The sequence below is a fragment of the Myotis yumanensis genome, unplaced genomic scaffold (genome assembly GCF_028538775.1).
Source record: "Myotis yumanensis isolate MYYU_CA2020_CCGP unplaced genomic scaffold, mMyoYum1.0.hap1 SCAF_17, whole genome shotgun sequence".
NCBI classification, from domain to species: Eukaryota; Metazoa; Chordata; class Mammalia; order Chiroptera; family Vespertilionidae; genus Myotis; species Myotis yumanensis.
Window position 1 is genome coordinate 12,303,275 of NW_027223768.1, and position 62,434 is coordinate 12,365,708.

Sequence of the window (62,434 nt, forward strand, 5' to 3'; positions counted from 1 at the left end):
TCTTTCTAACTCCTAAGTTTATACTTTTATCTATTATGCTAAGCAGGTTAGAAGAAGAAGAGAAATCTAGACACAAAGAATACAAAAGAGTGAATGCTAGAGTTCTGTGAGCAGTCGAACCATGGAACAGGTTTCCAAGTTCTGACCTAGAACCCTGGAGTTGCAGGGCAAAGATGGCTTTAAAATCTCAGTGTGGAGACTGGGGGTCTGAAAGGCAGTCATTGCAACAAACACAAGCATAATTCCAAAAAATGAGTACAACTGAAAACGACCATAACATCCAAGGAACCCCATAACTTTTTGTGTGGTCACTTTGGTCTAGGCCAGTGATGGCGAACCTTTTGAGCTCAGCGTGTCAGCATTTTGAAAAACCCTAACTCTGGTGCCGTGTCACATATAGAAATTTTTTGTTATTTGCAACCATAGTAAAACAAAGACTTATATTTTTGATATTTATTTTATATATTTAAACGCCATTTAACAAAGAAAAATCAACCAAAAAAATGAGTTCACATGTCACCTCTGACACGCGTGTCATAGGTTCGCCATCACTGGCCTAGGACTCTCTGGCTATGAGAGCAATGGGTGTAGCTCAGTGGTATGGCCATTACCATTTTGTGAACACACACTCTAAGTTTTTGCTAAGTCCCAGGCACCATCAAGCTTTGGGGTGAATGATATGATGGCTCCCCTGAAGGAGTGCCAGATAGGAACAGATCAACCCCACATATGTGGTATATATGTGGCTAAGTGCAGGGCCCTCATATCAGACCGCATGGGTTTCTATCCTAGAGTGGCCACTTACAAGCTGTGATCTGGGATAAATTATTAAATTTCTCTATGCTTTCATTTCTTTATTTGTAAAATGAGAATGAAAATACTGACTTTACAGAGTTATTGCGAGGGATAAATAGATAAGCATGTAAAACCTTCTAGTCTAGAAGATAGTAGATATTTAAGTAATGATAACTGCTATCTTCATCAGTCATCATCTTCATCACACCTGGTGGCAAGGTACAGAAAAGCTGGTTCTTCCTGCCTACTACGGCCTTCTGACTATGTTTGCTTCCCGCAGGTATTATATTTGATATACTTTATGTATATAAGTGGCATTTTCCCAAGCATTCAGGTCCAAAGCTGCCAGACTACCAATGGATAAAAGAAAGCCCCAGAAGAAAGTTCACTCTAAATTTACTCTGAACACATCTGAAAACATTACTTCTGTGTTTAGCCCATTAACTTATACTTTTATAGTCTAGAAAAGAGCCTTCAAAGGGCCAGAGAACATGTTTCTTCTCTTCCTGGTTGACAGCATTCTTTTTACTATTTTTTCATTTGTGTGTGTGTGTTTGCATGGGTCTGACACTTCTAAAACAAAGCATAATTTTTGCATAATAGGCAAATATAATCAAAACACAGAGATAAGCTGGTATAAAGGTTAAGAGCAAGGGCATTGTCATAAGGTAGATATAGGTTCAAACCCTGGTTCCTCCACCTATTCATTGTATGAACTTGGAGATGACTCGTATACTCTCTGAACCTATTTCTTCATTTGTAAAATGGGAAAAATATACATATCTCATAGAAATGTGAAGATTAAATGAGATGATATGTGAAAAGTATTCAGCATAAAACATTGATTGGTTGTCTCCTGTACATGCCCCAACAGGGGATCAAACCGGAAACCTAGGTATGTGCCCTGACTGGGAATCAAGCCTGAAACCTTTTTGGTGCACCGGATGACTCTCCAACCAACTGAGTCACCTGGCCAGAGCACCTACGTTCATTTTAATTAAATAAGCATTTATTGCATACCTGCCAAGTACCATACGTTTGCTACCTTTCTCATGGTATTACATAAAGGGGATGAACTACACCAGTCCTCTAAAACACAGAATCTGCTTTTCACAAGTGTGTGGCCCTGAAAAAAAGTGCCCTGCAGCATGTCCTCATGTTAGAAGGAGCTTCAGTACCAGCCTTTCTGCAATCATCTCATAGATGAGAATGCAAAGAAGTAGGAAGGTAAACATGGATAGAGGTGGAGTTAGGTTTGATTGGAAATTAATCAGTCCATCCCACAGAGGGCAGCACCCACATGGTTAGCTATATAAGGGCCACTATCCCAATCACTGTCACCCTGCAAGCTTCATCAGGCTTTTTTCCTACTCGTTCCTTTGGTGAACCAGGTGAGAGAAAATTTATCCATCTATATTGATGGATATTTGGTTGGTCATTGTCCACAGCAGAAATCCAAGAATTTGAGCTAAGGCAGAGTTAATATATATTTGGCCTTTCTTTCTTTCTTTCTTTTTTCTTTTTCTACCGATGTATCTTTTTTTCTAATCGCTGTCATTTATATTATATTTTTTTTCTTTTCTTTTTATTTGCTTATTTGTTTGGCTAGTTTAATTTATTCTGGGACCTTTTTAGAATAAATTTGTCATTGTGGAGAAGAGTAATTCAATGGAAGTTTGTCTTCTTACAGGCCATTCCACACTTTCTTCCTAGTCTTTTCGCGTGCCATCTTTTCCGGACTGCCAAGTTCAAATGGGGGGAGGCTGGCACTGTTGTAGAGTCCCTTCCTTGTTCAGTGTCAGTTCCCAGAGCTCCCAGATCAAATTATCTACTAGTCAAATTGCTGCCTGCATTTCTGAGCCTTTCTCCCTGATGAATGAATAGGTCAAGACAGTTCCTAAGCTCTCAGGAGGGCTATCTCAGGCCTCTGGAAAACCAAGAAAGCATTGGCTCACTTTGCCCATTTTTTTTTATTTTCTGAAGGTCTTAAGGGTCCAGTTTAGCTTTTGGTAGAAGGTCTGTTGCTTTTGCCTCTAGAAAATCAGTGAAACTAGCAAGAGAAACTGAGGGGAAATGTCTGGGCGGTTCTAGAAAATTTGGAAACCCACGGACAACACCCAGGACACCAAAGTACACAAAGTGTAGAGACATTAAGAAAAGAATATATTCATCCAGGCCATGGAGACCTGAGATTTAGTCCCAGTTCAGCCAGTAGCATGTCCATGACTAATGTTAACAAAGTTATTTTTCACTGTGTTGAAAGGTTTTGTATCATCCTGGCCCATCTTTATTTTTTGAGGTACTTTAGGTTTTAAAGAGACAAGAGATTTGAAAACTCATGATGACAATTATTAAAATCAGAACTGCCTATAAATTAAAAGGAAAGAAAATTAATGATAGACCCTTTTGTTTTTCTCTTTAGGTTCACTTAAACGTGCAAAAAGATGACCGACCTCTTAAGAAGTGTTGTCACCGTCATTGATATTTTCTACAAATACACCAACAAAGATGGGGAATGTGGCACACTGAGCAAGGATGAGCTAAAGGAACTTCTAGAAAAAGAGTTTCGGCCAATTCTGAAGGTGAGGACCATGTGCTAGGACTAAAGGTTTCTACGGTCTTGTACATTCTCTGTTATATAACCAAATATTAGCTAATATTAGTTCCAGTAGTCTTTGAGAAAACTCTATAAGCAGTACTTTTTTGGGACATCAGAAAGTCTGTTGAGGCAGTATGTATTTTTAGAAAAGTGACTTGTTGTTTCCTCATTTTCTTGTATATTTCCACCATGTGGACTCTCAGACTTCTTCATGCCTCCCAAGCTTCCCATTCTGAAAGCAGAAAATGAAATCTGTACTAAGACATGAATTAATAAGTTACCCTATCAAATGGGGAAGAAAAACTATAGAAAGAGAAATCATATATAGGGGCAGTTGACCAAGTAGCCAGGATAACTAAAAACAGAAAACAAAATACATGAGTTTTTTTTCCCATCTACTTGAAAAGGATGCAGCTATTGACTTAGAAATTATAGACCCCAACATAGAATATATTAGCATATGATGTTTTAAATGTATGCAAAACTAAAACACACCAGTACTGAACTTTGTTTATCCAACTCCTTCCTGTATGCCATATTTGAGTACCTAGTTCTCTAACCTAGGTCCTTGAATTGTATTCTCCTGAGGATTCCAATAGCTTTATTTCTTTATTACTTCTTCACACCTGCTGGGTCCTCTTAGTCTGCCTTAGCCTAAAGCAATCTTTGATTGGATTAAAATACTTCATGTCAAATATCTACAATTTCATAGTCCTATCTGAATATTTTAGCTGAGTATGTGGGTTAGGCTGATCAAAATTCCTTTGGTGTGTTCTCATATACAGAACCCAGATAATCCAGACACGGTGGAGGTCATTATGCATATGCTGGATCGAGATCATGACCGAAGACTGGACTTTACTGAGTTTCTTCTGATGGTATTCAAGCTGGCTATGGCCTGCAACAATGTTCTTAGCAAAGAATACTGCAAAACTTCAGGGTCAAAGAAGCAGAAGCGTAGTCATGGTCACCAGCACCAAAAGAAAGAGGGTGAAACAGAAGAAGAAGATGAGAATACATCAGAACAGAAATCAGGTCATAGAAATTCAAGTTGGAGTGGGGGAGAGGAGCATGGTTCTGAGGGCTTGAGGGGAACTGCGAAACATAGACATAGGTCCCACTCCAGAAGTCTGGGAAGGGAAGGTAGTTTGTCTAGCTCAGAGAAACAAGAGGGATTTGAGAAAAGGCGCCATGGGTCTAGCTCTGGCCACTCAGTTAGCCCCTCTAGGGAATCTGGGGAGGAATCTGAATCTGAATCTGGATTTAAGAGCGGGGAAAGGAAAGGTCATGGTGGTCTGTCACATGGATTAGAGGCTATTGCTTCTAGCTCTAAAGGTTCAGGAGATAGTGGGAGACAAAGCTATGCATGTGATTCCATCAACTCAAGTGGGTGTGGAGGAAGACAAAATGTTTCCAGCTCCTGTCAGGCAGGCAGATATGGAGGGCAAGGAAATAAATCTAGCTGTATTCAGTCAGGTTGTCAATCACGAAATAGTGGAGGACAAGGTCAGAGATGCATCTCAAGAGGTCAGTCCTCTGGATATGGCCAATGTAAGCCTCGCTCCTGTAGCCCACCTTCTTGTCATAGAAGAAGACATGGATCCCCGGCATGTTGTCAACCACAGAACTGTTGTCAACCACAGAACTGTGGAAGACAACAGGGAAGAAGATCAAGACAGTCCTCTTGTGGTAGACAATATGGGTCTGGAGCAAGTCAGTCTTCTAATTGTGGTCAACAGGGAAGAAGATCAAGGCAGTCCTCTTGCTGTAGCCAATATGGGTCTGGAGGAAGTCAGTCTTCTAATTGTGGTCAACGGGGAAGAAGATCAAGACAGTCCTCTTGTGGTAGCCAATATGGGTCTGGAGCATGTCAGTCTTCTCATTGTGGTCAACGGGGAAGAAGATCAAGACAGTCCTCTTGTGGTAGCCAATATGGGTCTGGAGCAAGTCAGTCTTCTAATTGTGGTCAACAGGGAAGAAGATCAAGGCAGTCCTCTTGTGGTAGCCAATATGGGTCTGGAGCAAGTCAGTCTTCTAATTGTGGTCAACACGGGTCTGGCTCAGGTCAGTCCTCAGGTTTTGGACAACATGGGTCCAGTTCAGGTCAGACTTCTGGTTATGGCCAACATGGATCTGGCTCAGGTCAGTCCTCTGGTTATGGCCAACATGGATCTGGCTCAGGTCAATCCTCAGGCTTTGGACAACATGGGTCCAGTTCAGGTCAGTCGTCTGGCCATAGCCAACAAGAATCTGGCTCAGGCCAGTCCTCAGGCTTTGGACAACACAAGTCTGGATCAGGCCAGTCCTCAGGCTTCAAACAACATGGGTCTAGCTCAGGACAGTCATCTGGTTTTGGAAAACATGGGTCTGGCTCAGGTCAGTCCTCAGGCTCTGGAAAACACGGGTCTAGCTCAGGTCAGTCATCTGGCCATGGTCAACATGGATCTGGCTCAGGTCAGTCCTCTGGTTATGGCCAACATGGATCTGGCTCAGGTCAGTCCTCTGGTTATGGCCAAAAAGGATCTGGCTCAGGTCAGTCCTCAGGTTTCAAACAACATGGGTCTAGCTCAGGACAGTCATCTGGTTTTGGAAAACGTGAGTCTGGCTCAGGTCAGTCCTCAGGCTCTAGAAAACACAGGTCTAGCTCAGGTCAGTCCTCAGGCTCTGAAAAACACAGGTCTAGCTCAGGTCAGTCATCTGGCTTTGGACAACACGGGTCTAGCTCTGGTCAGTCATCTCGTTTTGGACAACATGGTTCTGGCTCAGGTCAGTCATCTGGCCATGGTCAACATGGATCTGGCTCAGGTCAGTCCTCTGGTTATGGCCAACAAGGATCTGGCTCAGGTCAGTCCTCAGGCTTTGGACAACACAAGTCTGGATCAGGCCAGTCCTCAGGCTTTAAACAACACAGGTCTAGCTCAGGTCAGTCATCTGGCTTCAAACAACATGGGTCTAGCTCAGGACAGTCATCTGGTTTTGGAAAACATGGGTCTGGCTCAGGTCAGTTGTCTGGCCATGGTCAACACGGATCTAGCTCAGGTCAGTCCTCAGGCTTAGGACAAAAGGGATATGGTTCAGGTCAGTCTTCTGGCTATGGCCAATATGGGTCAGGTTCAACTCAGTCTTCTGGCTTTGACCATCAACAATCAGGTTCAGGACACTCCTCTAGCTCTGGAAAACGTGGATATGGTTCAGGTCAATCTTCTGGCTTTGACCAGCATGGGTCTAAAACAGGCCAATCCAGCTCAGAATACCATAGTGGAAGAAGGAGATCTAGTCACAGTGAGTCCAGTGGCAGTGAAAAGCATTTCGGAGGCTCACAGGGACAGTCAGGGTCCAGTCATGGCCAGGCTTACGGACAGTCAGGAGACACCTACAAACATGGGCAGGCAGGTCAAGGACATTCCTCACAGTCAGGATCTGGCAGAAGTGGAAGAAGGGGATCTAGTCACAGTGAGTCCAGTGGCAGTAAATGGCATTCTGGAGGCTCACAGGGACAGTCAGGGTCCAGTCATGGCCAGGCTTATGGACAGTCAGGAGACACCTACAAACATGGGCAAGCAGGTCATGGACATTCCTCACAGTCAGGATCTGGCAAAAGTGGAAGAAGGGGATCTAGTCACAGTGAGACCAGTGGCAGTAAATGGCATTCTGGAGACTCACAGGGACAGTCAGGGTCCAGTCACGGCCAGGCTTACGGACAGTCAGGAGACACCTACAAACATGGGCAGGCAGGTCAAGGACATTCCTCACAGTCAGGATCTGGCAGAAGTGGAAGAAAAGGATCTAGTCACAGAGAGTCCAGTGGCAGTGAATGGCATTCCAGAGGCTCACAGGGACAGTCAGGGTCCAGTCATGGTCAGGCTGGATCTCAGCATGGAGAGTGGGGATCCTCTGGTAGAGGGAGACAGGGAACTACTCATGGACAGTCAGGAGACACCTACAAACATGGGCAGGCAGGTCAAGGACATTCCTCACAGTCAGGATCTGGCAGAAGTGGAAGAAGGGGATCTAGTCACAGTGAGTCCAGTGGCAGTAAATGGCATTCTGGAGGCTCACAGGGACAGTCAGGGTCCAGTCATGGCCAGGCTTATGGACAGTCAGGAGACACCTACAAACATGGGCAAGCAGGTCATGGACATTCCTCACAGTCAGGATCTGGCAAAAGTGGAAGAAGGGGATCTAGTCACAGTGAGACCAGTGGCAGCAAATGGCATTCTGGAGGCTCACAGGGACAGTCAGGGTCCAGTCATGGCCAGGCTTACGGACAGTCAGGAGACACCTACAAACATGGGCAGGCAGGGCAAGGACATTCCTCACAGTCAGGATCTGGCAAAAGTGGAAGAAGGAGATCTAGTCACAGTGAGTCCAGTAGCAGTGAAAGGCATTCCAGAGGCTCACAGGGACAGTCAGGGTCCAGTCATGGCCAGGCTTATGGACAGTCAGGAGACACCTACAAACATGGGCAGGCAGGTCAAGGACATTCCTCACAGTCAGGATCTGGCAAAAGTGGAAGAAGGGGATCTAGTCACAGTGAGTCCAGTGGCAGTAAATGGCATTCTGGAGGCTCACAGGGACAGTCAGGGTCCAGTCATGGCCAGGCTTACGGACAGTCAGGAGACACCTACAAACATGGGCAGGCAGGGCAAGGACATTCCTCACAGTCAGGATCTGGCAAAAGTGGAAGAAGGAGATCTAGTCACAGTGAGTCCAGTAGCAGTGAAAGGCATTCCATAGGCTCACAGGGACAGTCAGGGTCCAGTCATGGCCAGGCTTACGGACAGTCAGGAGACACCTACAAACATGGGCAGGCAGGTCAAGGACATTCCTCACAGTCAGGATCTGGCAAAAGTGGAAGAAGGGGATCTAGTCACAGTGGGTCCAGTGGCAGTAAATGGCATTCTGGAGGCTCACAGGGACAGTCAGGGTCCAGTCATGGCCAGGCTTACGGACAGTCAGGAGACACCTACAAACATGGGCATGCAGGTCAAGGACATTCCTCACAGTCAGGATCTGGCAAAAGTGGAAGAAGGAGATCTAGTCACAGTGAGTCCAGTAGCAGTGAAAGGCATTCCAGAGGCTCACAGGGACAGTCAGGGTCCAGTCATGGCCAGGCTTACGGACAGTCAGGAGACACCTACAAACATGGGCAGGCAGGTCAAGGACATTCCTCACAGTCAGGATCTGGCAGAAGTGGAAGAAGGGGATCTAGTCACAGTGAGTCCAGTGGCAGTAAATGGCATTCTGGAGGCTCACAGGGACAGTCAGGGTCCAGTCATGGCCAGGCTTACGGACAGTCAGGAGACACCTACAAACATGGGCAGGCAGGTCAAGGACATTCCTCACAGTCAGGATCTGGCAAAAGTGGAAGAAGGGGATCTAGTCACAGTGGGTCCAGTGGCAGTAAATGGCATTCTGGAGGCTCACAGGGACAGTCAGGGTCCAGTCATGGCCAGGCTTACGGACAGTCAGGAGACACCTACAAACATGGGCATGCAGGTCAAGGACATTCCTCACAGTCAGGATCTGGCAAAAGTGGAAGAAGGAGATCTAGTCACAGTGAGTCCAGTAGCAGTGAAAGGCATTCCAGAGGCTCACAGGGACAGTCAGGGTCCAGTCATGGCCAGGCTTACGGACAGTCAGGAGACACCTATAAACATGGGCAGGCAGGTCAAGGACATTCCTCACAGTCAGGATCTGGCAGAAGTGGAAGAAGGGGATCTAGTCACAGTGAGTCCAGTGGCAGTAAATGGCATTCTGGAGGCTCACAGGGACAGTCAGGGTCCAGTCATGGCCAGGCTTACGGACAGTCAGGAGACACCTACAAACATGGGCAGGCAGGTCAAGGACATTCCTCACAGTCAGGATCTGGCAGAAGTGGAAGAAGGGGATCTAGTCACAGTGAGTCCAGTGGCAGTAAATGGCATTCTGGAGGCTCACAGGGACAGTCAGGGTCCAGTCATGGCCAGGCTTACGGACAGTCAGGAGATACCTACAAACATGGGCAGGCAGGTCAAGGACATTCCTCACAGTCAGGATCTGGCAAAAGTGGAAGAAGGAGATCTAGTCACAGTGAGTCCAGTAGCAGTGAAAGGCATTCTGGAGGCTCACAGGGACAGTCAGGGTCCAGTCATGGCCAGGCTTACGGACAGTCAGGAGACACCTACAAACATGGGCAGGCAGGTCAAGGACATTCCTCACAGTCAGGATCTGGCAAAAGTGGAAGAAGGAGATCTAGTCACAGTGAGTCCAGTAGCAGTGAAAGGCATTCCAGAGGCTCACAGGGACAGTCAGGGTCCAGTCATGGCCAGGCTTACGGACAGTCAGGAGACACCTACAAACATGGGCAGGCAGGTCAAGGACATTCCTCACAGTCAGGATCTGGCAGAAGTGGAAGAAGGGGATCTAGTCACAATGAGTCCAGTGGCAGTGAATGGCATTCCAGAGGCTCACAGGGACAGTCAGGGTCCAGTCATGGCCAGGCTGGATCTCAGCATGGAGAGTGGGGATCCTCTGGTAGAGGGAGACAGGGAACTACTCATGGACAGTCAGGAGACACCTACAAACATGGGCAGGCAGCAGGAAGACAAAATCGTCGATCAAGTCAAAGATGGAGACACGGTAGCTATGGATGTAAGGAATATGACTATGGGCAATCTGGGTATGGGCCTTCAGGGGGTAGTCAGTCGCACAAGCAGTCACAATTCTAGCCCTGTTAGGCCAAGGAACAGAACTGAAAACAAGCAAGTGTCAGTTCACAGCCATTCAGAATCTAGCTCAACTTTTAGGCAGGGATCCCGTAATAATAGTAAAGTGTGTTCAGAAGATTGGGGGAAACAGATTAATAAACAATCAGGATCTAGGCACAGACAGTCAGACTTCAATACAATTGATATACATGGATCCAGTCAACAGCATTTTGGAGATACATCTTCTCAAGATCAGGTAGAATCCAGCATAAGTTTAGCAAGACAGGGATCAAGTCATGGACAATCCAGAGATGTCCAGGATCAATCTGGACTCAATACCAATGAAAGGCAAGTATATACCCATGGCCATTCAAGTGATAGCTATGGACAGGCAAGTGACAGCAGAAGCAGAAGTGAAAGATCCATTTCCAGTCACTCTCTTCAGAACCAAGATCATACAGGAACTGAGAAGTATAGATATAGGTATTCATCAAGCAGTACAACTGGATGGAGCGGAGATAAGCAAAAGCAAGAGTCAGGATCAAGGATGTTAGGGAGCATCAGAAGACACAGTCAGCATATGGATGATAAGCAAGCAAGAGACTCTGAAACCAGGGGTTACCATAGATGCGGAAGAACAGATGTAGGTCCCTCTTATTTAGATAGCAACACCCCACTCTATCAATATATCCAAGAGCAAAAGTACTATTACTTTGAATAATCATTTGAAGTTAATAGAAAACTAACTTAAAATAAGAACTAACTCAAAGAAGAAATTCCATACACATGCAATTAAGATATTTAACGTGATCCCTTCTTTTGGTAGTGGAGGTATACATATTTTAACTGTGCTACTCTTTTGTTCGGTGCAAAGTGTTTTTTTTTTGTAAGGCTCCTTAACTATTGAGCTCTTTGGCTGAAAAACAGTGAATGGAAGAACTAAATGGCATTTGGGACTATATTTAATACTATATGACAAAGGTGATTTGCATGCTTTGGGATAAAATGGGCATTTAAAATTTTTTTTCTGAAATTCAAATTTTAGATTTTCCAGTTTTATTTCAATTATTCATTGACAAACCTATGCAGAAAGCTAAGAGACATGGTTCAGGAGCCAAATTTTCTCTAATAGCATTGTAACATATTCCATGTACTGAGCAAAGAATGTTATGGTATTGAAGATTCAGAAGAATTGCTTCTTTTGTGCCACCTCTGGAACTCTGTACTACTACTTTTGAATTTATTGTCATGACCTCCTAGATATAGGATCCAGAAAATTGTACTGCAAATAATTGACAATAAACTTTTCATCAAGTTACAGTTTTGCTTCTCTTTCATCCTCACAAACACAAAGATCCCTGTCATGAGGTCAGATGCACATTTCCTTGTACCTCTGAACACCTAGATGGCGGTAAAGCATCAGATACCAACAATAGGGAATTCAAAGAAGGCGAAACTCAATAAACTTAATTACATCTGATCTCATCTTTTCCTCAATGTAATTACTGTCCAAATCATTTACAGAAAGAAATTCTTTATACTGATGGGTTGACCTCAGATGCTTTGGTAATAATGATCATCACAGCAATCATCAAACATAATCCTAAGTGCTATACCCTGAGACAACCCAAGCTCTGGAAATGAGTCATGCACCACAAACTCTCTCTGTCAAAGATATTGATTGAAATATCACTGACAATGGAGGTTAAGGCAGTGGAGGCTAATGGTGTCCTGAATTTTCCAGTTGAAGAAAAATGATTAAAAATATAGTCCTTGCCTTGGCTAGTATGGCTCAGTTGGATGGGCATCATCCTGTGAACCCAAAGGTTGCAGGTTCAATTCCTGGTGGGGACACATGCCCGGATTTCAGTGGCCAAATTAAGAGAAACAAAGATAAAATTCTTCTTTCTTCAAACTTTCTAGATAAAAATTACCTTTGAATGTGGGAACTTGAAGGTCAGTGTGTACTAGACACCTGGTATGCATTGGTTGCTTATTGAAATGTAAATGTTCCAGGAGTTTTTGATAACCAGAAAAGATCTAAAATAATACTACATAACCAATGGACACAAGACACTGGGCAAGGGGGGAGGAGGATGGCATGAGGGCATGTGCCGGGGGGTTGGGTGGGCTGGGGAAAGGTCAATGGGAAAAAATAAAAAGGAGACATATGTACTACTATCTGTAATCCTTTAAACAATAAAATTCAATTAAAAAAAATACTGCCTGCTCCCCCAGCCAGCGTGGCTCAGTGGTTGAGCTGTCAACCTATGAACCAGGAGGTCATGGATCGATTCCCGGTTTCTGTCTCTCTCTCCTCCCTTCCTCTCTGAAATCAACAAAAATATTTTTAAAAGCAATAATAATAATACATGCTGAGTGAAACCTGTGTTGACCACTCTAATGCAATCAGTGGTGAGTCTACATATAAGCTTAGGGGCAATGGGCAAGAGAAAGTGAAAAAACAGTAAAAGAAGAAGATTCAGGCAAAATTAGATTTGATTGAAAATGAATCAAGCCAGCAGAGGGCATCTTCCTCACTAATAACAAACTTTGGCACTATTGAAGGGCCATTCACACAGACTCTGAAACCTTTTTTTTAATTAAATTTATTGGGGTGTCATTGATTAATAGGATCATATAGGTTACAGATGTGGATTTCTACATTACAAAATCTGTATATTGTACTGTGTGCCCACCACCCAAAGTCAAATAATCGTCTATCATCATATATTAGGCCCTCGTTAGCCCCCAGCTCTCTACCCCCTTCCCTCAGTGTTGGAGAGGTTGTGGAGGAAAGGGAACCCTCATTTACCGTGGCTGGGACTGTAGACTGGTACAGCCACTATGAAAAACAGTCTGATGATTCCTCAAAAAATTAAGAACAGATCTACCATATGACCCAGCAATCCCTCTTCTGGGTATAGCCTTGAAAACATGTATTCGCAAAGATATATGCACCCTTATGCTCATTGCAGCATTATTCACGGTGGCCAAGACATGGAGACAACCAACAATCGAAGGTATCCTTCGATAGAGGATTGGATAAAGAAGATGTGACACAGCCCAGCAGGCATGGCTGAGTGGTTGAGTGTCAATCTATGAATCAGGAGGTCATGGTTCGATTCTTGGTCAGGGTGCATGCCTAGGTTTCGGGCTAGATCCCCAGTGTAGGGCATTAGGAGGCAGCAGCTAATCAATGATTCTCTCTCATCATTGATGTTTCTTTCTCTCTCTCTCTCTCTCTCTCTCTTTCTCTCTCCCTTCCTCTCTGAAATCAATAAAAATATATTTTTTAAATATTTGTTCTAAAAGAAAAAAGAAGATATGGTACATATACACAACAGAATGTACTCAACCATAAGAAAAGATGAAAAACTCCCATTTGCAACAACATGGATGGACCTTGAGAATATTATGCTCAGTCAAATAAGTCAGGAAAAAAAACTAAGAACTATATGATTTTACTCATATGTAGGATATAAAACTGAAACTCGTGCACACAAGTAGGAGTCTGAAACCTATTTTAAGCTACATCTTATCTAACTAGAGGCCCGGTGCACAAAAGCATGCATGGGTGGGGTCCCTAGGCTTGGCCGGCAATCAGGGCCAATCTGTCGGGCAACCAGCAGGGAGATCAAGGCAGGGGAAGGGGGCAGAAGGGAAGAGGAGGCCCTGTTGGCACCCGCCTTGGCCTACCTGGCCCTGTGGGCTGGGGGCAGCTCCTGTGTTGAGCGTCTGCCCCCTTGTGGTCAGTGCATGTCATAGCGACCAGTCATTCCACTGGACGTTCCACGGTTTGGTCAGTTTGCATATTAGGCTTTTATTATATAGAATCTTTGGAAAGCATAGTAAGCGAAAGTGATTAAAGCTCTGCTTACAAGTACACAGAGTTACCAACAGAAGTTTACAAGTTTTCCCTTAGTATTATGAAGCTACCTAGCACAAGAAAGTATGGAATTTGCAAGGGAAACATGTCCATTTCCTAAAGATTATTTAAATACTAGAGGCCCGGTGCAAGAAATTCATGCACTGGGGGGGTGGGGGTTGGTCCCTCAGCCCAGCCTGCACCCTCTTCAATCTGGAACCCCTCAGGGGATGTCCAACTGCTGGTTTAGGCCCGATCTAAACCGGCAGTCAGACATCCCTCTCACAAACCGGGACTGCTGGCTCCCAACCACTTGCCTGCCTGCCTGCCTGATTGCCCCTAACTGCTTCTGCCTGCCAACCTGATCACCCCCTAACCACTCCCCTGCCAGCCCAGTCGCCCCCAACTGCCCTCCCCTGCCGGCCATCTTGTGACTGTGGGCACCGCCATCTTTGAGGGCATGGCAGTCAATTAGCATATTCCCTCCTTATTGGCTGTGGGTGCCGCCATCTTTGAGGGCATGGAAGTCAATTAGCATATTCCCTCCTTATTGGCTGTGGGCACCGCCATCTTTGCAGCCTGCTGCTCAGTCATTTGGTCATCCCTCACTAACCCCCCTGCTGGCCTGGTTGTCCCATGCATCCTGCTGCTCAGTTATTTGGTCATCCCTCACTAACCCCCCTGCTGGCCTGGTCACCCCATGCAGCCTGTTTGGTTGTCCGTTCGGTAGTGATGGTCGCTTAGGCTTTTATATATATAGATATTAAATTGCTCTTATATTGCTGATTTTTTTCATTTCTCCATGATGTACACTGACAAAAATATTGTGTCCTCCTACTGCCTATAAATGAAATACAACAATTAGGAAAAGGACAAAATGGAGAATCACCCTCTGATTGCCAATCACTTAAATGTGTTTCAGGCTTTGCCCAGTTTCTCTAGAATTAAGGCTTTAAGGGTTGACTGGTTATCAGTCCTTCATTAGAACATATACATGAAAGGTAGGAGAAACAGTTTCCCACAGGGAGGCTACTAGAGAAGAGGAAATACAGAGAATATACAAATGGGATGATCTGCTTGGGCAAAAAATAATAATAATAATAATAATAATAATAATAGTAATAATAATATCTCTCAGATACCAATGTAGGCAAATTAACCCCAGTTTAAAGTCATTATTACTTCTAGATTCCTCTAGGGCTGGGAATCAAAAAGCAGTTCCAGTCCTACTTCTTTTACTTAATACAAAATATTAAATATTTGTGTTATTTATTCCACAGTGGATTAAAGGAAGAAAACTAAAATGTATTGAACGCTTACTTACTATGTTTCAGACACTTCCCTTACAACAACCTTGCAAAATTGGGGGTTAGAGAAGTTTTAAAAACTTCCTGAAATACACATAGTTGTTAACCAGCAAAGTGCCAAAAATCAAGTCAGACTCCGATAACTCAAAGCCAGGTGTCTTCTACTCCACCAGGCTACCCAACACAGAACTCTAACACCTAGAGAGCATACATCAAATGTTGGTTTCCCTTACTTTCTTTCATCTAAAAATCAGTTCATGTATCTTCTTTTAGGTAGATAGGTAGATAGATAGAAAAATAGAAAGGAAGGAAGGGAAGGGATAGATTTTTAAATTTTTTAAATGTTAACTTTAAATTTTTTAACTTAAATTTTTAATGTTAGAAAACTCCATACCTCACTCAGCAGTATCTTTCCTTCCCTTTTGTCAAGAGGGGTTTTAAAAGACAATAATTCAACCCTTCTTCTTCCTCAAATCCTCAAGCTGAATACTATTTATCAGCTCTGATGTTATTGAATTGCTCAGATGGCTGGGTGTCTTAAAAACCAATCACCCAATAAACAAACTAAATAACATCTCACTCAAACTAATTTATTCCAAGTGGCATTAAAAAATGCATTAAGTCAACAACTGTTATTAATTGGTGCAATTTCAGGTCTGGACAAGGGTTATGTTGCCTCCCAAAGCACACACATACACTCTAGATTTGAATATTTGGGGGAGTAGGGGAATACCTGATAGTCTTTATTTTCCAGGAACATTACTATCTAGTTCAGCGGTTCTCAACCTGTGGGTCGCGACCCCTTTGGGGGTCGAGCGACCCTTTCACAGGGGTCACCTAAGACCATCGAAAAACACATATATACTTACATATTGTTTTTGTGATTAATCACTATGCTTTAATTATGTTCAATTTGTAACAATGAAATTGGGGGTCACCACAACATGAGGAACTGTATTAAAGGGTCGCTGCGTTAGGAAGGTTGAGAACCACTGATCTAGTTCCTATTGCTCTTTTCTTCCAAATCCTCACTCTTCCTAATGCCTTTCCTGGTACCTTTTGTCAAGCTCAGCTATTCAAGCCTGTAAGAATAGATGGTTGAGCTCCACCTATGTGTGACAAAATACATTTTTGTAGCTGTCCATCAACAATCTGACAATGTGGGCTAGGCTGATCAATCCCTCTCTGATTAGTTTGATTACAGAATCCAGATGATCCAGATAATGAGGGTGTTGTCAATGGAACATCAGGGCCACTCATTCACTCATTCATTCATTAGAGAGAAGTTTTAATAACTAAGTTGACAGACCCTGTACTTAGCACTGAAGTTACAAATATGAGAAAGATACCATCCCTGTCCTTTAATATTTTACATGTTCATCAGGGAAATCAACATATGAGAAAGCAACACACATAAACACTCTGGTAAGTGCTATATAGGTATGATCCAGGGACTGTTTGTAGCAAAGTAATCAACTAACTGATTAAAAGTAAAGAAACAAGATTCAAAAAAATCTTTAGGAAAAAAGAGAGCTTTGTGGTAGGTCTCCAGAAATGGCCAGGAGTTATCCAGACTTACTTGGGAGACTACTCCAGGCTTATACATTTTTAGAGTATGTGTAAAGTGTTAAAGTAAGAATGGCCATGATGAGCTCAGGGAACCTGAAATAATTAGCATAGCTAAGAAGCATCCCTGTGGCAACATGGCAAGAAATGATGATGTCAGAACAATAGGCAGAGGTTGGATCAAAATGAACCTTATAAGCCTTGCTAAGAACTTTAGTTTTTATCCGTAAACAATTAATAATCAGCAAAGGGTTTTTTAAATCACATAATAATATATTCATTTCGAAAAGAAAGTGTGAGTATGGGGGCGGGTGTAAAAAGGGAAATACTAGAGGTGTGGAGACTAATTTGGAGATTACTATAATAATCTGGGTAAAAGATGACAGAGGTTACATAGAGTACAGAAGATGGGCTAGATACAAAACAAAACATATTTCTGAAAAGATTTGTTGTTGCATGGTATATAATGTCTGAGTGAGATGAAGGTGTCTAAAATGACCTGCTAAGTTTATGGCTTGAGTCATCAAATAAACAGAGCAAGTTTGTAGGGGGGGGGGGGGGGGGAGACTTTGAGGAAAGTGAACTTTGTTGGTATTCTCTTTATATGGTATAAAATTTGGGTCAGGCCCGGTCATAGTGGCTCAGCGGTTGAGCATCGACCTGTGAACCAGGAGGTCACAGAGTTCAATTTCTGGTCAGGGCACATGCCCGGGTTGTGGGCTCGATTCCCCATAGGGGCCGTGCAGGAGGCAGCCAATCAATGATTCTCATCATTGATGTTTCTATCTCTCCCTCTTCTTTCCTCTCTGAAATCAACAAAAATATATTTTAAAAAAGAAAAGAAATTGGGTCAGGCCATTGTTCATATACAGAAACCTATATGCAAAAATGACTAGCAGGGCATAGCTAGGCTACTGATGTGTTTCATTTGGTGAGCATACTACTGGTTTAGGTTGTTTAAAATATGAATTAGTTAAAATGTTTAGAAATTAGGAGATGACACACACACACACACACACACACACACAAAAATCCCTGGATTTCCATTTTCTCTTAAGTCAAATATCCAGCAATCCCGGTCACATCCCCTCTGAACAAGCAGCTGGACCTGAGTAGTTGTAATCTCACTTTGGACTGGACATGTGTGAGCCAGCACATCAGAGTTTCCATCATTTTTTAATGCCTCCCCTACACTGAAGCTGGCTTCATTCACTTAGATCTGTGGACAGACCTGGATAGTCTTAACAAAATCACTTCCCCAAATCCTCAACTTCTGCATGTAATCTTTCCTAACATTTTTCTAAGAGCATGTGCTATTCTTACAGTAAGCCCTTCTTTCACTTAAACAAAAGAAAAACATACCAATTACCCACCCCAAATGGGTTCATCGTACATTGCCTGAGGCCATAAAATCCTCTCTAATACTAAAAGGAGCACTTAAATATTAGTTTTACAAATGCCTCCTTTCATGATTGATCAAGGTATTTATTTCCCTGTTTCATACCCATTTCTGTGAAGGATAAAACAAGACATTAAAATAGGATATTTTAGGCCTCTATTGAGACACTCTGATTTTTTTTTTTTCAGCATAGAAAATAAAATAAAACATTTTTATTTAATTTCCTCACAATGATCTAGAGGAAGAGCCTTCATGGGACAAAGCAAAAAATAAAAATAAAATAAAAGCATCAGTATGATATTCTGAATACTAAAAATGTCTTTTTCCAAGTAAATGTAAGCAATTCTTGCTAATGATTCTCATTACTCATTCATACATGTCATTTGCTGAAAGAAAAGCATATTTGAATAGTGAAAGCTACTGATGATGAAGCTTTTATATTTAACCAGAATGTATTTGAGGAGTACCAAAATTTTCCTAGAAACAGCACCCATGAAAAAACTTCTTTTAAAAAATATATTTTTATTGTTGATAGTAATACAGATATTTCCCATCCCCCCCCCCCAAAATGAAAAAACTTCTTAAAGATGAAATATAGGTAATGCAGACATTCATTAAAATAAAGTACTAAGGAATGGAGATGACATGGTCAAAAATCTGAGGTAATTTTGAATATAGAAAATAATAGAAATACTTTTTAAAAACTCCCTAACAAAGTAAAAATATCCATCAAAAATGGGGAAGAGTACTGTATGTCAACTATAATTACAAATAATTTTTTAAAAATTAAAAATAGAATAAAATAAATGAGGAAGAGAACAGAAGTATAAGCCTATTAATCTTTTCATTTCTTACTGTAGAGAGTCAATTAACATGGCCTAAAACTATAAATCTAATTTTATTTTGGTTTTATATATTTTTTTATTGATTCATAGAGACAGAGGAAGGAAGAGAGAGAGAGAAACATCGATGTGAGAGTGGAACATTGATCAGCTGCCCCCCTACACACACACTCCTCACCAGGATCAAGCCCGCAACCCAGGCATGTGCCCTGACCAGGAATTGAACCAGCAACCCCCAGTGCATGGGATGATGCCCAGCCAACTGAGCCACACTGACCAAAGCTATAAATCTAATTTTAAAAAACTCATTTATTGCCCTGACTGGTTTGGCTCAGTGCATAGAGCGTCAGCCTGTGGACTGAAGGGTCCTGGGTTCGATTCCAGTCAAGGGCATGTACCTTGGTTGCAGGCACATCCCCAGTTGGGAGTGTGCAGGAGGCAGCTGGTTGATATTTCCCTCTCATCGATGTTTCTAACTCTCTATCCCTTTCCCTTCCTCTCTGTAAAAAATCAATAAAATAAAATAAAATAACTCATTTATTATAATCCAAATTTCCTCTTTTCCTCTTATCCTTAAAGAATCTTATAGACATTATTAGTATGGCAAAGAAATAAAATAACTCATGTTTACACTCACAAAAAACAAAGTATAGACAGAAAGAGACTTTGGGACAACTACAGAATATGAGATCATTAGAAAGCAGAAGAAAAGGAATTTTTAAGAGGTGTTATGGTAGAGTCATAATTTAACCCCTTTTAAGTACTTTGAGAGACCCACACAGAGATAAGAAATACTTTTAAATAATTTTTGTTATACTCTGCTTCTTTAAATGACTCCATACAGAAAATAGACCAAGTGAGACATGGCAATGGATGACCTTGAGAGATTCAGAACCATGATCTTGGTCAATTTTAAAGAGATAACACAAATTTTAACAAATTGATTAAAAAGAATACTGCCAAGATTCATGATCAAAACAAATTAGTCATCTTAAATGATGCCCCCAAAAAAGTGAAGTAAAAGAAACAGGTAGAAGATCACATTCATTTGAGTGGCAGTGCAGAAAATAATAATCTACCTGGACAAAGAAACAAAACAGAATAATTCCTGCTTCAAGGACCTGAGAAATCAAGATCTTTCTAGAGAACAAAGAGAGGTCACATCAAGAAGGCTCTGTGGAGTCAACCTCATACACCAGACAAAGAAAGAGAGACTTAATTCAAGCTTAGGTAATTTTGCTGGAAGGAAGCAAAGTGTTAACTCCTTAATCCCCTTGAGGATTTAGAGGTGAAAAGCATTATCTGACTATGAGTTTTCAGAGAATATAGGAAAGAAAATTCTCGGGTCATCTTGAGGATTGGGAATCAGGAACCATGGGACAAATTATGGTTAAGTCAAGATAATTTTGAGAACAACGGTTTGAATAGAATGCCTATAGGTGAAAAGGGCAATGCTCTAGCCCTACCCAATCAGAGAATACAGGAAAAGATCTAACTTGAGAGGAGATCCAAACATTTATGAATGATCCTAAAATGGACCTATTTTGTACAGCAGGTCTCCAAGCTTTAGTCAACATTTCTTGTCTCTAGTACAGATTTGGCTCTTGTCAGCCTTCTACTTAAAGAATATGATTGCAAGAAAATCTACTTCACTTACTGAGTGAAAAAACATTTTTTTAATTCTTTACAGTACTTAGAACCTAGAAATTAAGCACAATGACTGTGGTCAGGATGAAAGTGAACCATAGCTTTCTCCATATCTACTTTATAAATTATTTTTAATTCTTTAATGAACAATTATTTCCATAAAGAAGTGATTCTCAGACTTTTCTGTCTCAGGTATTTTTTTGCTCTTAAAAATTACTGAGGACCCCAAAGAGCTTTTGTTTATATGGATTATATCTATCACTATTTTCCACATAAGAAATTAAAACAGAAAAGTTAAAAAATATTTACTTATCTATATATTTAAAAGCCTAATATGCTAAGTGTCTGACCCATCGTCAACCGGCTCAACCAGTCGCTATGATTCACACTGACCACTACGGGGCAGACGCTCTGACCAGTAGGTTAGTTTGTGGCCAATCAGGACTGGGTGAGACAGGCCAGACACACCCTGGAGCCTTCCAGTGGGTCCCTCCCTGGCTGGCTGGCCCATATCAGCCCCAATTGGGACTGGGTGAGACAGCCCTGATTGGCCCCAATCACCAGCCAGGCTGAGGGACCCCACCCGTGCACGAATTCTTGCACCGCACCTCTAGTTTAATAATAAATCCAATACATGTTAACACATTTTTTAAAATAACAGTTTATCTGCCCTGGCTGGGTGGTTCAGTTGGTTGGAGCATCATCCAGACACCAAAAGGTTGCAGTTTGATTCCCAGTCAGGGCACATCCCTAGGTTGCAGGTTTGATCCTCAGTTGGGGTGGGTATGGGAGGCAACCAATCCATATTTCTCTCTCCCTTCCTCTCTCTAAAATCAATAAAAACATATCCTCGGGTAAGGATTTAAAAATGATAATAAAATAACTATTTTTCTATAAAAAAAACTTAATATAAAGAGTATCACTATTTCATTTTTGCAAATCTCACTAATGTAGACAATACCTGGATTCTTGTATCTGCATTCAATCTGTTGTAATATGATGCATCTGAAAACCTCTACTATACACTTGTGAGAGAATGAGACTGAAAAAAACACACAACCCAATAATGTCTTAGTATTATTCTGAAAATAATAATACCTTTTTACTTCACATGTACCCTAAGACCACATTTTGAGATGCACTGCCATAGAACATTTTAGTGATCACTTTTAAAAGTGTAACTTGACTCTTTGTTGTTAGATTTAATAAGCTTCTAGGCCTTGGATCTCTTTTCCTTTTCTTTAGGCCTTGGATCTTCTAGATGAGACAAAGGAGGAAATATGTGGAATATGGGGCCAAATTTGGGGGGAAACTAACATTGATTGAGTGCCTGTCATTTTCCAGGTTCTGAACAGAACTAAGCTCTCATTTCACTGGGTTTCAACTGGTTTTCCTAATCTCAGAGGTCAACCTTTAGAGCCTTTTCAGCCCTAATCATTAACTATTTCAAAGTTAGCCACAGTTTTCCAAGGAGCTAAAAACAAACAAACAAACAAACAAAAAAAACACAAATCAGACTTATTTAATGGCTTAGGGATTCAAAGTTGTAGTAACACTAATAAATTCCATTACATCTCTCTTTTTTAAATATCTGTTTTTGGCTTACTATGTGTAGATTATGGTAAAGGGCTTTACATGGATTATTCCATTTAATAATCGTATTAACTTTGAAAATTAGATATTATGGTCTTCATTTAATTGTTGATGAAACTTGTTAATTAATTTGTCTTTGTGTTTGTTTTGGGAGTTTGATGAGTGGACAGAGAAGAAAGAACAGAAGAGTCTCAATGATTACCTTTAACAGAATTTCACAGCTGAAAAGGACACTGAAGATCATCTAGGTCAAACATTTTTTTTGGTTGTTATTCTTGTTTCAGACCATTTAAGCAACTCTGTTTTATCTGATATTAATTTTATTAGTGTTTACTGACATATATTTTCCATCTCTCTTTTTCTATGTTTTCTTTGCAATTTTGCTTTAGTTATGACTCTAATAAACAATATATAGTTAAATACGGGTTATTTATTTGTCCAAACTGAGTTTCTATCTACTAATAGAAAAGATTAATCATTCATTTTATCATGGAAATAAAAGCCTACAGCAAAGGGTCCAGCTGGTGTGGCTCAGTGGCTGAGCATCAACTTATGAACCAGGAGGTCACAGTTCAATTCCCAGTCAGGACACATGTCTGGGTTGCTGGCTTGATCCCCAGAGTGGGGCATGCAGGAGGCAGCCGATCAATTATTCTCTCTCATCTTTAATGTTTTTATCTCTCTCTCCCTCTCCCTTCCTCTCTTAGATCAGTAAAAATATATTTTAAAAAAAGAATGAAGTCTGTCATTTGCAACAACATAGGTGAAACCAGAGGACATTATGCTAAATGAAATAACCAAGTCACAGAAGGACAAATACCATATGATTTCACTTATATGAGGTACCTAAAATAGTTAAACTTAGCCCAGTGGGAGTGGCTCAGTAGGGTTAGTGTCATCCTGTGCACCGAAAAGTTGCCGGTTTGATTCCCAGTCAGAGCACGTACGTTCAAGTTTGATCCCTGGTCGGGGTACAAGTAGAAGGCAAGTGATTGATGTTTCTCTCACACACTAATGTTTCTCTCTCTCTCCCTTCCTCTCTCTCTAAGCATGTTCGCATATCCTCAGGTAAGGACTTAAAAAATAATAAATAAATAAAATGGTCAATGGTCAAATTTACATAAGCAGAGAACAGAATCACAGTTGCCAGGGGCAGTGGGAGCAGGAAAGGGGGAGTTGTTTAATAAATTATATAAAGTTTATTATGCTAGATGCTTAAGTTCTAGAGATCTGCTGTACAACATAGCACCTTTAGTTAACAATACAGTATATTGTGCACTTCAATATTTGTTAAGAGGGTAGGTGTCAAAAAAAGAAAAAAGAGAAAGTGAGTCTCATACCACACACACACCCCACCACCACCACCACCACCACCACCACCACCACCACACCACACCAAAGGACAGAGGAAACTGGGAGATTTTATATATGTCTATTATTTTGATTGTGGTGATGATATTACAGGTGTTTGCACATGTCCAAACTCATAAAATTACAGTATATACATTAAATATGCACCATTCTTAGTATATCAATTATACCTCAATAAAGCTGTTTTTAAAAACTAAAAAACAGATTATCCAGCTCAAGCTATTACAAACATTGCATTCTTCTAGAATACATTATGCAGTCAGAAAAATAGATCATTCGGGCTATCAAGGAATAAATTCTGGAAAATCAACATCATATAGCCTATAGTCTCTGATCATAATACATTAAATAATTAATAGTAAATAGCTTTTAAAAACCTGGTTCTGATATTCACCTTATGAACCCATCAGTTCCCAGACATTAGACTATGCAACCCTTCTGGCCACACAGCTAAGCCAGGTGCGCTACTTTGGGCCCTCCCCTGATTATACTGGGGTGTGGTGTACTCAAAGTCTAAAGCGAGGTTACACCAATAATCATGGAGATTATCAATCAAACATCTGCCTAATCTACAGGGTGGAGGTGATGAGTTATGATGGACAAATAACCAGGAGGTTTGCAGAAGGAGACTAAAGTCAAAGTTGATAAAAAGTGGGTGCAGAACAGATAGAGGGGTCCTCAAGTTCTGGAAGTTTGCACTTCTCTGCGAGATTTCCATCAGGCAGAACAAATACTGACTTTCAGCAGGAGGAATTTAAGTATGGAAGTTCCCCAAAGCTCAGGAATCAGGTTCAGGTCGCCTGTGCTGCTAATCTAGCTTTGACCCCTCTCAGTTGGGATAGCAAGGTCTCTACCTGGCTCCTTGTGCCTCAGTGTCTCATGTTAGGATCTATTCTTGGTTTTTCAGTTTTTCCTACTTCCCAAGTTAAAATTCTGGCCTAAAAGATGACCCTAGGCCCTGATATTGTTGATTCCAACTCCCCATCACCTGCCCATCTAAACTCCTTTCCTAGCTTCTCCATCATTTTCTTTTTTCCCCAATAGTTTTCTTCTATCCACCTGTCACATCCTACTTTATTGAGCTTCCCCCTCTCAAAGCTGCCTGTCAAGACTCTAAACCAAGCATGTCAAACTCAAAGGCTAACACGGGCCAAATAAACGAGGCATGATTGCTCTAAACTATTGCCTCTTGTTCTTCGCCCTCCCTCAGCCCCCACTTCAATGTATCTGTGAGCTCTACTTTTGAAATGTCTGCTCCCTTCTCCAAAAGCAACACTTCTGTTTGAAACTTTATCTCTCTTCTTTTTTCAAAATGCGAGCATCCTTGAATGTATCAAAACTCAATTCACCATCCTTATTCTTAGCAAAGTTATTTTAAATAAAAAAATCTGATCCTGTCACTTTTCTACTTAAAAACTCTTCAGCTGTTAACCAATGTAAATAAGATAATATTCACTTACCATGGCTTTCAAATCCTTTCCAAAAGGCCTTTCAAATCCATCTCCTCTTCTTTCCCACACAATCCAATAAGTGCATTCTTTAGACTTCAGTTCAAATACCACCTCCTTATGATCTGTCTAAAAGAATGAATTAAAATAAAGGAGTGGAACTACATCAAACTAAACAGTTCTATGCAGCAAAAGAAATAATCAATATATTGAAAAAAGCAACCTTCAGAATAAGAGAAAATATTTACAAGCCATATATCTGATTAGGGATTAATATAAAAAGTACATAGAGAACTTATACAAGTCAATAACATAAAAGCAAATAACCCAACTTTAAAAATAGGCAAAGGATCTAAATAAACATTTTTGGGAAACCATATTAAAGGTTCCTCAAATAATTAAAAATTGTATGGCTATTCAATCCAGCAACCCCGCACCTGGGTATATATCCAAGAAAATGAAATTAATTATCTCAAAGAGATATCTTCACCCTTATGTTCATTAAAATATTATTCACAATAGGTAAGATATAGATCAACCAAAATATCCTACAAGAGATGAATGGAGCCATAACCGGTTTGGCTCAGTGGATAGAGCATCGGCCTGTGGACTGAAAGGTCCCAGGTTCGATTCCAGTCAAGGGCATGTACCTTGGTTGCGGGCACATCCCCAGTGGGGGGTGTGCAGGAGGCAGCTGATCGATGTTTCTGACTCTCTATCCCTCTCCCTTCCTCTCTGTGAAAAATCAATAAAATATATTTTTTTTTAAAAAATAGATGAATGGATATAGATATTGTAGGATATATTTATAACCTGGAAAGTTATTCAGCCTTAAAAAAAAAAATCCTGCCTTTTGTGACAACACAGATAAGCCTGGAATTCCAAATGAATTAAGTCAGACAGAAAAAGACAAATACTGTATGGTATCACTTATATGTGGGATCTTTTAAAAAAAAAGCCAATTTCATAGAAACAAAGAATAGAAATGTGGCTTGCAGGAGCTGGGGAGTAGAGGACTAGAAAAATTTAGGTCAAAGACTATAAGTTTTCAGTTATAAGCAAAATAAGTTCTGAGGATCTAATATTAATCATGGTGACTATAGCCAATAGTATTATATTGTATACTTAAAAGTTCCTTAAAAAAATAGTTCCTGCCAGTATATTTTAAGCATTCCCACCACACAAAAAAAGTGTTAAGTATATGAGGTGATTAATTATCTCAATGTTGGTAATCACTCCACAATGTGTATCAAATCAGAACATTGTATGCTTTAAGTGTATATAATTATATCTGTCAATTATTCTTCAATAAAGCTGAGGGAAAATGTTAAAAATAGAAGAGAACGAGTTGCTTCCTCATCTGTTCTCGCATAATAATTTATAAATGCCTTTATGATAACACACATCACATTGTTTACATGTCTGCTTTCTTCATTAGATTATGAACTCTTTGAGGACAGGACGCATGTCTTCTTCATTGATAGTCCTCTGACAAGCATGGTGACTGGTGAGAAGTTAGCTGAAAACAAATGCTTGTTTAATGAATAACTGATTCATTCATCTCTTAATACCCTGGCCTATCTCTTAATCAGAGCTTCCCTAAGATACCTGCAGAAAATGTGCCTCCAGAATACATCCTAAACTATGTGTCTATAATGTCCCTAAACACAAGGGAGCAGGTAAGAAAGAGGAGTGGGAATTTATTCCAAGTTCCAAACCCTTCTGATCTTCCACATTCTCCTGTAGTCACTGGCCTATCCTAGACGCTGGCTGAACAATGACATTGGTAAAATCGGTTCAGAATGACTATAATGTCCCTGTCTAGCTTGTTCTTGGATTCTTTTTTTTTTTTTTTTTTTTCAGTTTCTTAATGCTGTACCACTTGTCACCAAACTCACTGTTCCTATGGGACACAGAATGGTAACTGATCCTTCTTTTACTACTGATACTAGTCTTGCTAATATGGCCACTCTAAAAATCTCACAATCTCTCTGTTGATAACCATTCAAAAGTAAATCATGAAGACTTTTTCCTTAACTTCCATTATTCCAGCTATTATTTTTTTTCTGTTATTGCTTTTGTTCCTAATCATTAGAAAAAAGCTTTCCTATAACACAGTTACTGCATAAATGTAACTCCCTTCACAACCTACAATGCTTCTGGCCATCTCTGCAATTGTATCAAAGGAATTCAACAAACCACCATAATTTTTAGAAAAAAATAATAGCTTATTGATATAAGTACTTCCTTGAGAATGTCTTCACTATTCCAAAGATTTAGCTTTCATTGTAATTTTCCCTGTTCTGTCTGTCTCACACAAATTTTCATTGTGTGTGTGTATGTCTGTGTATGTCACTTCTGCTTCTGCAGAAGCTTAAATGACAAGAGAGTGAGAGAGAGAGAGAGAGAGAGAGAGAGAGAGAGAGAAGAAGCTGAAGAAAACAGAATCTGAGGTCACTATAGGCAACTTGAAAATTTTTATTGGGATCAACATTACTTTCCTTCACTTTTGTCCAAATACATGCTCCCAGTAAACATGTCCTTGTCAGCTACTACTCCACAATTATATGATTAAACAGGAACATCAGCTATAACTATGCCAAGGAATCCATGAGAATATTCAATCTGGAAAAACTTCAACCACAAAAGAGCACCTCCCAGGAGATGACGACAACTCTTTTAGGAAATCTTTTAACCACAAAGTCCAACTCCCCTTCACTCCTACAGCCTCAGTCACACATCTCAAAGGGCTGATCCCTTAAACTAGGACAGCCTGACCCACATCAGCAGCCCAGAGGCATTATGGCAACATCACGCCTTTCCAACAATTGAACAAAATACGAGGGATGAACAATTGAATGACTGAAATTGAAATCCTATAATTGGTGATTTGTCAATAACTACTGACTTTGTGGAGTTTTCTTCATTCCTAAGCCAATCCTGACAGACACAATATGTAAATGCAAACACCAAAACACATCTGAAACCATTTCATTGTCTCATAGCAATGAAATGAAGAATAGATTCTCTCTGAGGATAGAGAAGATGCATCTCCAAGTTCACTATTCAATGAACACTAATTTTAAAGGCTTAAAGAAAAAACACTTTGGGATGCTGAATGTGAAAAGCTAAAATGCCAGAGGGATCAGCTCCGTTGGCAAGAAGTAGGGCATTGAAACCCAAAGGCTGTCCAGTTCATACTATGAAATACAATTGATAGTCCTGTTTCCCTACAGTTACTAACCTGCACTGGACAAAGAGCCATCTGAGCTGAGCTGAATCAAGATATTTACTTGAGGGTTGGTGAACACACAATACACAGATTATGTATTATAGACTGTACACCTGAAACCGATATAATTTCATTAACCAATGTCACCCCAATAAATTCAATTAAAACATAGATTTACTTGGATCTTAGAATTACAGCTCTCAGGTTGAAACAGGGACTTATCAGACTTCCACCCAATATTCCTCTACTTAACACCCCTCCAAAATATCCCCATCTCATCTCCAAGTAACTGATATAACCTGGTGTGATGCATAGAGGATTTGGAAAGAAAAGTCCTGGGTTGGAGGCCTGGGTCCCAATGCTTAGATTTATCAGTCATACAACACTAGACCTACTTGTCTTCAACTACAATATGAGGAGACTAGACTAGTTAATTGCTAACATCTCATCCAGTTCAAGATCCTCTAGGCAGTGACAGAGAACGAACTAGCTCCAAAGATAATGATTTTCATGTTTGGACAATTCTGATATTAAAAAATTCTTCCTTGTACAAAGCCAAAATATGCCTCCAATGGGTTCTATCCATTTATCTGAGTTTTTGATACAACTCAAGTATAATCTCTCTTCCATATAACCGCCATTCATATAATGAAGACAGATATCCATCTCCTATCTACCTGCTTTTCACTTGGTTCCTTCATCTACCTAATCATCCTCCTTACTTTACTCAGAATACGTAACAACTGTCCACATCCCTATTGAAAAGTGGTCATCAGACCTGAACAAACAGTCACAGAAACAAGCTGACAAATGCCAAGAGAACAACACTGCCACTTATGTTGTTCTGGCTAATACATCTTTTAATGCAACCCAAATCAAGCATTACCTTTTCGGCTACTACATCACACTGTCACTGTCACCATACCCTTTTTGACTCATGAGTTCTTCCCAATCGTTATGATGTTGAATTTAGCAAAGTCAGAATTTTACTTTCATTTCTGTAAAATTCATCTTATGAAATTTGAGCTATTTGGTGAGACAAGCTGAAATCTTCTCAAATCCTCAGTCTATCCTAAGAAATTTTGCCATCTGTTGACATTTTCATCCAAGTTATTGATAAAATATAATTATCATAACATGGTCAACAAAACAGTCCTGAAACAGACTCTTAGAGACTGCCCTCCATAATAACATAAATATGCAAGATTTGGATCTTCAGGCCATCAAAAGGTTAGATCCCAGTTTACTCCTTCCTTGCCACTCTCTGGACTCCACTTTTCTCAGCTCACTCACTCTCCCTGGTCTTTTCTTTCTGCTGCTTCTGCAATAATACCCACAGATAAGAATGCCCAGGACTTGGGGCACTTTGAGAGAAACAATGTTTTAAATAGTAAACATATAAAGAAAGATAACAAAAAAAAAGAGTAGTCCACACCCAGTACAACGTGATGTCGTGGAAATAGTGTAGGAGTTGGAATCAGAAGACCTGGAATTGATCCTAGTTTTGTAACTTACTCACTGGGTAACCTAGGGCATCATATTCCTATCAGTTTCCTCATCTCAAAAATAGGGATGATAATGATGACCTCATGATATTGTTCTGAACATTAGAAGCAATATGTGCAAAATCTTAGTACATTATTGGCACATAATAGGCATGAAACATCATACTGTTATTATTATTACAGCATGGTGAGAGAGAGACAAAAACACAATAGCTACATGCACACAAAGACAATTAAAACCAAGAGGAGGAGAAAATGAAGATCTGTGTTCTGTGAATGTTAATTAATGTTCCACAAAAGAAAGAAGTCATGGTCAAATAAAGTTAGAAATGAGAATATTAAACAAAGTTTTTAAAACCCCAAACATTTTTCTATCTCATTGGCTCTAAATAAGATAATCTACAAACTTGCGTTTCTTATCTGATCATGTCCTAAGAATTGTTATAGGGTCCTAGCACACTAAAGATGATTGCAACCCAGGCAATACAAAGTAAGAAGAAACACAATTTGGGAGGTGGGGTGCAGGCACATAAGCAAATAATTAAAATAAAACATTACCGGTGCTACAAGAGAGATAAATACATAATACTGTATATGCGGGAATAGCAATCTATTTGTAGATATCAGGTAAGGCTTTATGAAGAAGATGATGCGTCTTCAAAGATGAAGAGAAGATAAGGTTGAGGGACTGTCCAGTTAGTAAGGACAGCATTCAGAGATTGTGAACAGTGGTGGACCACAAAAGGTTCATCCAAGGAATTTTTTAAATATATTTTATTGATTTTTTACAGAGAAGAAGGAAGTGGGATAGAGAGAGTCAGAAACATCGATGAGAGAGAAACATCGATCAGCTGCCTCCTGCACACTCCCTACTGGGTATGTGCCCGCAACCAAGGTATATGCCCTTGACCAGAATCGAACCTGGGACCCTTAAGTCCACAGGCCGACGCTCTATCTGCTGAGCCAAAGCGGTCAGGCCATCCAAGGAATTTTAATCAGTCTAGAGTGTCTTTCACATAAAATAGAGGTGATAAGATAAGCAGCTAGTATCTACAGATTTGTACCTATTGTGAAGGAGCTTGTATGACAGTAAAGGAGTTTGGAATTCTATAGGCAAGGAGAAGCCATGGAGGGAATGACAGGATAATATTAGGTGATTCAGGCAGCCTATTCGTAGAGGGGCTAGTTGTGACACTGTTTACAAATACTCAGTTAAAAGATGGTGAGGTCCAGAATTAAAATTGCAGCACTGGATATAGGGAATAGGCCCACATACAAAGAATATAAGGCTAGGTTCAGTTTACATGATGTGGCATGTTTATGGAGGAAAAGAATGGGGAGTAGTAAAAAATTACTTTGTGTAGCTTGAGAAAATCAGTGGATGGGGATGTAATTAACCAACATGTGGACATCTGTAAGAAGTACATTTTGTTATAGGGCATGATAATAAGTTCAGATTTAAACACTAAGGACAGAGGTAACAAGACACATTCAAATAGAGATGTAAGGTCCTACATGGTCTGGAAACCAAGAGTAAGGTCAAAATAGGAGTCTCCTGTATATTTTTGAGAATAAATGAAAAATAAAAGCATGCTTTAACCCAGAGGAAGAAGATGTGGAACATGTCTCTGATACACCAATGTGATAAGCTTGAAAACAATGTAAAATAGACTAATGATTCTTACCTAATAAACTCATGCTAGATCCTAGTGCTTACCACTTATAATCCAAAAGCTCATTGTCTTGCTCTCTTTTGAAAAGACAAAATTAAATTTGCCTCTTTTCTCTCCCTTCATCATAATTTCTAGATGAACATTCATCCCACGGTAAGTTCTCCCAGTATCCAGCAATGGAATTCATTAATAAAAAGGGACATGCAGCCTGATTGGAGTTGCTCAGTTGGTTGGTTGACCATGGTCCTGTGTATTGGAAGGTTGCCAGTTTGGTTCCCAGTCAGGGAATATACCTGGGATGCAGGTTCAATTCCCAGTTGGGGAGTGTATGGAAGGCAACCAATCGATGTTTCTCTCTCTCTCTCTCTCTCTCTCTCTCTCTCTCTCTCTCTCTCTCTCTCTTTCTCTAAGCATGTCCTTGGATGAGGATTTTTTTTAATGCAGGTAGGTGCTTGTGATGTCTTCCTACCATAAATTGAAGTTTTCCATAAATGTATATTCTATCCCTTTAAGGACAAGAATAAGATAGTGCATTTATCAATAGATATTTACCAAGCACCTACCAAGTCAATTTTTAAAAAGTAAGTGTGAACCCTGCACACAAAGAATCTATGATAGCTAAAGGAAACCTTCCATAAATTCTCCAATATATGGGGTTCATATAATTTTGGAACTTAAGCAAGTACAGATGAGTACGTGAGGAAGTTAAGAAGTAAACACATATCAGTAGAGAAATAGAGGTGGAGATATGGGTGGATCTGGGTTTGGTTAGAAATGAATCAGACCAACCCACAGAGGATGGCTCCTCCTTGGACAGGCCATCTATAAAAAGGTTATTATCACAGACTTCAGCACCCAGCAAGCTCCTTCTGGCTACATTCTACTTGCTCTTCTGGTGAAGTAAGTAAGAGGGAATGCATCTAGCTTTGCCTACTTGGTGGCAAGGTAGAATTCTGGATGTTCTTGTACTCCAAGGCAAAAAGTTCTGGGTGTGGGACAAGCATGTCAAACTCAAGGGCCAACATGGGCCAAATAAACCAGGCATGCAGCCTGCAGGCCGAGAGTTTGATATGCTTAGTGTACGGGGTTCTTTACCTTGGGTGGAGCTGTTACTAAAAGTTTATTTCAATACAGAAGAAAAATAAGGGCATACATTTTTTCTATGAGGCTACTTAGTATTCTCTTCATATTGTTGTAGTTTCCATTTATTCATTCATTCAACAAATATATATTAACTACCTTATATTTGCCAAGTGCTGCTGTTAACTGATTATGCAACAGTGAACAAGATAATCTCCCTACTCTTAAGAGGTTACATTTTAGTAGGGGAAGACTTTCAGTAAATGATGAATAAGTAAAATTTCACAGAGTAATAAAAATAATGAAGAAAATAAGTGAGTGATGAGGTAGAATAATAAGAGGAGAGAACTTTAGATGCAGGAAAAGAATGGCCAGGAAATACCTCTCTAGCAAATCATCTTTTGAGCTGAGATCTTAAAGACAAAAAGAACCAGTCAAGGCAAGGGGCAAGATTTTAAAGCAGAAGTAAACTATTTTGAAGAAAAAAAGAAGCTGGTGTGCCTAGAGTATATCTAACTAGAGGAACAGGGAGTATATGGTGATGTCAGAAAGACAGACTGGGGTAGACCATATAAGAAGGAGCATAGCAGAGTTTGTACATCATTTTAAGTAGATGAGAAGTCATTAACTGGGGCAGTAACACAATTGAGGGCATGTCTTAAAAATATCATTCTGGGCTGCTAAGTGGAAAAAGGGATAATAAGACCACAAGAGTCAGAGCAGAGAGATGGATGGGCTATAGTTTTAGGTAAGAGATGATGGGAATAATAGAAATGGTGAGAAAAAAATCTTTGCTAGAGCCAAAATCTAGTTGTTATCCCCATCTTTTTTCACCATCTACCCACCTCCCTCCCCTTTGGCAATTATCAGCTTGTTCTCTGTATCTATGGATCTGTTTCTGTTTGGTTTGGTTTATTCATTTGTTTTTTGTTTTTTTAGCTCGCACAAATAAGTGAAATCATATGGTATTTATCTTTCTCTGTCTGAAATATATTACTTGGCAAAATTACCCGCTAAATCCATTCCTATTGTTGAAAATGGCAAGATTTCATTCCTTTTTTATTGCTGATAAATATTTCATTATATATCTGTACCACATATGCTTTATCCATTCATTGATCAATAGACACCTTGCTTGCTTCCATATTTTCTTGGCTATTGTAAATAATGCTGCAATGAACAGAAGGGTGCATATATCTTTTAGAAGTAGTGTTTTTGTTTTTTTCAGATAAATACCCAACAGTGGTTTGCCGTGTCATATGGGAGCTCTATTTTTACTTTTTTGAGTAATTTTCATACTGTTTTCCATAGTAGATGCATTAATTTGTAATCACACTAATAGTGCACAAAGCTTTTCTTTTTTCCACATCCTTGCCAACACTTGTTTGTTGATTTTTTGATAATAGCCATTCTGACAACAGTTGGGTGATATCTCATTGTGGTTTTGATTTACATTTCCCTGGTGATATGTCTGTTGGTGTGTTGGCTGTCTCTACATGCTCTTTGGAGAAATGTCTATTCACATCATCTGCTCACTTTTTAAGTTGTATTGCTTATTATTTTTATGTTAAGTTGTGTGAGTTCCTTATATATTTTGAATATTAACCCCTTATCATTTGTGAATATCTCCTCCCATTTAGTAAGTTATCATTTTATTGATGGCTTCCTTCACTGTGCAAAAACGTTTTAGTTTTTATGTAGTCTAATTTGTTTATTTTTGCTTCTTTTCCCCTTTCCCACGGAGACAGAGCCAAGAAAATATTACTAAGATTGATGTCAAACAGCTCTTTATTTGTTAAATGTGTTGCATATATGCTTCCACTCTGTGGATTTCTCTTCCCTGCTTTAACAAGGATTCCTACTTTTAATACAGTTCAATTTTTCTCTTTATGAGTTTTATTTAAAAGGTATTTTTCTACCCAAGTTCTTGAAGATATTCTCCTATGTTATCTTCTTTTACTTTTACATGTAAGATCCACTTGAGAACTAATTTCTTTTTCTTATGGAAATCCAATGAACTCAGCACCATCACCTTTGTCATAAATCAAATGTCCAGAGTGATATATGTCTAATTTTGGACTATATTACCTTTCGCTGATCCATTTGTTCAGCTTTCCACTGATGTCATGCTGTCTTCCTTTATAATACACTTTGACATCTAGTACTAGTATGTCCACAAAGTCTGTCTTCATCAAAGTTGTCTTGGTTCATCTTGACCTTCATATAAATTTTAGAAATTACTTTATCAATATTTACTTTTAAAACTTCAGAGGGCCCAGCCGGCATGTCTCAGTGGTTGAGCATCAACCTATGAACCAGGAGGTCACGGTTCAATTCTCTGTCAGGGTGTATGCCCAGGTTGCAGCTCAATCCCCAGTATGGAACATGCAGAAGGCAGGCAATCAATGATTCTCTCTAATCACTGATGTTTCTATCTCTCTCTACTTCTCTGAAATCAATAAAAATATATTTTTTAAAAATTATTTTTAAAAAAAGAAAATGTGACTTCTCCAGAGATGTCACATAAAAAAAAAAAACCTTCAGATGTTCTGAATGGGATTTTATTACATCTACATGTGAATTGACAGTGACATCTTAACAACACTGAGATTATGAACAAAGCATAATTTTCCACTTATTTAAATACTTTACAATTTGTTCAAAATTGCTTTATGAACCAGCATACAGTAAATTTTAAAATGTTTCATGGTTATTTCAAAAAGATGTGTATTCTAGATTTGTTAGGCGCAGTGTTCAATATGTTAATGTTTTTCATTAATAATTTTGTGGAAATCTATATCATTACAATTTTTGTTCTTTTGTTTTATCAGTTGCTGAGAGAGGTGTGTTTACCTACTTTGATTATAGATTTGTCTAGTTCTTTTTATAATTCCATCAGTTTTTGTTTTATGTCTTTTGAGACTATGTTATTAGGTACATATTAACTTAGATTTTTTATATCTTTCTAATGAATTGACCTTTAATTGGTATGAAATATTCCCCTAGTAATGCTTTTTGCCTTAAAGTCTACTCTACAAATATTAACATAGTAACAACAGAATTATTTTAATGTTTAATACTATCCTTTTCTATCCTCTTACTTTCAACTATTGTCATATTTAATGTGTGTCTCTTATAGGCAGCATACAGTTTTTTTAAATGCTAGACTGACAAAACTTTGTTTTTAAATGAGTATTTAGTCCATTTATATTCATTGTTATTACTGTACTATTGGATTTAAATTTACCATAGTGTTAGTTGGTTTCTATTATCTCACCTGTTTTACTTTCCTTTTCTCTTCTTGACTTTTTTGGATGAATTAAGTATTTGTTAGTTAATTTTCCACATACTAGATTATTAATTACATATTTCCTTACTCTTATTGTTATGCTTGCCCTAGAAAAAACAGCATCTGTCCTCGAGTTACTGAGTATATTAAAAAATACTTTAACCAAACTCAAACATTAAAGTATCCTACAATACTTTGGACTCCATTTACCCGCTCTAGCCTTATCTGATACTAGAGGCCTGGTGCATGAAATTCATGCACTGGGGTGGGAGGTCCATCAGCCCGGCCTGTTGCCCTCTCACAATCTGGGACCCCTCGGGGGATGTCTGACTTAGGCCAGGAATCAGGCCTAAGCTAACAGTCAGACATCCCTCTCGCAGTTCGGGGTCCCTCTCACAGTCTGGAACTCCTCGTTCCTTACCGCCCACTTACTTGCTTCTCCTTACTGCTCAGCTCGCTGTTCCTTAGCACTGTTACAGAGGCAGGAGAGGCTCCTGCCACCACCTCTGCGCTTGCCGGCTGTGAGCCCAGCTTCTGGCTGAGCGGCGCTCCCCTTGTGGGAGTGCACTGACCACCAGGGGGCAGCTCCTGAGTGTCTGCCCCCTGGTGGTCAGTGCTCATCATAGTGACCAGTCATTCCACCATTCAGTTGATTTGCATATTAGGGTTTTATTATATAGGACTGTTATGTATCTGAGTTCTATCAATCCTAAATCCTGAAAGATATGATGCTGCTGCTGCTGATTTTATGCAATCATTATCCATTTTTATTTCCCCACACATTTGCTCTTTTACTTTTTCTTCATTCTTTCTGCCTTGCTGAGCTTTCAACTAGGATCATCCTATATAATAAAAGGGAAATGTGAAAATTGACCCTAACAGCGGAACGACCAGGAACAACCAGTCGGTATAACACACACTGACCATCAGGAGGCAGACGCTCAACGCAGGAGCTGCCCCCTGGTGGTCAGTGCGCTCCCTCAAGGGGAGCTCCGCTCAGCCACAAGCTGGGCTAATGGCTTCTAGTGCAGCAGCAGTGGCAGGAGCCTCTCCTGCCTCCATGGCAGCACTAAGGATGCCCCTGTTAGATACATTGCACAACTCCCTTTACCTCAAAGTATTCAACTAATCAATAAGGTTAGTTCCTTCCTGGTTTTCCATTTTAAACCCAAATATCTCCTTTACCACAAAATTTCTAATTGGTCTAAAATATTTCCAAAACTCTATATGCCATGCTATTTCTTAAGTGGCAAAGTAAAAGCCAGTCAACAAAAAATTTTTTATAGTATGGAAAAGCCATTAAAGTCATACCATGCAATTGTAATCATCATGAATTGTTAGGGAAAAGAAAAAGAATGTTCAATTAGAGTCTCAGTCACTTGGCTTTCAGGAAATTATCTCTCTAATCAATTAGCAAATTGGCTTCTAGAGAATTGAGTTTTCAGCAAATTGGTATGAGTAAATTCTGCTGCTTTTGATCAGTGGCTTCCTACTATTCTACTATGGGCAAGAAGGATGGTCTTATCCAGCCCCATGACAGGGCTGGATCCAGTTCCGCACACCACCATGGGTCTACCCATGACCAGTCAGGACACAGTTCTGGACACTCTGGTACCCATCGAGGGCAGCAAGCCCAGCATGGGCACTCTGAGCACACCCAGGGACACTCAGACTCTGATGCCAGAAGAAGACAGGGATCTAGTCATGGACGGTCTGCAGACACCATATAACAGTGAGGTCTATGAGACTATCTAAATCCTGCTATAAATAGGTTCATGAACAAGAAATAGACAGATTTCATAATTCATTCAAACTCTCTTGTTGATTTTCACTATGCACATAGTAAAGCTAAGTTTTCATAGTTAACTTCCATTTTAAAAGATGAACTTTAGGAGATAATGTAGGTTTAAAATGTGAAAAGTCACAATAATAATTGATATGACCTAAAAAAAATAGTACAAGAAAAGTAAACTTTTATTTCTTCTTTCTAGGTTCACCTATATTTCCAAAGGATGTCTACTCTTCTGGAAAACATCATTGCCATCATTGACCTATTCCAACAATACTCAAAAACAGACAAAGAAACTGACACACTGAGCAAAGAAGAGCTGAAGGAACTTCTGGAAATAGAGATTCGCCCAATCCTGAAGGTAAAGATATTTGCCAGGATTAGAGTATAACACCTCAGGATTCATTAATAATCTCACAAAATTGAATTGATAGCATTTCAAAACAGATATAAATTTGATTTCTCCCTTTATATCTTTATATCCACCATACACATACCCTCTATGAAGGATGATAATATGAATATTTAATGACAAAGAAATAAATACCAATTAGTTAGACCTTCACAAATTCTTTCTACATAATGAACATTAAGATAGTATAAAAGATAGTTTAAAAGATAGTATAAAAGAAAGTTCAATTATTGGCTTTATAACCTTTTGATATTTGAAGTAGGAAAAAGAGGAACTTGGCCAACAAATCTCTTCAAGTCACCACATGTATTTAATATTTGTTTCTTTTACTCTATTACCTCTCATTTTCTCCAGAGTCACAATAAGCTAAACTATATTAAGGAAAAAAACACCTGATTTGTTTTCAATTTAAGTAGCAAAAATTCACATTCCCTAAATTGATTTTGCATTATTTATTTGACCATGTGAGTCTGCCTAATGGACCCTCCCTTCTATATATATTCTGTACAGAATCCAGATGACCCAGACACTGCTGAAGTATTCATGGATATCCTTGACATAGACCACAACCACAAATTAGACTTTGAAGAATTTTTTCTGATGGTATTCAAGTTGGCTAAAGCATACTATCACTCTAAAAAGAGACCAAATTTCCAAGCATCAGGACAAAAGCAGAAAAAGAAGGGACACGAAAAGAAACGTGGAGAACATGATATAAAAGAAAAAGAGGAGGAAGAGGATAGAGAGAGAAAATCCAGGCATTCAAAGAGTGACAGGAAAGGGGGAAAAGCAAGATCCAAAAGCCCAATAGGAAGAGGGGAGAAAAGGCATGGGTCTAGTTCTGAAAGAAAAAATAAAAAAGATGATACATCTCCTTGCAGACATAGAGACACATATGGGAGGAAAAAACACGACAAAAGAGGAAAAAGGAAAAGTAGGTCAAGTTCTACTGAAGTACAAGGAAGAAGGCAACACTCAAGTGTTAGCCCAAACAAGGGAAATAAAGGCAAAGATGATGGAGTTAATTATGAAAACACAGGATCACTGTGTGCAAAATTGGAAAAAACAAGGTATAGTGACTCATATGCACCTGAAGATAATACTTACAGGAAAAAGGACAATCAATTGGGAAAAAATAAAAATACTGAAAATTTAGAGTTAAATTCAACAGAGGAAAGTTTAAGAATGGAGAGATATACAGGTCAGAAGAAAAAAAAGTCTCAAAATAAGTATGAACATTACACCTCAAATGCCAAAATAGTCAGATACCTAGGGACCGGCAATAATCAGAACAGTGACAGCGAGGAACCCTCAGAAGATTCAGAGTCACAATCAGAGTCTGGGTCAGGAAACAACCATAGATCTGCGCAAGGCCAGTCAGGAGATAGCTTTGGATATTTTGGGTCTCATCAAGGGCAGACAGCGCATCAAGAGCCACCTGAGTCTATCCATGGAAATTCAGACACAAGAGTGAATAAAAGACAGGGATCTAGTCATGGACCGCCTGCAGACACCACTAGACAATCAGGCTCACATCATGCAGAGACATCCTCGCGAGGACACCACGCCTCATCCCAGGGGCAGTCAGGATCGAGCTCAAGAGGAAGACAGCAATCCCCGCATGAGCAGTCACCTGACAGCCACAGACACTCGGGCACTGGACACCGACCATCGTCTTCAGGATCCAGGACGACCACACGTCGGGGGTCCAGCAGCAGTCAGGCCAGCGACAGCGAAGGACACTCTGAACATTCAGGTAGACAATCTGGCTCAACCCATGACAGGGCTGGATCCAGTTCCGCACACCACCATGGGTCTACCCATGACCAGTCCGGACACGGTTCTGGACACTCTGGTGCCCATCGAGGGCAGCAAGCCCAGCATGGGCACTCTGAGCACACCCAGGGACACTCAGGCTCTCATGCCAGCAGAAGACAGGGATCTAGTCATGGACGGTCTGCAGACACCTCTAGACAATCAGGCTCACATCATGCAGAGACATCCTCGCGAGGACACCACGCCTCATCCCAGGGGCAGTCAGGATCGAGCTCAAGAGGAAGACAGCAATCCCCGCATGAGCAGTCACCTGACAGCCACACACACTCGGGCACTGGACACCGACCATCGTCTTCAGGATCCAGGACGACCACACGTCGGGGGTCCAGCAGCAGTCAGGCCAGCGACAGCGAAGGACACTCTGAACATTCAGGTAGACAATCTGGCTCAACCCATGACAGGGCTGGATCCAGTTCCGCACACCACCATGGGTCTACCCATGACCAGTCCGGACACGGTTCTGGACACTCTGGTGCCCATCGAGGGCAGCAAGCCCAGCATGGGCACTCTGAGCACACCCAGGGACACTCAGGCTCTCATGCCAGCAGAAGACAGGGATCTAGTCATGGACGGTCTGCAGACACCTCTAGACAATCAGGCTCACATCATGCAGAGACATCCTCGCGAGGACACCACGCCTCATCCCAGGGGCAGTCAGGATCGAGCTCAAGAGGAAGACAGCAATCCCCCCATGAGCAGTCACCTGACAGCCACAGACACTCGGGCACTGGACACCGACCATCGTCTTCAGGATCCAGGACGACCACACGTCGGGGGTCCAGCAGCAGTCAGGCCAGCGACAGCGAAGGACACTCTGAACATTCAGGTAGACAATCTGGCTCAACCCATGACAGGGCTGGATCCAGTTCCGCACACCACCATGGGTCTACCCATGACCAGTCCGGACACGGTTCTGGACACTCTGGTGCCCATCGAGGGCAGCAAGCCCAGCATGGGCACTCTGAGCACACCCAGGGACACTCAGGCTCTCATGCCAGCAGAAGACAGGGATCTAGTCATGGACGGTCTGCAGACACCTCTAGACAATCAGGCTCACATCATGCAGAGACATCCTCGCGAGGACACCACGCCTCATCCCAGGGGCAGTCAGGATCGAGCTCAAGAGGAAGACAGCAATCCCCGCATGAGCAGTCACCTGACAGCCACACACACTCGGGCACTGGACACCGACCATCGTCTTCAGGATCCAGGACGACCACACGTCGGGGGTCCAGCAGCAGTCAGGCCAGCGACAGCGAAGGACACTCTGAACATTCAGGTAGACAATCTGGCTCAACCCATGACAGGGCTGGATCCAGTTCCGCACACCACCATGGGTCTACCCATGACCAGTCCGGACACGGTTCTGGACACTCTGGTGCCCATCGAGGGCAGCAAGCCCAGCATGGGCACTCTGAGCACACCCAGGGACACTCAGGCTCTCATGCCAGCAGAAGACAGGGATCTAGTCATGGACGGTCTGCAGACACCTCTAGACAATCAGGCTCACATCATGCAGAGACATCCTCGCGAGGACACCACGCCTCATCCCAGGGGCAGTCAGGATCGAGCTCAAGAGGAAGACAGCAATCCCCGCATGAGCAGTCAGCTGACAGCCACACACACTCGGGCACTGGACACCGACCATCGTCTTCAGGATCCAGGACGACCACACGTCGGGGGTCCAGCAGCAGTCAGGCCAGCGACAGCGAAGGACACTCTGAACATTCAGGTAGACAATCTGGCTCAACCCATGACAGGGCTGGATCCAGTTCCGCACACCACCATGGGTCTACCCATGACCAGTCCGGACACGGTTCTGGACACTCTGGTGCCCATCGAGGGCAGCAAGCCCAGCATGGGCACTCTGAGCACACCCAGGGACACTCAGGCTCTCATGCCAGCAGAAGACAGGGATCTAGTCATGGACGGTCTGCAGACACCTCTAGACAATCAGGCTCACATCATGCAGAGACATCCTCGCGAGGACACCACGCCTCATCCCAGGGGCAGTCAGGATCGAGCTCAAGAGGAAGACAGCAATCCCCGCATGAGCAGTCACCTGACAGCCACACACACTCGGGCACTGGACACCGACCATCGTCTTCAGGATCCAGGACGACCACACGTCGGGGGTCCAGCAGCAGTCAGGCCAGCGACAGCGAAGGACACTCTGAACATTCAGGTAGACAATCTGGCTCAACCCATGACAGGGCTGGATCCAGTTCCGCACACCACCATGGGTCTACCCATGACCAGTCCGGACACGGTTCTGGACACTCTGGTGCCCATCGAGGGCAGCAAGCCCAGCATGGGCACTCTGAGCACACCCAGGGACACTCAGGCTCTCATGCCAGCAGAAGACAGGGATCTAGTCATGGACGGTCTGCAGACACCTCTAGACAATCAGGCTCACATCATGCAGAGACATCCTCGCGAGGACACCACGCCTCATCCCAGGGGCAGTCAGGATCGAGCTCAAGAGGAAGACAGCAATCCCCCCATGAGCAGTCACCTGACAGCCACACACACTCGGGCACTGGACACCGACCATCGTCTTCAGGATCCAGGACGACCACACGTCGGGGGTCCAGCAGCAGTCAGGCCAGCGACAGCGAAGGACACTCTGAACATTCAGGTAGACAATCTGGCTCAACCCATGACAGGGCTGGATCCAGTTCCGCACACCACCATGGGTCTACCCATGACCAGTCCGGACACGGTTCTGGACACTCTGGTGCCCATCGAGGGCAGCAAGCCCAGCATGGGCACTCTGAGCACACCCAGGGACACTCAGGCTCTCATGCCAGCAGAAGACAGGGATCTAGTCATGGACGGTCTGCAGACACCTCTAGACAATCAGGCTCACATCATGCAGAGACATCCTCGCGAGGACACCACGCCTCATCCCAGGGGCAGTCAGGATCGAGCTCAAGAGGAAGACAGCAATCCCCGCATGAGCAGTCACCTGACAGCCACACACACTCGGGCACTGGACACCGACCATCTTCTTCAGGATCCAGGACGACCACACGTCGGGGGTCCAGCAGCAGTCAGGCCAGCGACAGCGAAGGACACTCTGAACATTCAGGTAGACAATCTGGCTCAACCCATGACAGGGCTGGATCCAGTTCCGCACACCACCATGGGTCTACCCATGACCAGTCCGGACACGGTTCTGGACACTCTGGTGCCCATCGAGGGCAGCAAGCCCAGCATGGGCACTCTGAGCACACCCAGGGACACTCAGGCTCTCATGCCAGCAGAAGACAGGGATCTAGTCATGGACGGTCTGCAGACACCTCTAGACAATCAGGCTCACATCATGCAGAGACATCCTCGCGAGGACACCACGCCTCATCCCAGGGGCAGTCAGGATCGAGCTCAAGAGGAAGACAGCAATCCCCGCATGAGCAGTCACCTGACAGCCACACACACTCGGGCACTGGACACCGACCATCGTCTTCAGGATCCAGGACGACCACACGTCGGGGGTCCAGCAGCAGTCAGGCCAGCGACAGCGAAGGACACTCTGAACATTCAGGTAGACAATCTGGCCCAACCCATGACAGGGCTGGATCCAGTTCCGCACACCACCATGGGTCTACCCATGACCAGTCCGGACACGGTTCTGGACACTCTGGTGCCCATCGAGGGCAGCAAGCCCAGCATGGGCACTCTGAGCACACCCAGGGACACTCAGGCTCTCATGCCAGCAGAAGACAGGGATCTAGTCATGGACGGTCTGCAGACACCTCTAGACAATCAGGCTCACATCATGCAGAGACATCCTCGCGAGGACACCACGCCTCATCCCAGGGGCAGTCAGGATCGAGCTCAAGAGGAAGACAGCAATCCCCGCATGAGCAGTCACCTGACAGCCACAGACACTCGGGCACTGGACACCGACCATCGTCTTCAGGATCCAGGACGACCACACGTCGGGGGTCCAGCAGCAGTCAGGCCAGCGACAGCGAAGGACACTCTGAACATTCAGGTAGACAATCTGGCTCAACCCATGACAGGGCTGGATCCAGTTCCGCACACCACCATGGGTCTACCCATGACCAGTCCAGACACGGTTCTGGACACTCTGGTGCCCATCGAGGGCAGCAAGCCCAGCATGGGCACTCTGAGCACACCCAGGGACACTCAGGCTCTCATGCCAGCAGAAGACAGGGATCTAGTCATGGACGGTCTGCAGACACCTCTAGACAATCAGGCTCACATCATGCAGAGACATCCTCGCGAGGACACCACGCCTCATCCCAGGGGCAGTCAGGATCGAGCTCAAGAGGAAGACAGCAATCCCCGCATGAGCAGTCAGCTGTCAGCCACAGACACTCGGGCACTGGACACCGACCATCGTCTTCAGGATCCAGGACGACCACACGTCGGGGGTCCAGCAGCAGTCAGGCCAGCGACAGCGAAGGACACTCTGAACATTCAGGTAGACAATCTGGCTCAACCCATGACAGGGCTGGATCCAGTTCCGCACACCACCATGGGTCTACCCATGACCAGTCCGGACACGGTTCTGGACACTCTGGTGCCCATCGAGGGCAGCAAGCCCAGCATGGGCACTCTGAGCACACCCAGGGACACTCAGGCTCTCATGCCAGCAGAAGACAGGGATCTAGTCATGGACGGTCTGCAGACACCTCTAGACAATCAGGCTCACATCATGCAGAGACATCCTCGCGAGGACACCACGCCTCATCCCAGGGGCAGTCAGGATCGAGCTCAAGAGGAAGACAGCAATCCCCCCATGAGCAGTCACCTGACAGCCACACACACTCGGGCACTGGACACCGACCATCGTCTTCAGGATCCAGGACGACCACACGTCGGGGGTCCAGCAGCAGTCAGGCCAGCGACAGCGAAGGACACTCTGAACATTCAGGTAGACAATCTGGCTCAACCCATGACAGGGCTGGATCCAGTTCCGCACACCACCATGGGTCTACCCATGACCAGTCCGGACACGGTTCTGGACACTCTGGTGCCCATCGAGGGCAGCAAGCCCAGCATGGGCACTCTGAGCACACCCAGGGACACTCAGGCTCTCATGCCAGCAGAAGACAGGGATCTAGTCATGGACGGTCTGCAGACACCTCTAGACAATCAGGCTCACATCATGCAGAGACATCCTCGCGAGGACACCACGCCTCATCCCAGAGGCAGTCAGGATCGAGCTCAAGAGGAAGACAGCAATCCCCGCATGAGCAGTCACCTGACAGCCACACACACTCGGGCACTGGACACCGACCATCGTCTTCAGGATCCAGGACGACCACACATCGGGGGTCCAGCAGCAGTCAGGCCAGCGACAGCGAAGGACACTCTGAACATTCAGGTAGACAATCTGGCCCAACCCATGACAGGGCTGGATCCAGTTCCGCACACCACCATGGGTCTACCCATGACCAGTCCGGACACGGTTCTGGACACTCTGGTGCCCATCGAGGGCAGCAAGCCCATCATGGGCACTCTGAGCACACCCAGGGACACTCAGGCTCTCATGCCAGCAGAAGACAGGGATCTAGTCATGGACGGTCTGCAGACACCTCTAGACAATCAGGCTCACATCATGCAGAGACATCCTCGCGAGGACACCACGCCTCATCCCAGGGGCAGTCAGGATCGAGCTCAAGAGGAAGACAGCAATCCCCCCATGAGCAGTCACCTGACAGCCACAGACACTCGGGCACTGGACACCGACCATCGTCTTCAGGATCCAGGACGACCACACGTCGGGGGTCCAGCAGCAGTCAGGCCAGCGACAGCGAAGGACACTCTGAACATTCAGGTAGACAATCTGGCTCAACCCATGACAGGGCTGGATCCAGTTCCGCACACCACCATGGGTCTACCCATGACCAGTCCGGACACGGTTCTGGACACTCTGGTGCCCATCGAGGGCAGCAAGCCCAGCATGGGCACTCTGAGCACACCCAGGGACACTCAGGCTCTCATGCCAGCAGAAGACAGGGATCTAGTCATGGACGGTCTGCAGACACCTCTAGACAATCAGGCTCACATCATGCAGAGACATCCTCGCGAGGACACCACGCCTCATCCCAGGGGCAGTCAGGATCGAGCTCAAGAGGAAGACAGCAATCCCCCCATGAGCAGTCACCTGACAGCCACACACACTCGGGCACTGGACACCGACCATCGTCTTCAGGATCCAGGACGACCACACGTCGGGGGTCCAGCAGCAGTCAGGCCAGCGACAGCGAAGGACACTCTGAACATTCAGGTAGACAATCTGGCTCAACCCATGACAGGGCTGGATCCAGTTCCGCACACCACCATGGGTCTACCCATGACCAGTCCGGACACGGTTCTGGACACTCTGGTGCCCATCGAGGGCAGCAAGCCCAGCATGGGCACTCTGAGCACACCCAGGGACACTCAGGCTCTCATGCCAGCAGAAGACAGGGATCTAGTCATGGACGGTCTGCAGACACCTCTAGACAATCAGGCTCACATCATGCAGAGACATCCTCGCGAGGACACCACGCCTCATCCCAGAGGCAGTCAGGATCGAGCTCAAGAGGAAGACAGCAATCCCCGCATGAGCAGTCACCTGACAGCCACACACACTCGGGCACTGGACACCGACCATCGTCTTCAGGATCCAGGACGACCACACATCGGGGGTCCAGCAGCAGTCAGGCCAGCGACAGCGAAGGACACTCTGAACATTCAGGTAGACAATCTGGCCCAACCCATGACAGGGCTGGATCCAGTTCCGCACACCACCATGGGTCTACCCATGACCAGTCCGGACACGGTTCTGGACACTCTGGTGCCCATCGAGGGCAGCAAGCCCAGCATGGGCACTCTGAGCACACCCAGGGACACTCAGGCTCTCATGCCAGCAGAAGACAGGGATCTAGTCATGGACGGTCTGCAGACACCTCTAGACAATCAGGCTCACATCATGCAGAGACATCCTCGCGAGGACACCACGCCTCATCCCAGGGGCAGTCAGGATCGAGCTCAAGAGGAAGACAGCAATCCCCCCATGAGCAGTCACCTGACAGCCACAGACACTCGGGCACTGGACACCGACCATCGTCTTCAGGATCCAGGACGACCACACGTCGGGGGTCCAGCAGCAGTCAGGCCAGCGACAGCGAAGGACACTCTGAACATTCAGGTAGACAATCTGGCTCAACCCATGACAGGGCTGGATCCAGTTCCGCACACCACCATGGGTCTACCCATGACCAGTCCGGACACGGTTCTGGACACTCTGGTGCCCATCGAGGGCAGCAAGCCCAGCATGGGCACTCTGAGCACACCCAGGGACACTCAGGCTCTCATGCCAGCAGAAGACAGGGATCTAGTCATGGACGGTCTGCAGACACCTCTAGACAATCAGGCTCACATCATGCAGAGACATCCTCGCGAGGACACCACGCCTCATCCCAGGGGCAGTCAGGATCGAGCTCAAGAGGAAGACAGCAATCCCCCCATGAGCAGTCACCTGACAGCCACAGACACTCGGGCACTGGACACCGACCATCGTCTTCAGGATCCAGGACGACCACACGTCGGGGGTCCAGCAGCAGTCAGGCCAGCGACAGCGAAGGACACTCTGAACATTCAGGTAGACAATCTGGCTCAACCCATGACAGGGCTGGATCCAGTTCCGCACACCACCATGGGTCTACCCATGACCAGTCCGGACACGGTTCTGGACACTCTGGTGCCCATCGAGGGCAGCAAGCCCAGCATGGGCACTCTGAGCACACCCAGGGACACTCAGGCTCTCATGCCAGCAGAAGACAGGGATCTAGTCATGGACGGTCTGCAGACACCTCTAGACAATCAGGCTCACATCATGCAGAGACATCCTCGCGAGGACACCACGCCTCATCCCAGGGGCAGTCAGGATCGAGCTCAAGAGGAAGACAGCAATCCCCCCATGAGCAGTCACCTGACAGCCACACACACTCGGGCACTGGACACCGACCATCGTCTTCAGGATCCAGGACGACCACACGTCGGGGGTCCAGCAGCAGTCAGGCCAGCGACAGCGAAGGACACTCTGAACATTCAGGTAGACAATCTGGCTCAACCCATGACAGGGCTGGATCCAGTTCCGCACACCACCATGGGTCTACCCATGACCAGTCCGGACACGGTTCTGGACACTCTGGTGCCCATCGAGGGCAGCAAGCCCAGCATGGGCACTCTGAGCACACCCAGGGACACTCAGGCTCTCATGCCAGCAGAAGACAGGGATCTAGTCATGGACGGTCTGCAGACACCTCTAGACAATCAGGCTCACATCATGCAGAGACATCCTCGCGAGGACACCACGCCTCATCCCAGGGGCAGTCAGGATCGAGCTCAAGAGGAAGACAGCAATCCCCGCATGAGCAGTCACCTGACAGCCACACACACTCGGGCACTGGACACCGACCATCGTCTTCAGGATCCAGGACGACCACACGTCGGGGGTCCAGCAGCAGTCAGGCCAGCGACAGCGAAGGACACTCTGAACATTCAGGTAGACAATCTGGCTCAACCCATGACAGGGCTGGATCCAGTTCCGCACACCACCATGGGTCTACCCATGACCAGTCCGGACACGGTTCTGGACACTCTGGTGCCCATCGAGGGCAGCAAGCCCAGCATGGGCACTCTGAGCACACCCAGGGACACTCAGGCTCTCATGCCAGCAGAAGACAGGGATCTAGTCATGGACGGTCTGCAGACACCTCTAGACAATCAGGCTCACATCATGCAGAGACATCCTCGCGAGGACACCACGCCTCATCCCAGGGGCAGTCAGGATCGAGCTCAAGAGGAAGACAGCAATCCCCCCATGAGCAGTCACCTGACAGCCACACACACTCGGGCACTGGACACCGACCATCGTCTTCAGGATCCAGGACGACCACACGTCGGGGGTCCAGCAGCAGTCAGGCCAGCGACAGCGAAGGACACTCTGAACATTCAGGTAGACAATCTGGCTCAACCCATGACAGGGCTGGATCCAGTTCCGCACACCACCATGGGTCTACCCATGACCAGTCCGGACACGGTTCTGGACACTCTGGTGCCCATCGAGGGCAGCAAGCCCAGCATGGGCACTCTGAGCACACCCAGGGACACTCAGGCTCTCATGCCAGCAGAAGACAGGGATCTAGTCATGGACGGTCTGCAGACACCTCTAGACAATCAGGCTCACATCATGCAGAGACATCCTCGCGAGGACACCACGCCTCATCCCAGAGGCAGTCAGGATCGAGCTCAAGAGGAAGACAGCAATCCCCGCATGAGCAGTCACCTGACAGCCACACACACTCGGGCACTGGACACCGACCATCGTCTTCAGGATCCAGGACGACCACACATCGGGGGTCCAGCAGCAGTCAGGCCAGCGACAGCGAAGGACACTCTGAACATTCAGGTAGACAATCTGGCCCAACCCATGACAGGGCTGGATCCAGTTCCGCACACCACCATGGGTCTACCCATGACCAGTCCGGACACGGTTCTGGACACTCTGGTGCCCATCGAGGGCAGCAAGCCCAGCATGGGCACTCTGAGCACACCCAGGGACACTCAGGCTCTCATGCCAGCAGAAGACAGGGATCTAGTCATGGACGGTCTGCAGACACCTCTAGACAATCAGGCTCACATCATGCAGAGACATCCTCGCGAGGACACCACGCCTCATCCCAGGGGCAGTCAGGATCGAGCTCAAGAGGAAGACAGCAATCCCCCCATGAGCAGTCACCTGACAGCCACAGACACTCGGGCACTGGACACCGACCATCGTCTTCAGGATCCAGGACGACCACACGTCGGGGGTCCAGCAGCAGTCAGGCCAGCGACAGCGAAGGACACTCTGAACATTCAGGTAGACAATCTGGCTCAACCCATGACAGGGCTGGATCCAGTTCCGCACACCACCATGGGTCTACCCATGACCAGTCCGGACACGGTTCTGGACACTCTGGTGCCCATCGAGGGCAGCAAGCCCAGCATGGGCACTCTGAGCACACCCAGGGACACTCAGGCTCTCATGCCAGCAGAAGACAGGGATCTAGTCATGGACGGTCTGCAGACACCTCTAGACAATCAGGCTCACATCATGCAGAGACATCCTCGCGAGGACACCACGCCTCATCCCAGGGGCAGTCAGGATCGAGCTCAAGAGGAAGACAGCAATCCCCCCATGAGCAGTCACCTGACAGCCACAGACACTCGGGCACTGGACACCGACCATCGTCTTCAGGATCCAGGACGACCACACGTCGGGGGTCCAGCAGCAGTCAGGCCAGCGACAGCGAAGGACACTCTGAACATTCAGGTAGACAATCTGGCTCAACCCATGACAGGGCTGGATCCAGTTCCGCACACCACCATGGGTCTACCCATGACCAGTCCGGACACGGTTCTGGACACTCTGGTGCCCATCGAGGGCAGCAAGCCCAGCATGGGCACTCTGAGCACACCCAGGGACACTCAGGCTCTCATGCCAGCAGAAGACAGGGATCTAGTCATGGACGGTCTGCAGACACCTCTAGACAATCAGGCTCACATCATGCAGAGACATCCTCGCGAGGACACCACGCCTCATCCCAGGGGCAGTCAGGATCGAGCTCAAGAGGAAGACAGCAATCCCCCCATGAGCAGTCACCTGACAGCCACACACACTCGGGCACTGGACACCGACCATCGTCTTCAGGATCCAGGACGACCACACGTCGGGGGTCCAGCAGCAGTCAGGCCAGCGACAGCGAAGGACACTCTGAACATTCAGGTAGACAATCTGGCTCAACCCATGACAGGGCTGGATCCAGTTCCGCACACCACCATGGGTCTACCCATGACCAGTCCGGACACGGTTCTGGACACTCTGGTGCCCATCGAGGGCAGCAAGCCCAGCATGGGCACTCTGAGCACACCCAGGGACACTCAGGCTCTCATGCCAGCAGAAGACAGGGATCTAGTCATGGACGGTCTGCAGACACCTCTAGACAATCAGGCTCACATCATGCAGAGACATCCTCGCGAGGACACCACGCCTCATCCCAGGGGCAGTCAGGATCGAGCTCAAGAGGAAGACAGCAATCCCCGCATGAGCAGTCACCTGACAGCCACACACACTCGGGCACTGGACACCGACCATCGTCTTCAGGATCCAGGACGACCACACGTCGGGGGTCCAGCAGCAGTCAGGCCAGCGACAGCGAAGGACACTCTGAACATTCAGGTAGACAATCTGGCTCAACCCATGACAGGGCTGGATCCAGTTCCGCACACCACCATGGGTCTACCCATGACCAGTCCGGACACGGTTCTGGACACTCTGGTGCCCATCGAGGGCAGCAAGCCCAGCATGGGCACTCTGAGCACACCCAGGGACACTCAGGCTCTCATGCCAGCAGAAGACAGGGATCTAGTCATGGACGGTCTGCAGACACCTCTAGACAATCAGGCTCACATCATGCAGAGACATCCTCGCGAGGACACCACGCCTCATCCCAGGGGCAGTCAGGATCGAGCTCAAGAGGAAGACAGCAATCCCCGCATGAGCAGTCACCTGACAGCCACACACACTCGGGCACTGGACACCGACCATCGTCTTCAGGATCCAGGACGACCACACGTCGGGGGTCCAGCAGCAGTCAGGCCAGCGACAGCGAAGGACACTCTGAACATTCAGGTAGACAATCTGGCTCAACCCATGACAGGGCTGGATCCAGTTCCGCACACCACCATGGGTCTACCCATGACCAGTCCGGACACGGTTCTGGACACTCTGGTGCCCATCGAGGGCAGCAAGCCCAGCATGGGCACTCTGAGCACACCCAGGGACACTCAGGCTCTCATGCCAGCAGAAGACAGGGATCTAGTCATGGACGGTCTGCAGACACCTCTAGACAATCAGGCTCACATCATGCAGAGACATCCTCGCGAGGACACCACGCCTCATCCCAGGGGCAGTCAGGATCGAGCTCAAGAGGAAGACAGCAATCCCCGCATGAGCAGTCACCTGACAGCCACACACACTCGGGCACTGGACACCGACCATCGTCTTCAGGATCCAGGACGACCACACGTCGGGGGTCCAGCAGCAGTCAGGCCAGCGACAGCGAAGGACACTCTGAACATTCAGGTAGACAATCTGGCTCAACCCATGACAGGGCTGGATCCAGTTCCGCACACGACCATGGGTCTACCCATGACCAGTCCGGACACGGTTCTGGACACTCTGGTGCCCATCGAGGGCAGCAAGCCCAGCATGGGCACTCTGAGCACACCCAGGGACACTCAGGCTCTCATGCCAGCAGAAGACAGGGATCTAGTCATGGACGGTCTGCAGACACCTCTAGACAATCAGGCTCACATCATGCAGAGACATCCTCGCGAGGACACCACGCCTCATCCCAGGGGCAGTCAGGATCGAGCTCAAGAGGAAGACAGCAATCCCCGCATGAGCAGTCACCTGACAGCCACACACACTCGGGCACTGGACACCGACCATCGTCTTCAGGATCCAGGACGACCACACGTCGGGGGTCCAGCAGCAGTCAGGCCAGCGACAGCGAAGGACACTCTGAACATTCAGGTAGACAATCTGGCTCAACCCATGACAGGGCTGGATCCAGTTCCGCACACCACCATGGGTCTACCCATGACCAGTCCGGACACGGTTCTGGACACTCTGGTGCCCATCGAGGGCAGCAAGCCCAGCATGGGCACTCTGAGCACACCCAGGGACACTCAGGCTCTCATGCCAGCAGAAGACAGGGATCTAGTCATGGACGGTCTGCAGACACCTCTAGACAATCAGGCTCACATCATGCAGAGACATCCTCGCGAGGACACCACGCCTCATCCCAGGGGCAGTCAGGATCGAGCTCAAGAGGAAGACAGCAATCCCCGCATGAGCAGTCACCTGACAGCCACACACACTCGGGCACTGGACACCGACCATCGTCTTCAGGATCCAGGACGACCACACGTCGGGGGTCCAGCAGCAGTCAGGCCAGCGACAGCGAAGGACACTCTGAACATTCAGGTAGACAATCTGGCTCAACCCATGACAGGGCTGGATCCAGTTCCGCACACCACCATGGGTCTACCCATGACCAGTCCGGACACGGTTCTGGACACTCTGGTGCCCATCGAGGGCAGCAAGCCCAGCATGGGCACTCTGAGCACACCCAGGGACACTCAGGCTCTCATGCCAGCAGAAGACAGGGATCTAGTCATGGACGGTCTGCAGACACCTCTAGACAATCAGGCTCACATCATGCAGAGACATCCTCGCGAGGACACCACGCCTCATCCCAGGGGCAGTCAGGATCGAGCTCAAGAGGAAGACAGCAATCCCCCCATGAGCAGTCACCTGACAGCCACACACACTCGGGCACTGGACACCGACCATCGTCTTCAGGATCCAGGACGACCACACGTCGGGGGTCCAGCAGCAGTCAGGCCAGCGACAGCGAAAATTCAAGTAGACCATCCTCCTCGACCCGTGTTGGGAGTGGGTCCAGTTCAACGCTTCAGCATGCATCTGGCCATGGACAATCAGGAAACAGCCCTATGCACTCGGGGTCTCCTCAAGGGCAAACATCCACCCACAGGCAGTCCCTATCTTTCCATGGTCAGTCAGGAACCGGCAGTACACATAGACAGGGACACCACCTTGAACAGGCAGCAGATAGCTCCAGAAACTCTAGGAATGTACATAGAGACATTTCATCTCATTCTGGTTACAGTAGACACCATGGACTGAATATTATTCAGGCCTATGATAACAAGGCTGGAAGACCTAAATCCAGTCATGTGGGATTTAGAGGCACACCTCTATATGGAGAAGACTTTTCAAGGTCCAATACATCAGATAGTTATATAAACCCTGTGATATATGGTCAGTCGAGTGATAGTTTAAAGCAGCTGGGATTTTGTCAGTCTCAACAACACTATTATTATGAGTGAGAGACAATAGAAATATAATTAATTCAAAGAGTATGAGAAGGAACAACACAAATTTGAATCAAGAATGTTTCTTTATACTTTCACAGAGGTTATCTTCTATTATCTTTTTAACATATTATCCTATTTCTCTACCTTGGTGATTGTTTCTTCTCATTCTCTGGGAAGGTTTTATCTTTATAACTATAAAATGGTGAATGGAAGAAAGCAATGTTATGGACAAATAAATTATGAAATGTATGAGTATTTTGGTAGACGGGTTTATGTAACCATTTTTTGAGGGATTAAAATTTAGAACCTGTTTGATTTTATACTATAATCTTTTCCAAAAATAAAAAGTGGAGTCAAAATTATAGAAACATAGTTCCAGAGTCCATAGCTGCTATACTACTATCATGGCTCAGTACATGTGCCTCTATTATGCATCTATTGGAACTGTGTATTATTCTGTATTTATTAAAATCACCTTTCAGCATATAGAATTCATAAAATAAATTGCATAAAAACTGAAAATAAACAATTGATCATATACTATAATTTGTGTCTTCTATGCTTATTTCTCATAAACCCCGAAAGACTTTCTTCCCAATGGCCTGAATTACATCTTTTCTTCATCACTAGCAACCTGTATGACCAAACCCTAGTTACACAGCATGCAAAAATATTAAGGAGTCTAAAGAAGAAAGTATTTAATCAAATCCTATGTTTTTCTGTAACATAATCATTTTCCACATTGTCACCTACAGGATGGAAAAAGGTTTACCTCAATTGCTAATAGAATCATAATTATTATCAAAACATCAACCCAGATGGCTATTATCCAAGTCAAACCAAGATCGGGAAGCACAAACTACTGTCCATAGGACCTGCTTCCAAGACACTAGGAAATGTTTTCTAATGAAGACTAGAGAGCAGAAAAATTGTGCTAAAATATCTTGACAAAGGGAAATCAATAAAGAAAATGTTCTCCTTCCTGGAAAGAAAACTCATGTATTTCATGAGTTAGTCCAGTGGATAAAGCGATAAAGGAAAAAATAGGAACTATGTGAACAAAATTCTTTCATTAGAAGGAAAATCCCTCTGCGTGAATTGTTACCTAGGTTCCTTCTTTGTAACAGGAGACCAGCAGGGATTCAGAGACTAGCTAGACCATTGTTCACATTTAGCAGATGAGTCCATCATACAAATAGTCTGCACCAAAATAGCAATGAGAGCTCAAGTCTTTTAACTCTCTGCTTAGTGGTTTTATAAGCACACTTACAAAAGCTGTCTTTTTTTCACTATTGCTTAAATAAATCAAGCTAAAGTGAAATTAACTGTCAAAGTTTAAACGATCCCCAATGTGGATAAGGGAGTAAATAAAAAGCAACAACTTCATTTTTCTCATTAGCCTCAAACAATATCATGTCTATGTTTGTGCTCGACAAGCCACTCAATGGGGATCTGATCCACCCCACTGGTCCCCTGCTTCCCCGCTTAAAGTTCTGTCCCTAAATTCTCATACAAGGTGCCAAACCTGCCGATCTCATTGAGTTGTCACTGACACAGATATGGAGACACCGCCTCTCTTATGAGTCACTATTTGTCACCTTGCCTACAGACTCACAACCAGCTACTTCAGCTACCGCCTGAGACCTTTCTTTCTCTAGAGGAGTCAGGCCTAACTAACAGGCTGAAGATAAAAGTTAGAATGAGAGAGACAGTGCAGACCTGGCTACCCAAGGTAGGAAGTACTGATGGAAAGACACTGACTGGCCTTACAACAGAGATAGCCAGATAAACACACCTCTAGGCAAAACTCTCGATGTTTTGTAAAGAACTCATAAACAAACAACTGAAATTGTTTTCTTTCATATCCCTGCCCACTCAAGAACAAAATTACCATACACTCCCTCACATGTTAATCAATTATTTTTATGCACAGTTCAGTAGAGGTAAGTATACTCACAGTGTGGCACAACTAATCTCCAAATTTTTTTCATCTTGCCCAACTGCATCTTTATATCCACTAAACAAAAATTCCTTATTTCCCCTTTTCCTTCCCCCTAGCAACCACCACTCTACTTTCTGATTCTACTAATTTGACTACTTTGGATATTTCATATAAATGAAATCATAAAATATTTCTCTTCTTGTGACTGGCTTATTTCAATTAGCATAATGACAAGATACAACATCCATTCATGACTTTAAAAAAACACTCAATAAAATAGGCATAGAAGGAAAGTACCAACATAATAAAGGCCATATATGACAAACCCTAGCTAATATTATACTCAATGGTAAAAAACTGAAAGCTTTTCTTCTAAGATTAGGAACAAGATAAGGATGCTCATTCTTGCCACTATTATTCAACACAGTACCAGAAGTCCTAACCAGAGCAATTAAGCAAGAAAAAGAAATAAAAAGCACCCAAATGGAGAAGTAAAAGTGTCATTATTTGCAGATGAAATGATTCTATATATAGAAAACCCTAAAAAAATCCACCAAAAAAAAAAAACTATTAGAAACAATAAACAATCACAGTAAACTTGCTTATACAAAATCAATATACAAAAAGGTACCCACATAACATCTGGCTGTGAAAATCAGCAGGGATTCTGTCTGCCAGGAAGAGATAGGAGTCTGCTAGAGACACAGGTGCCCTCCTAAAGACAACACAAAATCTCATTTGCAGCCATTCACTCTGTGCTCCAGTGGAGGGAGGGCAGAGCAGACTAAGGTCATGTGAGTAGAGACTGGGGTTTGTGACTCTGGGGAGAGCACTGAAGGGACAGCCAGCAGGACCCCTGTGTTGAGCTCCTCTACCACACGACAGAAACCATCTTACTTGGGTGGAGCACTCATTTTCTATGGAATTAACCTAGGGCAGGGGTGGGCAACCTTTTTGTGAGTGCGTGCCAAAACCAGCAAAATTCTCTGACTCAAAATTCTTCTGCATGCCAACCCTAATTTTTTGAGAACATGTTACGCCTACTTGATATCTCTTAAGGTGTAACTATGTGAAGAACCTTGAAGAAATAATAAAATTCATTCGAGCGACAAAGACACAGTATATGATGATGAAAAGTACATTTATTTTTTAATGTATACATGTACACTGATAGTCCGACAGAAAACTTTATGACTCCATTTGATATTATCAGTGGGACTTTTGCTGCTGCATCACTGATGACAGAGATTTTACATCAGGTTTATATTTTGTGACCTTCAGAGATATGCACGACCTACTACTTTCATCCGTCAGGCTACTCCTATTACGAGACTTAACAAAATTCATCACTGAGAACAAAGATTCACAATTGTAAATGGAAGATTATAAGAGAGGGTTTCTCGTGCCAGCAAAAGTTACTGGCGTGCCATGTTTGGTATGCGTGCCAGGGGTTGCCCACCCCTGACCTAGGGAAATGCAATAGCCCCACCCTTGGAATTCCCTGTTGCCCCACCCTATGGAGTCATGCCCTGCTGAAGAGTTAGCTGCCTTGGCTGGGATATAAAGGTCTGGCCAGACTCAGGAGGTGTCTGTGACTGAGTGGTGTGACTTTGGGGGAGGGGATATTGCCCCCACTTTCCTGTGAATCTCCCCCTTACAGGACATCTGCTAGGCCCACTCTCAAGGCTCCCAGCAATCTCAGCCTCCTGACTCCTGGTGCCTGCCCCCTCCTCCCTGCCAAGTTCTGGGAAAAATCTGGGATGGACTAAGTTGTGTGGCTCTGGGGTGGGCACCACTCCTCCAACCTTCCCTCAAGCCTGACTAGCACCTCCCCATCATGGGAGATCCATTAGCCCAACCCTCCCCAGCAGCCACACCCTGCTGAACTTGGCCTCGCTGCAGAATCTTGGACAGACTAAGTTGTGTGGCTCTGAAGTCCTCTCTGATATCTCCCATGCAAGCAGGTCTTTTGTACTACCTCTATAATATTTTATGGTCCTTGGGGAATATTTCCAACCAATCTCCCCACTTTAAGTCCTGCATGCAGAAAGCCTCAATAAAGTAGGAACTGCCGAAACCAGTTTGGCTCAGTGGATAGAGCGTCGGCCTGCGGACTGAAAGGTTCCAGGTTCGATTCCGGTCAAGGGCATGTACCTGGGTTGCGGGCACATCCCCAGTGGGAGATGTGCAGGAGGCAGCTGATCGATGTTTCTCTCCCATCGATGTTTCTAACTATCTATCTCTCTCCCTTCCTCTCTGTAAAAAATCAATAAAATATATTAAAAAAAAAAAATAAAGTAGGAACTAAGGAATACAAGCCATGAAGGGCCATGGTAATAAGAGCATCAAGCAGCAAGTTAAGGAGGTGGAAAGAGAAAGCTGTTAACAAAATAAGTAAGAGTATACAAGTAAGAATAAGTTATGGATTCCTAGCATCTGGGCATTTTGAGGTCTTGGAAGAGAAAAGAAAGAATACTAAGAATACAAAGAGAAACAACTGAATAGGAAGACCAGTACCCAAGCAGAGTATATTCCAGGGCTTGGGTCTGGAGCTGAAAGATGTATCATCATGCCTACCGCAACTCCCTCCCCCAATGCTAAGATATAAAATTACATCAGATCCATTTTTGATTTTTGATTTTTTCTTTTTTGAAATAAAAGAAAAAATGACCCTTGTACCTGGTGAGAAGGATAAGGAAGGTAATGCTTGCTGACTAGTTTTATTTTATAGCTAACTTCTTTTGACTCCACTCACCCCAAAATCATGACAACCAACATTCTTTGCTTGTTATGTCCCTATTTTTTGCATATTCTCCTCATTCATGGAACTGTAAGAAATTGCATGGGGGAAGTGAGGGAAAAGAGAAAGGTGAAGGAGAAAAAACTTTCTGTACAATATCCCTATAGGCCACCAGATGGCACTATAGGAACACTACCCTGCCTTTCAGACAAGCACAAGTGAAAACAGCTGTGGAAGGGAACTTCACAGTTTATCTTTACTAATTTTGGTTGGTTGATTGGTTGGTTGGTTAGTTGGTTGGTTTTCTCTTCAGGTCAAACACTCCATTCCTCAAAAACTGTCCCCCAACCCTCTTGCCTTTTGCATGAATAATCTCTACTCCCTGGCTATTCCTAGACAGAAGCAGATCTGAGTTTGAATATTGTCTTCTCCACTTAACTGCTAAGTGACTTGAAACAAGTTTCATAATTTCTCTAGGCCTCAGTTTTCTCATCTGAAAAATGGAGGGAATAATACCTACAACATATGGCTGTTGTGAGAATTAATAAAATGATATACTTAAGCCCACAGAGCACTGTGTTTGGCATAATGGAGAATGCAGCTTCCTTTCTTCTGCCAACACATGGTGGCACTGAAAAACCTAGAATGTAACACATACCATAAGAAATCTCTTCTCCTGAACCCTGTCATCTCCAAGGGGAAAACCACTAACCAAACTTATGAAAGGGGTCTTCACGTCCACCCTATGACTGTGGGACACATGTTCTGGTAAAATCATGATTCTCAGTTTTGGAAAGGACCTTTGTGGTTATCGACTCCAACTCTTACACTAATAATTCTCAAAAGGGAGAGGAGAGGCCAAAAGTACATTAAACATGCTTCTTGTTTTTGTGACACAAACCAAGAAATAAAGCTCAACAAAACTTTGGTGACATTGGAGAATATTCAGAAAACAAAACACTGAAAGGATTAAAACTGCTTACATGAGAAATGAAAGTTTCTACAATATTCCAGACAATAAACTCAATTACTCTGCAAAGAGCTCATTGCATTTTCAGCCAACGCAGATGTTAAAAATTTTTTACTCACAGCAAGTCAAAATTTACCTCACTCTTATGAGCACCCAAAGGTCCCTTGTTCTGTTTCCTTTACCTACCACCTCGGACACGCCAACATTCTCAGACATGCACCTTTTCTCTCACACAAGAATTATTGATTCTGATATCCCACACTTCCCAGCACTTCTCTTCCCTCAGATTCTCCTTTCCTGGCAAGTTTTCCTGACAAGCAAATACAGAAGAGGCCAGGGGTGGCAAACTATAGCTCACAAGCCATACCTAGCTCATCGCCAATTTTTGGATGGCCCACAAGCTATAAATGTTTTCTACAGTGGTTGAAAAAAATTATGTGAAGTTATATGAAATTTAAAGGTCAGTGTCGATAAGTAAGTTTTATTGAAACACGGCCATGCTCATTCATTTACATATCACCTATGGCTGCTTTCACGCTACAAGAACAGAGTTCACTAGTTGTAACTAGGTCCATCTGGCCCGCAAAGCCTATAATACTTACTCTCTAGCCCTTTACAGAAAAAGTTTGCTGGCCCCTAATTCAGGAGAACACTCATCCCAAGAGCATGTCTGCCTGGAGTAGTCTTCACCTCACCCTCACCTTGTCTTTCCTCTTTGGCAATAGCCGGCTCCTGCAGGGAATTAGTCTTCACTTAGCAAATTCCACCTCCCTTGCACTCCCACAGTCTCAGTCACACCTTTGAAAAGCTCTTTCCTCTGATGAAGTATGATGACCTGACCCAAATCAGGTGTCCAGAGGAAACAGGGCACTGTATGGGTACTGACTCTGGAGCCCTCTGGGTGGTTCTTAGAAGAAAACATATAGCATAATAATGGTTGAATTTTGAATCATGTGATTTATCATTTGCCAATAATTGCTACCACTCCTCCCAAAATTCTGATGGTTGTGTTGCAAAAATTTAAGTCTATGTAACTTCACTCGGCTTTAGTGAAATTTGTGCTACATGCTCACAATGATGGAGTGCAGAGCAAGGACCTCAGAGATAAGCAGAAAGGCGCTCGTGGATTCCAATGCTGATTCAGTCTATATTCAGGTGAAATAAAGTCCTCTGAGGTAACAATGGCAAGAGAGAGGGCAGATCCTAGTCCTGTGAAAAAGTATAAGTTGATCAATGAAGATCACTGTAGTCATGGTCCTCACTCCTCTTTCAATTCAATTCAATTTGACGAACATTTATTGGGGACCTTTATTGCCAAGCAATTTGCTTAGTCTCCAAATGACATAAGAAATAATGATGCCCATTGCCTATTCTCAAGCTCATAGTCCAGAAATTATCTAGGCAAATAGACGTGTGTGTGTGTGTGTGTGTGTGTGTGTGTGTATTTCAGGATATAAACCAAATAATTAACAGTAGCTATTTCTGGGTAATAGGATTATAGGTATTTTCACTTTCTTTTCTTTGTTCATCTATATTTTCCAATTTTTGTATTAAACATTAATTTCATAGTAAGACTATTTTAGAAGATTATAATAGTTTGATTGATACTACAAAAGAATTATGAATAAGGTACACAATTATAACTCTCAAGTAATTCGAGACAGAGTTTTTACAGGGTGTCTAATGTGGGTTTTTAAGAATGAATAGGAGTTCACTAGGCACATAATGAGAAAAGATATTCCAAGAAAAAACATGAAATAGTATGTTATTCTCAGTAAATTTAAGTAGTTGATCACTGGTAGAGCATTAAGAGGAAGAGGGAGAGAGAAGATGGGGCTAGAGAGAAAATGAGGCTAGAGAGAAGCCACAGCCCAGATCATGAGGAACCATGAATACTATGCTAAAGAGCATGCATCTCTTCTTAAGGTTATATAGTAGCTGAAAAGAAAGCTACATTGACAAAAGGCCACTAAAGTCTGGTAAACAGAGTTGGGTAAAGAAACAAGAGGGCCTCTGCCGCCATTATCTATTTCAAGAGATAATAATACCATGGGTACATTTTGATCAGATGATCTTTAAGCTTCCTTTTAAAAATCAGATTCCATGACTCTTTGACATTTGTTCCCTGATGTCCCTGCAGACATTCCACTCAACTTCAGTTAAAGTCCACATAATTTGTTATCAATGCATTATGCTAGTTACTTCACTGAATATGCAAAAGGTCTTTCTTCAGTGTCCAGAGACTGACAGGTGGAGCTGGTACTCGCCCAGATTTGGGAACTGCTAATGCAATCTCGGGTGAACAAGTAAGGAAGTAAGAAGATAAACACTAGGAGGTAGAGATGGAGGTGGAGCTGGGCTTATTTGAGAGTAAATTAGGACATCTCAAAGGGAGCAGCTCCTCCCTAAGATGGACCATTACTCCCTCTATAAAAAGGCCACTATCCGCAACTAGCAGCACCCTGTAAGCTGCTTCAGCCTCTATCCTACTTGTTCCTCTGGTGAACTAGGTAAGTGAGCAGTACTTAGAGCTATAAGTTATGAGAATCTGGGATGTGCTCTAAGGCAAAGAGGCCCTGGGTACCAGGCTTCTTTTGAATATACTTTGGAGAACTTTGGTATAAGTTTAACTTTACTGAGAAGAAAAATGAAGAAATAACTGGGACTGATAGTATCAGCTTTCTTTGGGGGTCATTTCCTTAACCATCTTGGGCTCAAATTATCCAGTAGGCAGATTGCCTCCTTTACTTACTGAGCTTTTTCTGTCTGTTGTCTAATCAGTAAAGCCTGGGGTCAGCCCCTCTTGGACAATGAAAACAGAAGCTGAGCCTGATAGCAGCTGCCCCAGCTCCATATCACCTAGGCCTGTTG

The 62,434-nt window shown here is 44.1% G+C and overlaps 1 protein-coding gene and 1 long non-coding RNA gene across 2 annotated transcripts; both read left to right on the plus strand.

Annotated features, from left to right (window-relative positions):
- The first annotated feature begins 3,239 nt into the window (after positions 1–3,239).
- Positions 3,240–11,363, plus strand: LOC138996092 (filaggrin-2-like). The gene is made up of 3 exons (XM_070397050.1): positions 3,240–3,377; positions 4,180–6,783; positions 7,270–11,363. Exons 1-3 carry the CDS (start codon positions 3,240–3,242, stop codon positions 10,102–10,104), a joined length of 5,577 nt encoding a protein of 1,858 aa, XP_070253151.1. The 3' UTR covers positions 10,105–11,363.
- A 21,032-nt stretch (positions 11,364–32,395) lies between these two features.
- LOC138995762 (uncharacterized) lies at positions 32,396–39,659 on the plus strand. Its single transcript, XR_011468666.1, has 3 exons — positions 32,396–32,434; positions 37,895–38,053; positions 38,615–39,659. It is a non-coding gene; the product is annotated as an uncharacterized lncRNA (long non-coding RNA).
- Positions 39,660–62,434: the final 22,775 nt, after the last annotated feature.

What these genes read in the sequence shown, in the direction of transcription:
- LOC138996092 (XM_070397050.1), top strand. Translation starts at nt 3,240, where the DNA reads ATGACCGACCTCTTAAGAAGTGTTGTCACCGTCATTGATATTTTCTAC. An exon ending in AGTTTCGGCCAATTCTGAAG is followed by an intron (nt 3,378 to 4,179) that starts GTGAGGACCATG and finishes TCTCATATACAG; the next exon opens with AACCCAGATAATCCAGACAC. An exon ending in ACACCTACAAACATGGGCAG is followed by an intron (nt 6,784 to 7,269) that starts GCAGGTCAAGGA and finishes GCTGGATCTCAG; the next exon opens with CATGGAGAGTGGGGATCCTC.